We start from the raw sequence: 72,089 nt of genomic DNA on the forward strand, positions 1-72,089 counted from the left end.
TGTATATCAAAAATCTCCCCCTTAAAACTGATGGAAGTTCCTCCTTTTATCCACCTAAAATCAAACCTTTTACAGCCTGTTTAGATCCTCTAACACCCCTCCCATGTGCTCTCCTACTTTCAGATTCCACTTAACTAATTAAGTATAAACAAACCCCATGATATTCCCTGGCAGACTTACTTTGAGTAATGTTTATTATTTCTGAAACTAAAGTAGAGTATGGGCAGCAGAATGTAGTCTGACAGCATATGCTGTCAAACTATTTAATTCAAAAAGCCTTTATGCAAGACACAGGCTGTGCACAAATGCACATGTGGTGCACAAGTGCACATGCCCTCCAATTTCAGAACTGTAATTAAACAAGACATTCATTTTACATTTCTGATTCAAATTAACAATTGTAAGCAACTAAACTCAGTTTCTAATTGATTCAGGCAATGCTTAGCAGAAGCAAGTTAATTTGTTATTGTTCAGGCAGCTGAAACTAATTGACGACACATGTCGACTCGACTATATTAATTATAACATGTACAATCGTAGCCAAAATCAGATGTCTAATAGTATCGAACACATGACTCGAGTCATACTGACCCAGCAGAATTGTACTCGAGGAATCAGTTAATCAGTCAAATTTGAAATTCAGCTAATTGCACAGCACATACATACATACATATTATTAGTGAATAGAAGAAGGCCTTTAATCAAACACATAGGTTCAGGAAAGGTGGACAGGATACTTTTGGTAAAATTCAAAACACAAATTACACAAAACATGAACAACCCTTTAAACAACACACGGACTAAAAATAAAGAAAAAGGAAAACAAAAACTCACCTTAAATCCCGAAAAATCAAAAGCCTTAGCTTGAATTCGAACAGACCCTTCTCAGGGTTGAACGGACTTTAATCTAAGTGTTTCTCAAATGAGAAACACTTCGATTAAGGTCCATTAGGCCCCAATCCCTTGGTTTGAACAGACACGAAACAGGCACGAGGAAACCTAGGGTTCTAGAGGGCAGATTTGGGTTTTGGGCTTTCTTGGTTAGATTCGGACCAAACCAAGCATGGTTTGGTCACGAGGGGGGTCCGGGGATTGTCTGGTATGAATCTAAGGCAGATCGGTGTAGATCGAGTTTTGCTCGAATCTTCAAATGAAGTTTCGAGGACCTATAGGATGATTCGAACTAAACGGTCCACAGATCCATGTTCAGGGGGTGAGATGGTCCTATGGTGTTAAGGTGAAGGCCACCGGCGTTCATGCCGCCGGCTTTCATGGTGAAGAATACAGGGGCGGCTAGGGTTTGGAGGGAAGGGGATGAGGACGAAGGCTGGGGTCTTGGATAGGGGGCAGGGTATGATAGGGACCTTATATATGGGATGGGTGGATTGATTTCAACCGTTGGATGAGGCGAGATGGACGGCTTGGATCTGCAGGCTTAAAAGAAACGTCGTCGTTTGGCTTAGTAGGGGTCAGAATTGGTTCGGGTAACGGGTCGGGTAACGGGGGTTATGGGTGAGAGATCCGGACCGTTGGATCAGCTTGGTTTGAACGGTCGTGATGGATTGGCATTGAAACGACGTAGTTTTGGTGTTACACTACGTCGTTTTGTGGCCTGGGGGTGGGCTGTTCGGACTGGTGGCTTGGGCCGTTCATTTGGGCTTCAGGTTTTGAAATGGGAACGACCCAAATTCATTTAAAACAAATTTTTACCCTCTTTTTCTTTATTTCTAATTTCCTAAATACACAACCTAATTAAATAAAACCAAACACCATTAATTAACACTTAACATATTTATTTCACGCATATAAAATGTTAAAAGTAGGTAAAATTAAACAAGGCAACAAATCAGGACAAAAAATGCGTATTTTGTGATTTTCCATTTAACAATCGGATTACGGTTCACATTACGCATGACACATACATTTTTTGTATTTTGTTTTAATAAAAATGGGCAAAAAATCATAAATAATTAACAAAGTGCCATGTAAAATCTAAAATTTGTACAGCAGGACCATTTGTTATTATTTTTAATTCTTTTGGAGCGATTGTCGCGTAAAACAAAAATCACGTGCTCACACCAACTATATTGATCAATAATATAGTGTTTCCAAATACCTAAACACATATAGTGGTCAGTTGCAGCCAGTGGGTGCTGAGCATTACTGGCCCCCAGAACCATTTAAAATGGTGTGTAACAAGTCCTCTTTGCGTAAAAGACAGGTGCAGAAGAGAACGCGTATACGGAACCAAATGGATGTTAGTGATACCGTATATGTGCGCAAATGTGGTATATGCTCGCAAACAGGACACGACCGTAGAAAATGTCCTTTGGGTGACAACAGTAATCAAGCTCAGGGCGGGTGTTCTTCTATTGTACCTAACTACCCATGAGTTCATGTTGTAATAATTAGTTGTTATGTATACGATTTAAGTATTTATGAAATAAAATTTTCTTGTTTGTTAATTATGATTTGTACTTTCCCATTTTACCTATTTAAATAATAATTTAATATAATTATCGGTATATTAAACTTCGATAGGAAAGTGTTGCGGAGCTGGGGTCAAGTCCCCTCGGCTGTCCCAAATACCCAACTGCGCTGTCAGCCAATCAATAAATGTGTCGTCCACCCTCATCCGATCATCCCTCTCATAATGTAAAGGATCCCATGCAGGCCGAGTCGGTATAGGTTGCGGAAATCCAAACTGACGAAATACTCGCTCTGAGGCATGATGCTCGACAATATCGAGGCACGTGAGAGGGACGGAAGCCCTCCAAATATGGCGGTCGTGCGTGCAATACGCTGGCAGGGTACCTATCAGCTCTTCGTTGTACGGCATCCAGATGAACTATCAAATAATAACACAAACCGTTAGTATGCGCAACACCTAGTTAAACAATAATTGGTAAGTTTAGTTAGATATTCACCTGTGCGTCCTCCAGAAAATCCAACACATCCCTACAGAATGGGAGATTATGATGGCCATGATACTCTCGTGCAAGTCTATGACGCAATACCCACCTACAAGCTAGAGGGAGATCAGGAATATGTACATTAGCCGGTAGTTGTGGTAGAGGTGGCCGAAGCTGCAGAAATCGCTCCCACACCCAAACCTAACATACAAAGTTGACGTAAAGATTAACTATAACTAGGTAGAATTGTAACTAAAGGACATATTATTTGAATAAGTTGTCACCTGTAGAAGTGGCAGAAAGCCAGAAACGTCTCTCTGTGTGCCCATGGATGCCCGGCACATCTGCCTGTACAAAAATGATATGACAGCACCACCCCAGCTGTAGCTGACTGTATCATTGAAGTCCGCAATATGATGCAGAAAACGGAGGCTCACTAGGTTCCCCGAAGTGTTCGGGAACAAGACCTCCCAAAATAGAAGGAGCAACAACAGCCTCGTATATTGCTCCACATCCACCTCCGCTGAGTCGTCGGTGATAGTATCGTGGATCTGCACCAAGTGGTCTCTAATGGGGACCAACTGCATACGACTGCTCCCAATTGCTACATCTGGGTCCTCGGACCTAAAGCCCGTGAGCCTGTGCAGCATATCCATATATGAATCCCGATTAAAATATCTCATATTCCCAGGCAGTAAAACTGGCAAGCCATCAGTGGACAGGCCATATAAAATCTCGACGTCCTGGAGTGTGATGGTGGCTTCGCCGATGGGCAGATGGAAAGTGTGCGTCTCCGGTCGCCACCGCTCAATCAACGCCGTGATCAAAGCATAGTCGAGCTGTATCCGGCCAATGCTAATGATCCTATATAATCCCATCTCCTCCAGGTGATGGACCACACGGGGATGTAGAACGCGGGGAGGAGTCAAAAACTCCCACAATAAATCCACTCTCCTGCCCCGAAAAGTCTGCATAAGCAACTCTCCCCCCCCATATATGCTCGGATCTATGCTGGGGCTGTATGGGTAGTAGCTCCGACGTCCGAGGGCCGGGATGTATAGGTGCATCCATGTCGTCAACTGTAAATTCATAATTTTTAATAACTATCATTAATAATTATGTGTTTTTTTATAATTTAAATTCATATTTTTTAACAACTTAATTATAAAAATTATATATATACTTATGGGTTTCGTGCTAGATTTTCTGAGGCCTAGTGGTACCAAACTATCATTAATAATTTTATGTTTTTTTAATAATTTTTATTCATATTTTTTAATAACTTAATTGTAAAAATTATATATATATATATATATAATTTTTATAATTATGGGTTTCGTGCTATCATATTTTTAACAACTTAATTGAAAAAATTATATATATACTTATGGGTTTCGTGCTAGATTTTCTGAGGCCTAGTGGTACCAAACTATCATTAATAATTTTATGTTTTTTTAATAATTTTTATTCATATTTATTTAATAACTTAATTGTAAAAATTATATATATATATATATATATATATATATATATATATTAATTGTAAAAATTATATATATACTTATGGGTTTCGTGCTAGATTTTCTGAGGCTCAGTGGTACCAAACTATCATTAATAATTTTATGTTTTTTTTTATAATTTTTATTCATATTTTTTAATAAATTAATTGTAAAAATTGTATATATATATATATATATATATATATATATATATATATATATATATATATATATATATATATATATAATATTTATAATTATGGGTTTCGTGCTAGAATATAAGATAATTAAATAAAATGAATTCTAAGCTAAAATACTACACAATACTACGCTACAAGGCTCTAAATTTTACTACACTAAAAGGGTCTACGTTTTACTACGCTAAAAAGGTCTACATTTTACTACGCTAAAAAATAATCTAAACTAAACGACATAAAAACACATAAATATACATGAGGATATTAACAAACACATTTTTTAGACTAATTTACATATTTTTATACAACACTAAAATTAAATCCGGATAAAATTTAACATGCTAGTTTCGAAAAAAATAAACACAAACCGAAATAGAACACATACAAATCAAATAATATGCATTGTTATAAAAGTTTCAACTTAAAATAAATCGAAATACCTCGATTTGGAATTTTCGGAATGTAAATAGATCGAAATTTTGACTCCAGAAGAGTGAATCCACAATAACACGAAGCTCTACTCGACAGTGGGACCACCAATCTTCAACTTTTATGTGCCGGGGGACCCAAATTTTTTTTTTTAAAATGGGGCAGAATCGGGGGGGGGACCAAAAGGGAGTAAAATAATGGAGATGAAACGAAGAAGAAGAAGAAGACGGAAGGATTTTTAATAAGGGGTATAGCGACATTAATAGTGGCGCTATGTAAGATGGGATTTTGGGGTATAACGCCATTAATAGTGGCGCTATGTAAGATGTGTCAGTTTTACTATATGTAAGATGTGCAGTTACCGTTACTGTATAGCGCCACTTTTTGTGGCGTTATATATAATTTGGTAACTATTTTTTTTAACACTTATTTGCGTATTTTGAGTAAAAAAAAACCGCATTTTGGTTCCGGACTCTTCATTTTGACAGCAACAGGGACAAATTAGAAAGCAAATAAAGCTGCAGCTATAGCTGCTACTGCAAAATGTATCACAGTTTCTCATATAATATTTTTGGAAAAATGTGGTTTCCTCCATTAGACTTCTATATCCTTTCTTTTCGTGCATTACAACATGTGCGGCTTCTTTAGTTATGCTTTGATCATCGATGAAAACAATGATTGAGCATTATTTTATTATTTTATTATTTTTTTATTTCTAACCACAGAATTGTCTTGTATGTTGGTTGCTAACTCTTAGTATCCCGTGACGGACCCAAGATTTTCATCAAGTAGGTTCAACATGTGAAGAAGAAATATACTAATTGAACTCAACAAAATAAATTGTTATTAATATTAAAAATTAAAATATATTATTAAAACTATTTTTTTTGAGGAAATTTATGGTTTCGAGATTAGTAAGGACTTTTTTTGGAGGTATGCTCTTCTAATCTCGTCAAGCTCACTTGGATGATAGTCCCTAATAGATATATTTTTTCTGTTGGATCAGTCTTTAAAGAATTCATATTTACTCTTAGCCTTTGTTTCTTAGAGGAAAAAGGGGTTGTTATTTTAATTGGTTCAAAATTTCTTCCACGAGAGGAGAAATTTGAGAGTGTGAACTTGATTGTGGCTACTTGGAAGATATGGAGAGTAAAATCTCTTCATTAAATTTTAAAATTTGATTATCAAATTAAAAATTCAAATTAGAACAATAATTTAATAAATATATTTAAACTTAAAGCATCACAAACAATAATTAAACTAAACTCAAATTTAACTAACATCATGATACTTTCATTGTAACCAAATTGAAACTTAGATTAATTGGCAAAGAGCAATTTAAATCACTAAGAATAATATGTAAACACAAATTGATGGAAATTTGAGAAGAAAAAGTAAATAGAATTGAATTTTAATGGCACGACATAAACTAATTAACTAAGAAGGCAATCAATTTATTTACTGAAAGTCACAAATTGTTTAAAAAAATAATAATTCTAGATCGGTAATAAATCTAATCACAAACTAATTAAGGCAAAGAAGTAAAACGGTGTAGTTCTCTTTCTCTAATTGTGTATATGTAAAAAAGCTGATTGGTTTCGAACTCAAACCCTTCTAAAAATTTGAACCCACTTCACCATTAGGCTAGACACTCTACCCCCTGACTTCACGTGGGCCCGCCCTTGCTACTTCCTAGTTGAGGGTCAGCATTATCAATGGTGAATAAATCACTTTTTAAATAAAAATAACAAAATTCCTTTTATGTCCTTATTAAATATAAATTTGTGTTTTTCCTAAAAGTAATAATATATTAGGCAGTAAATCGCCAAAAATAAGAGAATAGGGTGCTAATTAGAAATTAAGACATATATTAGGGATGCAAAATGCAAACGCAGAAGTATAGTGCGCGGTGGAAGCTTGTCAGTTTATAGTTGGTTATCTTAATCCACAGTTCCCAAAAGTATCTTAATCCACACAATTCGGGTATCTATTTTAGCCGTTAATCCAAAAGACGTCCCGCGAATACAAACAAAACAGGGAAAACGTGTCCATGGCATCTCCGTCAGCCGTTAAAGGAATCAACAGAGCGAAACCTCCAATATCCACTTTACAGACTATAATAATTCATTATAACATTTCTAACAATCAACTGAGTGGGTGGAGAAAATGGGGAGAAAGGAAGAAGATGATACAGTAGAGAGAACTGAAGGAGGAGTTGTGGTGGTGAACCCCAAGCCAAAAAAGGGAGTAATTGGGAAGGCCATAGACTTATTGGAAAAAGTAATCATAAAGTTAATGCACGATTCGACCAAGCCACTTCACTATCTTTCAGGGAATTTTGCACCTACTGATGAAACTCCTCCTCTTAAAGACCTATCCGTCACAGGCCATCTTCCGGTCAGTTCGCTAGTTTTATTTATTTACTTATTATCTCTTTGTTTGTTTTTTTTTTATTTGTGATTCTTGAGTTATATTTGCTGAAATTAGGTGCTTATTGGACCCAAGATTTGAACTTTATGCGTTCGAGTTCCAAATTGTAGCACAGCTCATTTGAGTTGCCGGGTTTGAAATCAATTATAGGTACTTATTTGGTGGATTTTTTAACACATATACAGAGTTTGAGCTAAACTATTGGGTTCGGATAAAGTCATAGCTTCTATACTACATCCGCCCTTGCTTACACCTCTTTGGATAGAGGGGTTGTGCTTAGAGAAGGGTGTTCGAAGTTTGTCTATCTAAACGAAGGATACAGATCTGGTTACTACAAGCTTGCAATTTTTGAGAAAATGATAGGGGGAGAAGTAGGAAGTTAGTACTAATTTGATGCTCGTCTTTTTCTATCATCAAGGAAAGAAAGGGGAAAATGAGGAAATAACAAAATCTTAGGAGTGCAAATCCAATAATAGGTTGGGTTTGTCAGCATGATTCAGCTGAAACTTGGTTCTATCCTTAATGGGTTCTAATGAAAATAGGATAACTCCTAGTAATATTTATCATTGAAATGTGTCCTGTTGTGAATAATAATAACTCCCATGACATGGTCGAAGTATTGTGATAAAAATTTACAGTTTGCGTGAGTTCATCTCTAATGACTTTGCTAGAGTCCTACGCCATCAGTATATTAGGAATTCTTGATTAGCACAAAATATATTTGTTGTCTGATTAACAAGCAAAGCAGGGGAGACTTCCTATTTGTTTCTATTGAACTAAAGAATTCACTTTTATCATCCTTGGTACAGGGAAACATTTGCTTACTCTTTTCATTGCTCTAAAATTTCTGGGGAATCTGCAAGATATCTTTTGTTCAAAACTTAAATAAGAAACTGGTTAAAGCCTATGTGATAATGTCCAGAGCAGATTTCTTGACAGTTTAGCGAACGTAGAATGTAAATGTCAATACATTAGGTTATGCAGGATATGATTTACTGCGTGGAATATTCAGTGGGACCTTACTGCAACAGAGATTAAGATAACATATAATTAGAAAGTAACATATGGTTAACAGCACTAGCGAAAATAACAGCTTGGGCTAAATAGCTTATTGAAGTTCAGTTGTGCAGTGGTGTGAAGAGCAAGCAATTAACTCGCAACTATACTGCATGGAAGATTAAGTGGCATCTTGTTGTTTTATTCTTCATTTCATTGTTTATGTTTTTTATCTTGGGCTCATATCTAACTGTTGGTTCGCATTTGCTGGGATTGATTCGACAGAGACACGAGCAGATTTATTTACCATTATTTTCATTTCTCCTCGAATTAAAAGCATAAGGAATAATGTCTGATTTACTGCTAAGGATTTGCATTTTGTGCTTGTTGCCATCAACTTTACTCTTATGATGCCTAGTAATATGAATTTCTAATTACAGGAGTGCCTTAATGGTGAATTTGTTAGGGTTGGTCCCAATCCAAAGTTTGCTCCGGTTGCTGGATATCACTGGTTCGCCTTTTATCCTGAACCTATCGTCCTCGGGACTTCCAAATTCCATTTCTTCCTAAAATTTCTTCCTGAAAACGATCATAAGCTTTTCTCGGTTCCTTTTGGTTATGTGCTTCTTTCTTGCCATTGTATCCCTGTATCTCATTAAAATGAACATTTTCCGATTGCATCAAGGCTTATTCCCACTTTATTTCTATGCAGGTTTGATGGGGATGGGTATGTCCTTTACAATCCTGACTTTGCAATTTGGAGCAGTAATAAGTTATTTTCTCATTGCTTTGAACAAGAAGTGGACCACCTCTACAACTCTAGTTTTATTTGTTCCAGCTACCTATGTGTTTCTTGTCTCCAGCTTAAGCATTTTGAAATAGGTTGCCGCTTAGTATGTGACTAAACTTCCCTTTTTGATACGAGTGGCAAGTAACTGAAAATTTCAGTTGGCATTTGTAACTTTAGATAAGAAGGCCCGTGTACTCTTTTCTTAATTGAACAACTCAAATGGGCATTATTGTCTCCGTAGACAGACCTTGTATTCACCGGAATAGGATTGATACCATTTTTCCAACAAAAGAAAGCTTGAACATGATAGCAAGGGTATGAATCTTTACATTTATCATAACAGGACGAGAAGGATTGACAAGGAATTAAATATTTGAATTTGATGATAACAGGAAAGAGAAGGATTGTGCCTTAGGATGGCAAAACAACAAATTCTCAGATTACATGGACATTTTTTTAAAAACTATTGCTTGTGAAGAAGCACGTGATGAGTTGGATCAGGACTATTAGTTTGTAAACTATGTCAATTAATTCATAGCAGTGTGTTTTTGCTGTCTCGTCTAGGTCTATAAGTGTTAACCATGATGTTTGAAGGTATAAAAAAGGGAAAAGGTATGCCTAAAATCATATGGAAGGTAAGTTGTGCTGAAAGACCTACAATCTCCCGGAATCTATGCACACTTAGCCAGGAAAGGAAAACAATAAAAGTAAAAGGCCAATAAAGGTGATTCCAACTAATTAAAATTAATGTTTGGTAATGAAGGTATGCTTGCATCAGGTTCAGGTTCAGTCTTTTAATCTATTTAGAGATGTTAGGTCAGTTGATATTGTAGAGAATCTCTAAGGTTAAAGAACTCCCAAGTTATTGAACCATATGGAGCAAAATGGATGGTGAAGATTCATATAGCTCACTCCAACTAGTTTGGGACTAAGCCGCAGCAGCAGTAGTTGTAATTGTTCCTCTTTCTTTTGTGCTGCTGCTGCTGCTTAATCTTTTTACTTTGCACATAATCTGATTAAATTGCATCGATTATTCATGTGTCCTATATTATAACAAAGCAATTTTTAGTCTGGTTTTTCCTATTCCATTTTATCAGTTACTCTTTCTTTTTTAAACTTTTTTCTTAGACGAGTTATGTTGAAGCTTAATAACTATCATGTCTTTATAACTCTTTCACATGGAAAGAAGTAATACGATCTCAAACTTTTAGCCTTTATTCAGTATGATTCATGGCTTGCGCATTAAAGATGGAAAAGCAACTTACGTATCACGTTATGTGAGGACATCACGCCTAAAGCAAGAAGAGTTCTTTGGAGGAGCTAAGTTTATGAAGGTGTGCATTTGTTTTGATATCCTTACTCCTAGTTTTTTGTTCCCATCCAGCTTCATATAATAATGATTGCAGTATCTTTTACTAAAACTTCTTCACATGTGTTGATGCATTCAGCAACTTCTTCACATAACTATGGATCTCTTTTTTTTTTTTTTTTTTAAATATTTCGCCAAATTGTGAATGCTTCATTAAGTAGCTATTCTGCAAGCTATTTGGAAAGGGGGAACACAATTAGTAAATGTATTGTTGTTTATTGGTTTTCTAGAATTAGGGATGATGACCAACAGAATGATGCTGTTCGAATGTGGTTTGTCTTTAGGGCTTAACATCAGTTTGAAAAAATGCCCCAGCAATTGCAGCACTTCAGAAAGCTTTTTCAACTCTTTTCTTTAGCTTCATACGGGAGATGGATCCATTTCAAAGATAATTGTGTCATTCTTTTCCCCTTTAGTTTATGATCACTGTAAACTGAAATGATGCATCTGCTGGCATGCCTTTGTCATAGATCTCTATTAACTTCTAAAAATATTTGATAATTATGGTGTTCGGGCCAGCTTACACGCACCTCGACTAAGTCCACGGGGTAACTCTTAAAATTTAAGCACCAGTAATTCAGAGGAAAAGGAACTGAGACATCCTATTGGTGTTTATAACCTGAAGTTGATTCACCCCATTTGTCTTATCACTTTCTGCTGTTAGTTTTCTTCCTTAAATTTTCTTTCCCAAACCAAATGGGACTACTGTGTCAAGCTACCATGCATTATGCTTTATAAACCCTTGGCTTTACTACATCTGCAGATTGGAGATCTTAAAGGGTTGTTCGGTCTGTTCACTGTTTATATGCAAGTGCTCCGAGCAAAGCTGAAAGTATTGGATATCACCTATGGAAATGGCACAGGTTAGTTGGCTGGAATTTTAGCTAGTCTATCTATCTTCCCTTGACAAGACTTCCCAAGTATAATTTGTTAATGATGGCAGGAACGCATCTTGATTCATAACAATATTTATGTAGTCTATATGACAGTTACCAGCTGAAAGTAAAATTTGTTTCCTTCTCCAGCTAATACAGCTCTAGTATATCACCATGGGAAGCTTTTGGCACTTTCAGAGGCTGATAAACCTTGTAAGCCACTGCTCTGTTTGACTTGTTCAGTAATATGACGTATCTATGATTTTTGATGTGCAAGCCTTTGAATAGGTGTTGTCTTCGACCTTTTTCCCGTTTCGTTTTCCTTATATCAAGCACGATTATATAGTGAAATTGTAATCTGAAGTCTTGGTTATGGGTAGACCACAAGTATTAGTAGTTAGTATTGTTTCACTCAAGGATTTAGATTATAAGTATATATTCTGACTTTAATACTGCGTGTGCACTGCACAGATGCACTTAAAGTTATGGAGGATGGAGATCTTCAAACACTCGGCATGCTGGATTATGACAAAAGATTGGCGCATTCCTTCACTGCCCATCCAAAAGTTGACCCTGTAACTGGTAAGAGAGCAGCAGTCCTAGTTCTGCATTACCAATAATAAGCATGTCACTATTTATAAACTCACAAGATTTGTCCTCAAACTTTGCTACCCAAATATTTGTTGACGAAAGAAGTACCAGTACATGTATTCTTCTAACGGTTGTGATTAAAACTGCAATCCTTTCAGTGCATGACCTCCTTTAGTTGAGTCATCTGTTCAGTTTTCTTTTCTCATTTGCTGACACCTCTTTTCTTATATGCCTGACTTGCCAATCGGATAGTGGTGATGTCGATTTTAGATAAAACCAAAGAAAATTGCTATTTTCCTCCATAACATAGTACTATTTTATCAACAGAAAAGGGTCTGATCTGTCCCTCTACTATGGTAAATTGTTTAAAATTGCCCCCCGTTATACTATTGGGCCATAAAAGTCCCTGCCGTCTTACTATCCTTACAAATCTGCCCTTAGTTAGACGGAGGTGCCACGTGGCATCACCTCATTAAACGACCCACCCCCAATTTAAAAAACCCCATCCAATACTGACCCGCCCAAGTTAAGACCCGTAACCTAAAGGCAAAAAGAGAGACATAACTTAAAAATCTGGAAAACCAGCATTGTTCTTCATCTTTATCGATATTTGCTCAAAATTTTCAACCCAACTTCTTTGAATCTTCACCAAATTTGTTATAATTTGAGATTTAAACTCCCCAAAAGATCCCTAACAAAACACAATAACACCAACTAGAAATAGTTCACATTTTCGAAAACCCAATTTTCGAGCTAAGATTCAGAGCTTTCATCAATGGAGTTTTTAGCTCTTGCTTCACGTATCAGCTTTCTAACAATGTTCTAAAAAAATACTTTCAACAAGAAACACAGACAACTCAACTCTTCCAAAATTTTAAATCCGGTGTCCAATTGATACATCATCGTTCCCATCCTCTTCTTCTCCTTATTTTTCATCACCATGTTCCCAAGAAATTACTGTATTGTGCGGAAGAAAATGGTTCGTCCGTGTCTGTTTTTCCATCCATTATAAAATAAAGGAAGATTAGAAATCAGATGCCAATCAAAAATATTTAATTAAAATTTAATAAAAAAGATAAGAAGTGTAGAAGGAGCCATCAGAAACCAAAGTTCATCCGCAAAAGCTTTTTTAAGCAATCATGGATTCACAACAGACCCATTTGGGTGTTCTTCAAGCTTTTCCAAATAGTCCAATGGTGGTTTTAGTTTCCCTTCAACTATATTTTCCCAAATCAGAAAGTGAATCAAAACTTAAGCACAACAAATGATTTTTCCAAACGATTCTAACAATAGGTAACCAACAAACTCAGATTTCTGATTTTGAATTTGAAATTTGAAAGTTTTCGGCTTAAAAAATGGAAACTAAAATCACCATAGGAAATTAGATTACCTAAAACGATTACTTCCCCAACGCAATTATTAGAAATATGTATTATTTGGTTTATAAATGGCGGTTCGTGGATTATGAGTTTGGTGGGTTTCATGGAGCGGGTCGTCTCATATGTGCCCAGGTGTAAAAAGGGCACGGATGGATGCCATGATCTAACTAAGGGCAGATTTGTTAGGATAGTAAGACGGCAGGGATTTTTATGGCCCAATAGTATAACGGGGGACAATTTTGAACAATTTATCATAGTAGAGGGATAGATCAGACCCTTTTCCGTTTATCAAATTACATTTAACAACTGAATGGCAAGGCAAATTGATTTTGAAGTTGAGGATAGGATGGTGAACAGAAGATGGAGCGGCATTCCCTTTGGGCTGTAAATACAGGTGAAGAAAGATGGTTGACCCAGGATTAGGGTTCCCATTTTAAACGCCAACCCTGCTTAAAATATCCAGTGACGACAACAACAACAACAACAAAAAATCCAGCGTGATTCCACAAGTGGGGTCTGGGGAGGGTAGTGTGTACACAGCCTTATGCGAAGGAAACTATCCAGTGACAGTCAATCAACATTACCTTTGATGCAGTCACCTGATTATGTTGTGTATTTGTGATAGATTTTTAGTTCAAGGTCCAGTATTCAAAAGTGGAGAAGAAGAACCAAAAATGGATCATTTAATACAAGTTTGAAGCATGAATTATTTAGCCATTATTTTGGTAGAACACTCTGAGTTTGACTTTGAAATTTTGCATGCAGGTGAGATGTTTACCTTTGGCTACTCTCAGAACCCACCTTACATCACTTATAGGGTTATATCAAAGGGTGGAATCATGCAGGATCCAGTCCCAATAACAATACCAGAGCCTATCATGATGCATGATTTTGCTATTACTGAAAATTATGCAATTATGATGGATCTCCCTTTGTGTTTCCGACCGAAGGTATGAGACTTCTGTAGCTCACAATTTGCTGATTTGTCTTGTAGTAATATCAGCTTTCCTCTCTTGGTGGACATATGATGTAAGCTTTTTATGAGAGATGAAAGCCTTGGCTCCAAAATTGAATCAGAGAGAGATGTTAAGTCTTGTTACATTAGTCCACCTCCTTATTGGAGTCCTATAGGAGAGGATTTCAAGGAGGTTTCTGGTTTATGGACTTCCGTTTTAAGAATCAGCTATTGTAAGGTAAATGCTTGTCGAAAATTTAGTAATAAAACTTCATGATTGGTAGCAAGTATTAAACTCAGAATTATTTGGGGTATCCTAGTGCTGCTACAGATGTTACTTATTGAAATTCATCTCATATTTGCATTCCTAACTTTTACTCTTGTGTCTAAAGTATCTTATTAGAAAGAATGGTAGTCAACAAAGCGTTTAAAGAACCATAAGAAAATGAATTGAACTTTGAAATACATACCTTAAAACTTCTTTAAACAGAAGAAGTTAAGATAATGATCCTAAAAGTGGAGTAAGAGCTTTGTTTTAGATACTAAAATGTTCAAAGACGGGTACCACAAAAACAGAGTAAAATATAGCATACCTGTATGACAAAAATTTTACACCTGCAAATATAAAATGAAAAACCATAGCTACCACTATATGCTAGTCCTCCAACAATCACTAATTGGGTTAGGTCATTTCATGAACATTACTGCAGCAACTTGTAATGTCAGTTTGGCATCCAAATTACACTTGTCTTTTATAATATATCATAGCATACTTATTTCCACATTCAATCATAGATGAGAGAAAGAATTCTGATTATAATTGTATTAAATATATTATTACTATTTTAAGACTTTTGAAACCTCCATAATTTAAGAAATACTTATTCTTTATTCAATATTTCTTAAAGTCCACTGTAGTATGGTCTGAAGAAGCATGTAACCAGTGAATTGTGTCTGAGGTTACCTAAACCAGCTTAAGTAACATCGACCAAGAAACTTACGTAAAGATGCTGTAGTTTTTACCTTTTGCATGACTTTCATCTGTTTTCTTTTTGTTCTTTGCAGTGTTCAGTTTCAGTTACTCTTTTTATCCAGGCCTTAAAAAGAATGTGGCATTTTGTTCCTCAAGTTATGTGACATTGCCTGGTTCATTCAACATGAAATGGATGTCTTAAATGAAATGGATCTAGTATATTCCGTTTCTTTGTACGTAGTCATTTGAATTGACGAAACCATAGCAATACACCATGACTCGATCTTTTGTTTGATAAATGGACTATCTATTTTTTGAGTTATATTTGTCCTACTTGGGTAGTGTGAGAGATTTTAAAGGAGTTTATAGAAGTTGTGGGTTACTCCATCAGTTGCCTTAGGTTTTGGGTTGGGTGCTCATATTCTTTCGAATTATACTGAAGGGAACCTTTATTAAACTCGTTCTCACATCCATAAGTCTGTATATAAAGTCCATGTGTGAACTCCAAAATCTGGTTACACGTTTGGTAGGGTGTTGAGTTTATATTTGTCTGGAATTGTATATTTGTCATGCATAGTGTTAAGATTTTTGGATTTATTCTCAGCTATGAATTTTCTATTCAGGAAATGGTGAAAAATAATCAGCTGGCTTTTTTCTTCGATGCTACTAAAAACGCTCGATTTGGAGTCCTCCCGCGATATGCAAAGAGTGAGGCCCTAATCAAGTGGTTCGAGCTTCCTAATTGCTTCATATTTCACAATGGTAAGCAACTTTGTGGTCTTTCTTGAAAAGGTAAAATTTAGCCTATTCTGAACAGAAAAGCTGTAGCTACCCAATAGCTGCATATGTACATGCAGTGATTAATGGGTATGAAAGTTGATTGATAATCCTGTAAGGGAAATGATCTTTCAATAAAAAAGTATATAGTTTAGGAATTTTCCTTTTGGAACCTGTGAATTAAGTTTTAGAGTTTGAGTCACCAGGATCACATTAGATGTTTACAGACAAAATATGTCATGTTTTTAAAATAATTTGGATGGTTGAAACTTGGAATTGTTATTGCCATGGAATGCAGGAGGACTCTTCAATGGTAACTTTTGATCATCTGAAAGCTTAAAAGCTGTAAATATAAATCAGAGGCCCAATGAGATATAAGCGGAAATGCCACCTTAAAAAATTTCTGTAGGGTAATTAGGATTCAGGACTCACATCTTGAAAATGTCAGTGATCCAAATATAAGTTGCAGTGTAGTCTTTGCACTTATAATTGGTAATCGTCTGTTGTGATAGGTATAGGGTCGACACATTCTTTACATCAATTTCTTGCTGTAGCTGCTTCTGTTTTCTGACTGGTTTATCATTTCGATTATTTTACCAGCCAATGCTTGGGAGGAGGGAGATGAAGTTGTGTTGATCACCTGCCGCGTTCAGAATCCAAACCTAGACATGGTCAACGGAGTTGTTAAAGAAAAGCTAGAGAATTTCTCCAATGAGCTGTTCGGAGACTCCGACATTGAATTTTTAAATTGACCTTGTTTGTATCTGCCGCTGTTCATGATTTTGGTTTTTTTTTTACAGATACGAAATGAGATTTAACATGAAGAGTGGTGCAGCTTCACAGAAGAAACTCTCGGAGTCTGCTGTTGATTTTCCACGGATCAACGAGAACTACACTGGCAGGTCAGTTGTCTCCATCAATAAAAATTTCAGGCAATTTTCGATCAATGCAGCTTATGTTTGGCTGTACAAAATGCTGGGTTATGAACACCTTCATTTATCATTTATCTATTTTGCTTCAACTTTAGTTCATGAGTTCTAAGTGCGTGCTTTCCGTGAGTATTAACTTTATTAGCTTTGTTCCTTTTGGTTTTGGTTACTTGATCTGGTCTCTCTAGAGGTTTTTCAGAAGACCTCTCTCTTATGTTGGTATAGTGATATTAGCCTTTTTGAAATTTAGGAAACAGCGATATGTATATGGAACCACTTTGGACAGCATTGCCAAGGTAACTGGAATCATCAAATTTGATTTGCATGCTGAACCAGAGACTGGAAAAGCACAGCTTGAAGTTGGAGGAAATGTTCAAGGCATCTTTGATCTAGGACCTGGAAGATTTGGTTCGGAGGCTGTATTTGTTCCCCGTCAGCCTGGTACGGAATGTGAAGAGGATGATGGCTACTTGATATTCTTCGTACATGATGAGAACACTGGGTACCTTATCTGCCACTCTCTTACTTGCATCTATCATAAGCATCACTATTAATATATCTTCTCTTGTCCCGTATAAGACCATTATGTACTTGTAGTCTTCTGGATGTTAAGGAAATTCTTCTGTTCTAATGTTTAAAGCGAAATAGAGTGACAAAGAGGGTCAGTCTAGAGTACTACTTGTGTGAAACAGTACAACCTACGTAATTGAAAGAGCATAGTGTATTCTACCTCTAAGATCCGTTATATGTGTGTATGTAGAACAACTGCAACTACAATATACTGAAGCAACGTGACTTTAAGATCATATGATGCTCAATTGTCCATATCTTTTCCACCTTAATTTGAGCATAGCTAGAAAAATGCGTACATGAGCATTTACTCTTTAGTTATAATCTTCTTTGGACTTTTAGTTAGAAAATTGAAAGCAGCATATGTCCCTATTTCCCTTGTGCATTATACATGGTATGCCTTTGCGCCTGTTAAATTATTTTCCTATCTTAGTTCTTAGGCGCATATGGAAATATTAGCAGATTTCATGACTGAGATTTAAAACAGAATCACCTTGACTAAACCGTTCTCTTATATATTTGTGCAGAAAGTCAGCTGTGAATGTAATTGATGCGAAAACAATGTCAGCAGAGCCTGTGGCAGTTGTTGAATTACCCAAAAGAGTTCCTTATGGATTCCATGCCTTCTTTGTCACAGAGGTGAGTCATCCCAATTACTTTGGGTTCTTTGCCTTAATTTTCTTTCAGTAACAATAGAGCCAAACTTAAAACCACGACACGAGTATTGTTTCCTTTTCTGGTTAATTAAAAAAAATTAGAATGCGTGGTGCTTCTGGACATCAGCACTGCAACCAAAAACTACTGTTTTTTTTTAAAGTGAATCTCCATGTTATGCTTTATCCTAATATGTTTCTTCAGAAAATTGCTTCCCATTTGAAATCGAAATGTTAAACATGACTTCTTTTTCTGTGAAACTAATTTCCTGACAAGTGAAGGTGAAAGAACTCCATTTGTATCTCTCTGCCCCCCTTCCCCGGTGAGCATTTCCCGGTTGCCATTAAAAATATTTCAGTATTTGAAATAATGGTCATATATTGAAAAATTGTTTGAGCAGAATTTTAAGTCAAATATTATTATCCATTCACAAATTTTCAACTTCTTGTTCAAGTGAAATTCATGTAAAACACAACTTGAACTTCCAAATACCTCTTTCAACTTCAACTTCAAAACTATCTTTTTTTAATTCAACCAGATACTGTCCGAGCGCCTACTAGATCACCATTATGCTTCCTGTAGACGAGAGTATGTAATTAGAGGGAATTTAGATACATTATTAGTAGAAATCTCATGCCTGCAAGTTCTGTCAGCTTGGCACTTTAAATTTTTTGACTGTTTCTTTTCATTTTCCTTTTTAAATTTGGTACTCATTCTCTGAATTCATTTACTTTGAACAGGAACAAATTCAAGAACAAGCGAAACTGTGAGAGTGATCAACAACGTATATACCTCGTTATCTTATATCATGGCTGGATCTATAGTGCTGTTATAAATGGCTATAACTGGCTATTTCGTCATTGATAACTTGAAACATAATAAATGCATTTATGTATTGTCTGTAATTGCTACTGCTTTTTTCATCTTTTTTTGAGCCGAGGGTCTATCAAAAACAACTTTTCTACCTTTTCAAGGTGGGGTACACACTACCATTCCCAAACCTCACTTTGTGGGATTACACTGGGTTTGTTATTGGTGGTGGTGTATAGTCTGTAATTGCAGCCTCTACTGATGGCATTTTACTTCTATGATCAGAAATGAACAATTACAACCCTCAAACATTTTTCAGAAACGTATTTTGGCTCATGGAAGAGACACGGTCGAATATCAACTTCATAGATTATTCTATAATACAAGGTGCACGCATTCTGTTACAACCCATATTCACGTACGTTGGTTCATGCCATAAGTTAGTCGATGTAAATCTGAGAAGAAATTATCTTTGAGATGATAATAAGTTAATCCTATTGGTCTTAAATGATACAAGGGTATATAAGGGTGGTTAACAAGTATTAGAAGTTAAACGAATCAAGGATGTTGTAATCCGTATTTTTGGATAAACCTAGGGGTGCTAATATTTTCAATAGGTCGTGTTTTAAGGTATTTGAATCATATAATATCCGTATCATAAGTCTTGAAGTTAAACGAGTTATGAGACAAAAGTCGACAGAAGTTGTCGCAACTTATGTTCATAATTTTACTTAAACTTTAGGTCAAATGTTACTAAATTTTTATCCCAATTTATTTGGAATTACGGGGTGATCTACCCACCAAATTGAAGATCTATGAGTGTAGTTTCCAACGCATTAAATCGTTTGTCAATACGATCTCGGAGTATAGAGATATTTGCATTTTCGCGAGACTGCGCAGATTGGTAGGTGACAAGTAGGTGCATCACCTACTTGCCAAAATGAGAGGACTCAATTAAAAGCCCCAAAGTTGGCCAAGAGGGGACTTTTAAGGGATTATCAACTCATTTATTTCAATCATCTTTCAGACCTTGAAAACAAAATTGAACCCCTGCAACTCCTCCCCAAAAATCTCATACAAACCCTAGGGTATTTCGGGTGTTACGACGTGATTCTAGTGCCGAAAAGTCCGGATAGCTTGCTAGTTTCTCTTTCTCCTTCTTGTAGCCGCATTGAGGAACTGATTTTTGATGAAGAAGGAACGGGTTTCGTGGGTTATACTCAATACAAGGTAAGGTTATGCTTCTCCTTCCATTATATATGCGTTTGCGAATTGTAACTCGATCGTAAAGAATAGACCTAGCGAGTTTCGAAATATGTTATTTGTTCTTGTGTCATGGTTGGCTGGTTATGAACTTATTTTTAAGTTGAATTCATGGCTGGTTTATTGGATAAGAGGTATAATTATGTACTTTTGTTGTGTTTCTCAATTTGAAAGAAAAGACAAGTTGAAACGTGTTTAAGTAAACTGAAAAATTAATTTTGAGTTGCTAAGCTTGTGGGACTGTTTTGTGGGCTGTTTCCTGTTGCTATTGGGTTGTCTCTTTTGCTACTGTTTTTATAGAGTTGAGAGGAGGAAGGGTGTGGAGAAACACCACATAATGGCAAGGTTGTTTGCTGGTCGTTCGTCATAATATTTTCGGATTGTTTGACACTATTATGGTTGTCGTGTTGTGTATGAAGTGAAAGGGGTATGTTGGGCTGTTTGGTGATTGTTTTGACTTGTGTGAAGTCATATATCTAGGGGAGGTGTTGTCTGTTTCATCGTAAAATAGGTTGTGGTCAATACATAATAGTTACGACGCTTAAACGATAACGATAGTGTCATTTCTCTTATTGTAGACTAAGGAGTCGTGACATTTGCATAGCTTGAGGTTGGGCAGTACATATACAAGGTATGTGAGGCTATCCCTTTCCTTCTTTTGCATGACTTCGATTGTACGTAATCAAAGAGGATATAGTCGGCCGGGTACGTCACCTATTGCACAACCACTGATCAGTTGGGTTTTACTGAGCTTCACGTGGACGGATACGTTTTACCGAGCCTATTACGGCCGGGTACGATATGATGATGATGATGCCCGCAGAGGCGTATGTTTTAAAAGTTTATGTATATATCATGCATTTCATGTTAGTAGCCCTCAGAGTTATCCAGATGTTATAAGTTGTATATTATTTATCCCTGTTTACATTATCGTTCTTACTTATGCTTTCCTACCTTACATACTCAGTACTTTATTCGTACTGACGTCCTTTATATTTGTGGACGCTGCATGTCGTGTTGCAGGTCCTGATAGACAGGTAGACGCAGCTCCCCTACCACAGTAGGCTTTCCAGTTCAGCGGTTATTGGCGAGATCCCTTCTCCGGACTTGTCGTGGTCTTGGTATGCATTTTTGTTATAGATATTATGGGTATGTCGGGGCCCTGTTCCGATAATTTTGCAGCACGTATGCTCTTTTAGAGGCTCATAGACAGGTGTCGACTCATGTATAGTTTGGTATGTCTTGTCGGCTGATTTTTGTTGTATTGTCTTTCATGGGAGCGTGGTAGCTCGTACCTTATATGTAGTATCTTGACAGTCTTGTCATCCCATGTTATGTATGTTCATTCCATTATCTTTCATTGTTTGTTGTTCATGATCCATATCTACCATTTATAATGATCTCGTCGGCCCTTAAATATAATAAGGAAGGTTAGATCAAATGTACGTTGGTTCTCGACAAGTATAGTTCGGGTGCTAGTCATAATCCTCCAGTTTGGATCGTGACATATTCTTAGTCACTTGATATGTATTACAATCCTAGAAAATTTGCAAATCTTGAAATTGGTTTTACAAGTTGTGGCTTAAATTTTGAAATTTTCATCCCGTATCCTACAAATTTATGGCAAAACCACAAGATATATAATAAAATGTTAAGATTTGTGACGCAATATTAGTTTCCAGTAGGTTTGAATACCACCAATTACACAATCACTCCATAAGTGTGACAGAGAAAGAATTTCTTTGAAAAACCCCACATGTGAAATCCAAACTAAAGTTTCTGAGAGAAAAAGGCATAAAACATCAATTGGAAAAGTTATTGTAGATAAGAAAGGGTTCGTTGTTAGAACTAAATTATTGAAAGATGAAATCCTTCATCTTTCACCCAAGAACTATCATGTAAAATCATCGAGAATAAAAATTAGATGCGGAAGTGTACCTGAATCCATGAGTACCACATAGATGAATGGATCTTCGGTCTACAGTCTTCCAAATCAAATCGTAAGTCGTTCTACTCTTTCCAGCAATGGGATGTTAGAAAGAAAACCCTACATCTGATGATTTGGGGACCATAACCGTATTAATAGGTGCACAAGTTTATGTATTTCTAATTCAGCCCATCATCAAATTAATAACAACATCCGGGTATCTACACATAAAACCACATACTTTACAAGGAATAATAGACCCATTTAACTTTAAAATCTTAGCATATCATTTTTAATTTGTGTCAACCTTTAATGATAACAACCAACATATAATTATTCTTAAATACCATATATGTGCAAGTCCATAAAAAGTTCTAACAATCTCCCACTTGGAATACACATATAACTCTATAATTGTATGTCACCTTATAAGCTCAAAATATTTGCTATCATAAACCAAAATACATCTGAACAATCTCGTCCATCAATCATGCCAATATTGAACCAAGGTGCCTTTCGTTATATTTATCGTAACTAAACTTTCCTTGATCACGAATACAATACAACCAAATCACACAGATCAAGTATGGATGTGTAGCATGAAAATTACATGCAGTGTGATCCAAGCATTCCTATTTTTAACTGGTCCAAGTTAAAAAATAAGTTAAAGTAAAAAAATTAACCTGAATACGTTACTTCTACAGAAATAACCTCAAATATCCTTAAACTGAAACCGAATTGTGTCCATAAAGACCATTTAAGAAGTTACAAACTCCCACTAAAACTGAATATTCTTAAATGACATGAAACTCATATGAGCAATATGCTCATGAAAACCTTGGGTAGTAGTTCCTTAGTAAGTGGATCCACAACCATGGAGTTTGTACCAATATTCTCTATAGGTACCTAACCACTCTGAACTCTTTCTTTAACAACCAAGAACTTTATGTCAAAGTGCTTTGACTTTACCCAACTCATGTTGTTATTGAAATACAAGACTTCTAGCCTATTGTCACAAAATAACTTAAGTATCCTTTCAACTTTATCCATAGATTCGCCGCCAGTGACAAAATTCTGCAGTCATATTCCATAATCAGATGTTACATAATGTGATATAAATTAACTTCCATGGTGAAAAGAGATATGAGTATTCATTTAACACTCTTCCTTATATAGCTCATCAACCAAGTATGTCGTATTATATCAGCATCTAGTGAAGTCGATATCTAAATACCTTATTATCTTTAACTTTTTCGTCTTCCTTTATGTGAACATAAAATATTTGTTCTCTGTAATTATCTTTTGAACCTTTAAACTACTTTCAAAAGATAAGTTTATAAATTATTTAAATATCTTCCTAACATCCCAAAATTAAATGATCATACATCACACAATAAAAAATATACTTACTCTTACTAGACTTGTGGTATACACAATAATTAACAAGATTTATCTCGAAAACAAATGAGATAATAACTTGATGAAATTAGTAATACTATTAATGAGACACTTTCTTAAGTCCATAGATTATTTTCTTCATTGAAATTTATTCTTGAGGTTGTTGAATTTGTTCTCTACTTCTTGAAGGATAGCTTGAATGATATTGTCTTTGATCCGAATTTAATTATTGAATAATGTCAAGTATAGAAAGTTGTTCCTGAGCATTGACAATAACAATTAGAGGAATATCAATATGTTCCTCTTCAAAGACAAAGTCCTTAACTCTCTCTCTCTCTCTCTCTCTCTCTCTCTCTCTTTCTCTCTCTCTCTCTCTCTGTGTGTGTGTCACGACCCAAAATTCAACTAGTCATGATGACACCTAACCCAACCTACTAGAATAAACCACAATACAATGATAATGATAAGAGTCAAAAATAAAATAACTGAATTTTATACAACTCCCCAAGGACTTGTAGTACAAATCATGAGTTTCTAAGACTTAGAGTTACAAAGCTGATATGGAATAAATACATCATCTGTTTGAAACGTACATAAACAGATTTATAAATCTAAAGCTACCAAAAACAAGAGGCAGTTATAACCGAAACACAGGTACATCTTCAATGCCAGCTCCCGCCATACACAGCAACATCAGCTCCAAAATCTGCACGCAAAGTGCAGAAATGTAGTATGAGTACAACGGACCCCATGTACTCAATAAGTAACAAACTTAACCTTAGGTTGAAAGCAATGACAGGCATGGACAACGGTTAGAGGTCAACACCAATAGCCAAAAATAACTCATAATAATATGATAAAAGTTGTACAAGCAATAACTCAAATATATAATGCTCAGCTCGTTCACAGTTACGGAAAATAGGCATGTTTTTCAGGTATAACCATGAAACCCAAATCTTTCACCAAGATCACCAAATATGAGTATGTCAGAAAACTGTGTTTTTTTCCAAAAATATTTAACAACAGATAAGATGTTTCATTATCAGATAGCATGAGGAAAGTACATATTTATGCATACATGTTAGTGTGCATGTGAAGCCATGAATGTCACAATACCGTTTAACATGAGAAAATGCATCTATATGCCTATATGCCAAGTAAGTATATCAAATGTAATGCATCATAGTGATGAACGCATGTACTCACACTCTTAGAGTACGCAATCACTCGGTACACTCAATCACTAGGCACTCGGTACTTGCGTTCACTGCTGGTACGTCAGACTCCGGAGGGATGGATCCTGCTCAAGCGCTAATATAAGCCAACATGATCCGCTACAACGTGCAACCCGATCCCATCATGAATCAATAAATTATGCTATAGCGTACATCCCGATCCCACAAATATCACTCACAACCATGCCTTCGGCCTCAACTCAGTCATCAATCTCTCCAGACTCTCGGGCTCACAAATCTCATGCCAATCGGACCAAACAAGGATACATGATGTAACAATAAATGATAATAGAGACTGAGATATGATATGCAAATGAATGAATATGACTGAGTATAAATTTGCAATTTAAGCAAGTAACTCAACAACAGAAATTACCTTAGTGGGTCCCAACAGAATAAGCATATAGCCTAAACATGATTTCTAACATGGATCATAGCTTAATTACTCTAGCACCGAGTCATAATTCACATGGTGCACGCCCATACGCCTATCCCTAGCATGTACGTCAACTCAACACCAAACACATAACACGTATGTTCAGGGATTCTTACTCTCAACACCAAGTTTAGAAGTGTTATTACCTCGAACAAGTCGAATTCTATACCGAGCAAGCCAAATAATACTCCAGAAATGACATCCCACGTGTACCGGCCTCCGACGGCTCGAAACTAGCCAAAAGAAACTCAAGGACATCAAATAATGCCAAAGGAAATAAACTCAATCAATAAAGGTGAAATCTTTAGTCAAAAGCCCAAAGTCAACCAAAAGGTCAAACGCAAGCCCGCATCTCTGAATCCAATGAAACTCATAAATCCGACAACCCATTCAATTATGAGTCCAACCATACTAGTTTCACTCAAATCCGACTACAAATCTATGTTCAAAACTTAAAAATTCACTTCATAATTTTTTTTACAAAATCCCCCAAATTTCACTGTAAATTCATCAATCAAATGCCAAAAACGAAGATGAATTCATAAAATATAACCAAAATCGAGTATAAAACACTTACCCCAATCTATGTGGTGAACATCGCTTCCAAAATCACCCAAATTCAAGCTCCCTAACTCAAAATATGACCAAATGAACAAACCCTCGATATTATAATCTTTTGCCCAGCATTTCTCCTATATTTCTTGTGCCAAATGATCCCAAAACTCGCTTTTAATTCCTCCAATGGATTCCTCATAAAATTCCAGTCAAGTTAAGCTTTTGAATCACTCCATTTGACCTTATAATGAAGGAGATATGTTGGTTTCAATATTTAAAAATAGTGCAGATTTTTAAATACGAATTGAGTGACAATTTCGTAATTAATCTGAAAAATCTAGCAACCCAATTCTTAGTAAAATGACCACAAATTCCTCATACGATGTCGAAACTTGATAATTTCAGTCGCTATGATTCCAAAATTACGATTCGAATATAATGGTTTAGTTGAAACACAAATCAAAGGTCGTTTGCTCAATATGGTAACCTTTATGCTCAAATTGACGTCGGAACCGAAAACAATCACCATACAACCATAACTTATCTAAAATTCATCGGAATTTAACCAAACTTTGTGGAAATATCCAAAATCATCATACAAATTTATTGTAATAATTAAAACTCGATTCTGAGTCTGTTTACCCGACAGTCAAACCTTGGTCAAACCCGCTGCTCGATAACCAACCCGACACCGGTAACGAACCTCATATCAACTAAAATATTGTTTTGAACCTTCATACATTTCCAATGATGAAGGAAACATACATAAACTCATAACCATCCATCAGATTAACAAGTCGTGGAGCTCTCTTGCCTGATAAGAACCATAGCCAAAATCTAAGCCGATTAGTGACACAATTCTTGCAAACATACCTTAATCGGATCTGATGACACTCATTTTAGGCCCAATAACCTCACCTCATCATGTACAAGCTACTCGACCGGCTTCTCACACAAATCCTACTTAGAGCTACATACCATGCAATCTGTACACTAACGAACAATAACTCAAATATACCCAATGATGGAAAGAGAATGGAAATGAAGAAACCATCCCGTCAGCTCAACTGATACCATCACGAAGTGCAATGTTACAAATCCACCACATAAGGGGAAACATAACACACGAAATAAGCACAATCATATCCTAGCATAATGCCATTGCGATGCATGACCCAATCCGAACACTGGTCCATATGAAATACCTCAAGCCACAATGCTCAAAATCAACTACCACACGCAATTCGACATCAAGTACACAAAGTGCATAACTATAACCATGGAGAAGATAATAACACAATATACCACAGCTCGAATAGACCATAACCAAGGCGCAATCAACCATATAACACCCCAGTAATATTTCCCTCGAATTCTGCCAAAAGGCCCAAATAGAACTGCATCGGGTGTGCATATAACCAACAAATAACAAGCCCTTGTAGCATATAAGAGTAACACATAGAACATATTAGAACACGAACCTGCTCAACTCTAACCAATGACACACCTTTCAGCAACAATGGTGCTGACTTAACAAATCTGACCCGGTGTAGAATACACATCCTCATTGGGCCTACCAATAGGCCCCCAAATCAACTTCGTTCATCCCCAAATGGATAAATGGCCCTCCAAAAGTCCACAATGACCTAACCATAGCACGTACTACCATCTAGATAACTTTGGCCATATCTTCACAATCCGCAACCTTGAAACAATCTGCTTCTGAGGACTCCAGTATCCAAATCCATAGAACACATGAATCACCATAGCCGATCCTAACTCCACCACTCGAATGACTAACACATCTCTTGTGAGAAGGCACGGGAGAAAATATGATATTATTCACATATATTGACAATGATGCAATTATATATATATATATATATATATATATATATATATATATATATATATATATATATATATATATATATGTGTGTGTGTGTGTGTGTGTGTGTGTGTGTGTGTGTGTGTATAAAATACATGTCATACTCCTAATACATATGGGATTAGGGTTATTTACTACTGTTTAACTACCAAACTAACACTCCCCCTCAAGCTGGTGCATATAAATCATATGTACTGAGCTTGTTATATATATAACTAATACGAGGACGAGTGAGGGACTTGGTGAAAATATCAGCAAGCTGATCATTCGACTTCACAAATTTTGTAGCAATATCTCCTAAGAGTATCTTTTCTCTGATGAAGTGACAATCAATCTCAATGTGTTTAGTCCTCTCATGGAACACCGGATTTGATGCAATATGAGGGCAGCTTTATTATCGCACACAAGTTCCATCTGGCTGATTTCACCAAATTTCAAATCCTTGAGCAATTGTTTGATCCAAATTAGCTCACACATTGCCACATCCATTGCACAATGTTCTACTTTTGCACTAGATCGAGCAACTACATTCTGTTTCTTGCTCTTCGAGGACATCAAATTGTCTCCTACTAAAACACAATATCCAGACATAGAACGTCTGTCAAAAGGTGATCCTGCCCAATCAGCATCCGAGTATCCAACGATTTGCTCATGGCCTCGATCCTCAAACAATAACCCTTTGCTTGGAGACAATTTTATAAATCCAAGAATGCAGACAACTGCATCCCAATAACTATCACAGGGAGAATCCATAAACTGACTTACAACGCTCACAGGAAAGGAAATGCCAGGTCTAGTCACTATGAGATAATTTAATTTACCAACCAACCACTTATATATTGTAGGATAGCTAAGCGGTGTCCCCTGTCCTAGCATAAGTTTAGAATTCATATCCATAGGAGTATCAATCGGTCTACAACCTGTCATTCATATCTCCTCAAGAATGTCTAAGGCATACTTCAGCTGTGATATCACAATACCTGAGCTACATTGAGCGACCTCAATACCCAGAAAATACTTTAGTTTGCCCAGATCCTTAGTCTGAAAGTGTTGAAAGAGATGTTGCTTCAATTTAGTAGTACCATCCTGATCATTGCCGGTAATAACAATATCGTCAACATAGACCACCAGATAAATTCAGAGACTCAAAGCAGAATGTCGATAAAACACAGAGTGATCAGCTTCAGTCTGAGTCATGCAAAACTCATGGATAACTGTGCTGAACTTACCAAACCAGGCTCGAGGAGATTACTTTAGATCATAATGTGACGACACAAGCGACATACAAGGCCACGAGACTCTCTCTGAGCAACAAACCCAAGTGGTTGCTCCATATAAATTTCATCCTCAAGGTCACCATGTAAAAAGCATTCTTAATGTTCAGCTGATAGAGAGGCCAATGGCGAAAGCAGCCACGGATAGAAAAAGGCGGACTGATGCTATCTTAGCCGCGGGAGAGAAGGTATCACTGTAATCGAGCCCAAATATCTAAGTATATCCCTTGGCAACAACACAGGCCTTAAGACAATCAACCTTGCCATCCGGACCATCCTTGACTGCATACACCCAATGACAACCAATAGTAGATTTACCTGAAGGAAGAGGAATGAGCTCCCAAGTACCACTTGTATGTAAAGCAGACATCTCGTCAATCATAGCCTGTCACCATCCTGGATGAGACAATGCTTCACCTGTAAACTTAGGGATGGAAACAGAGGACAAAGAAGAAATACAAGCATAATAGGGTGATGACATACGATGATAAATTAAACCAACATAATGGGGATTAGGATTAAGTGTTGTCTGTATACTTTTCTGTAGTGCAATCGATGTAGTAGGAAGAGACAAGTCCGCAGTAGGAGCAGGGTCAGGTGCAGGACGTGAATCAGCTGGGTCTGCAGTAGGAGCAGGTAAATGTACCTTCAAGTTGACAATTGAGCCATCTATAATATCATTGATTTTGACTTCTCTAGCTATTTGCATTAATCTACTCTGCATTAAATTTATGCCTATTTTGTTTGCCTTCATATTGTCATTCTTGTATTGTAAAACTTCCATTAGAATATTTTATATACCTAACATATGGAGAAGAAATAAGTTGAAAGAGAAATCCACAATTTACCATTTTTTGAGATCTTTCGCCTTTTCAAATATTGGGTAGATTAGCACGCTACTAACAGGTGTCGTCGAAAGGACAAAATACCCTATTTAAAAAAGGATCAATGAATTTAGTATGAAATTAAGCCTGTCTAAAATATTATGGAAATACATAAGGTATGAGGTGTTACATCTTGGTAAGTAGAGCTTTTAACATCACAGAAGTCTACTACTTGCTTGGAATTTTAAATGCTCTATAACAATTTTTCCTCAATTTCAGCTAGGTCTCCCCAAATTATCAAGGTTTTTTTATCATACCTATATATTTAAAATTGAGTGTCATAAAAATTACATTCTATTTATAGTGCTGGTAGTAAAGTTTAAATTATGATCAGCGAGTAACTTGTGGTAACTTGTCTTTCGTTCGTAACTATTACTTCTCGCCTTCTGCTTCGTCATTCTCCATTTAGTGCTTTCACTTTCATTACAATACAAACCACATCTAAAAAAATATGAAATATTAAATATTGGATAATTGCAGCTGCAAAATACTCAATAAATATATATAGGTATCTACCAAATAAAGTTTCATTAGTGAACTGGTCTGACTCGTCCAAAGAAATAAAATCATTGGAGAATTGTTGAGACATAAATTCAGTGCTGCAATGTATTACTTTGTGTTGCTATTAAACACTACTTAGAGGTCCTTGTGCACAGATAAAAAAATTGGTTTTGTGTCACTTATCTTTCCATTTATAATGTAGTAGCTTTTATTTTGGTCTGGAAAAAAAATCTTTCATACTTGAACGTCGTTGTTGAAAAGAGTAGTTTGTATTTTTATTTCATATGTCAAGACGGACAAGAAATAGAGTCACCAAAGGAGGCAGTGTATTGAGTGGTGAATATAAGAAACTATTAAAATAAATTTACCTCTTCATCAACAAATATTAGCTGCCAATGTACACCTTTGTCGTTCTCATTTTTGTATTCCTTTATTAAGCCTCTTCGAATGACTAAAACTTTAATTACCCATTCTATAACATATTTCTTCAACTTGCTAATAGGTGTGTACAACTTTCCTAGCTCTTCTTTATTTTCCATTGTAAGTTATCATGTAGTATCTAGGAGAATAGATGCAAACATAATATATAGTTGTAATGTAGAAACGTTTTTTCCTATCTAATATATATCCTTTAGAAGTTGAAGCACCAAATGCAATATATAGTTGCAAGGCATGATTAATGTTCTAAAATCTAATATATTTCAATGAAGCTACTGATTCTTGTGGTTTAATGGGAAAATCAAGTAATATTAGCTGGTAACATATATGAATATCTTCATAAAGTTTTAAGGTAATGACAAGAGTGTCAAATTATTACCAATTTTGTGATGCGGCAACCAAAAAACCTGTAAAGAAAATTCTGCTAGAAAGAATACAAGGATGATGGGACAAAGACACCTTATTGTGCACTTATATAGAGTGTTGTAAAGAATATGAAAAGGCATGTAGAAGGAGTGACCATGGAAGATGAAAGAAACAAAATATAACCAGTAAAATAACTGCAAATAAGAAGTGATGTAATGATTTCAATGACTTTATTAGGGAAAATAAAGGGAATGAAGTAGCCATCAATGCCTGTAAAAAAACACCAATTTTAGGGTCGGTAATTTTGGCTTTAAACTTACAGTATATGTCATATACGTAAATTAGCAGGAATATTTTGTTAGGTTGTAAACATATGAATGTAGGACACATTGTGTTAGATTTTGGAAGATAAATATACCTTCAAGTTGACAATTGAGTCGTCTATAACATCAATGATTTTGACTTCTCTAGCTATTTGCATTAGTCTATTTGGCATTAGACTTATGTCTATCTTGTTTGCCTTCATATTGCCATTCCTGTATTGTAAAACTTCCTTCAGAATGTTTTATATACCTAACATATAGAGAGGAAATAAGTTGAAAGAGAAATCCACAATTTATTATTAGTTGAGATCTTTCGCCTTCTCAAATGTTGGGTAGATTAGCATGCTACCAATAGGTGTCGTCGAGAGGAAAAAATCCCCTATTTAATAAAAAAGATCAACGAATTTAGTGTTACCTTAAGGCTATATAAAATATTATGAAAATACATAAGGTATGAGGTGTTATACCTTGGTAAGTAGAGCTTTTAACATCACAAAAGGCTACTACTGGCTTGAAATTTTCAATGCTCTCTAAAAGTTCCCCTCAATTTCAGCTAAGTCTCCCCACAAAGTCAATATCTTTCGATCATACTTATATATATTTAAAATTGAGTATCATAAAAATTACATTTTACTTATATTGTAGGTAGTAAAGTTTAAATCATGAGTGGCAAGTAACTGGTGGTAACTTGATTTTCGTTCGTAACTATTACTTCTCGCCTTCTGCTTCATCCTTCTCCATTTAGTGCTTTCTCTTGTATTATAAAACAAACCACATCTAAAAAATATTAAATATAAAATATCGAATAATTGCAGCTACAAAATACTCAATAAATATATGTAGGTATTTACCAAATAAAGTCTCATTAGTTAACTATTCTGACTCGTCTAAAGAAATAAAACCATTGAAGATTTATTGAGACATAAATTCAGTGTAGCATTGTATTACTTCTATGTTGCTATTAAACACTACTTCGAGGTCCTTGTGCATAGATAAAAAGTTTGGTTTTGTGCCTCTTATCTTTTCGTTTATAATGTAGGAGCTTTTATTTTAGTCAAAAAATTCTTCCATACTTGAACGTCATTGTTGAAAAGAGTAGTTTGTATTTTTATTCCCTGTGTCAAGACGGACTAGCAATAGAGTCACCAAAGTGGCAGTGTATTGAGCGGTGAGTATAAAAAATTATTAAAATAAATTTACCTCTTCGTCAACGAATATTAGCTGCCAACGTACACCTTCAATAACAACAACAACATACCCAGCATAGTCTCATAAGTGGGGTTTAGAGAGGGTAGAGTGTATGCAGACCTTACCTCTACCTTTAACATGCAGAGAGGCTATTTCCGGTAGACTCTCGGCGAGAGATTAGCGGCAATAATAAGCAAACCGATCTGACAACCAAAGCAAAAATACAAAACTAGCAAAAGGTAATGCAATCAGAAAATTGAAACACAAAACAACAGCAAGTAGTAACAGAAGACTAGGGGTACGAAAAAAACACGGAAGGCACCAAGTGGTATCAAAGCTACTACTACAAACAAGGACAACACTCGATCACCTAACCCTTTACCTTTATTCTCAACCTCCACACCTTCTATCCATGGTCATGTCCTCAGTGAGCTGGAGCAATGTCATATCTTGCCTAATAACCTTTTTCCAACACTTCTTCGGCCCGCCTCTACCTCTCCGTTGGTCCTCCCATGCCAGCCTTTCACACCTCCTCACCGGAGCATCAATGTCTCTCCTCTTCACATGCCCGAATCATCTAGTCTCGCCTCTCGTATCTTGTTCTCCACGGGGGTCACACCTACCTTGTCCCGGATAACTTTATTTCTAATTTATATAACATGGTATGCCCACACATCCACCTCAACATCCTCATCTCCACCAACTTCATCTTCTAGACATGATATGTCTTGACCAACCAACACTCCGTCCCATAGAGCGTAGTCAATATGACCACCACTCTATAGAACATACTTTTAAGTTTTGATGGCACATTCTTATCACACAAAACAACACAAGTGAGCCTCCATTTCATCCATCCAGCCCCAATACACTGCATGACATCCTCGTCAATCTCCTCATTCCCTTGTATAATAGACTCAAGATACTTGAAAATTTCTCTCCTAGGGATGACTTGTAAATCAAGCCTCTCGTCTCCATCCTCTTCTTGAGTCACGCTACTGAACTTGCAGTCTAACTATTCTATTTTGGTCCTGCTCAATTTGAAACCTTTAGACTCCAAAGTCTGTCTCCAAACCTCTAACCTCTCGTTAAAACCATAACATATATCGTCAATCACTACAATATTATCTGCAATCAACATGCACCACGGCACCTCCCCTTGAATTTGACGCGTCAGCACATCGATCGCCAGGACAAACAAGAATGGGCTGAGGGCTGACCCTTGATGCAATCCCATAACAATCGGGAAGTGTTCTTATTCCCCTCCCGCGGTCCTCACCCGAGTCTTAGAACCCTCGTACATATCCTTAATACCCCCAATGTATGCAACAGGAATGCCTCTAGCCTCCAAACATCTCCACAGCACCTCCCTCGGCACTTTATTATAAGTTTTCTCTAAGTCGATGAACACCATATGTAAATTCCTCTTCCTTTCTTCATACTGCTCCATCAGCCTTCTAATAAGGTGAATAGCTTCTGTAGTTGAATGCCCCGGCATAAATCCTAATTGATTTTCTGAAATAGACATAATTCTCCTCACCCTCAGCTCTACAACCCTTTCCCATACTTTCATAGTATGGCTCAATAACTTGATACCCCGATAGTTGTTGTAATTTTGGATATCCCCTTTTTTCTTATACAATAGGATCATCGTACTCCATCTCCATTCCTCGGAAATTTCTTCGTCCAAAAAATGACATTGAATAGCCTAATTAGCCATTCCAAGCCCGCCCTACCCACGCTCTTCCAGAATTTCACCGAGATTTTGTCTGGCCCGGTCTCTCTCCCCTACTCATCTCACACATAGCCCCCTATACCTCTACAGCTTTAATAGACATGCAATACCCAAAGTTTCGATGGCTCTCGGATTCTAAGTCACCCAGCACAATGTTCCTATCCCCCTCATTGTTCAGGAGTTTATAGAAGTATGTCTGCCACCTCTGTCGGATTAGAGCCTCGTCGAACGATACTCTACCTTCCTCATCCTTTATGCACTTCACTTAGTCCAGGTCACATACCTTCCTCTCTCGCACCTTGGCTAACCTGTACAGCTTCTTGTCCCCTTTCTTACCTCCAAGTTCTTCATACAAGTGCTCAAATGCGGCAGTCTTTGCCATAGTAACTGCTAACTTCGCTTCCTTCTTAGCCACTTTATACCTATCCTTGTTCGTCCTCTTCTCCTCCTCGTCCATGCTTTCCACAAGCTTCAAATAATCCACTTTCTTGGCTTCCACTTTACCTTGGACCTCGACGCTCCACGATCGGTCCCATTTGCGACCACCATAAGGGCTCTTCGAGACCCTCAATACCTCTCTATCATCCTCCCTAATGTAATTCGAAGTCGCGGTCCACACACTACTTGCGTCCCCACTTCTCCTCCATGCCCCCACAGCCAGCAGTTTATCCCCTAAATCATGGGCACTGACCTTAGTCAAAAATCCCAACTTGATCCTAGAAAGACCATATACAACCCTCTTTATCCGCTTCCTCATGATCTCCAAATCCATGACCAGGAGCCTATGTCGGATCATGAGGTTCTCACTCGAGATGACCTTGCAATCCGCGCACAGACCTCTATCCGACTTTTTGAATAGTATAATCAATATGGGTCCTGGCTCCCAAACTCTTAAAAGTAACCAAGTGCTCCTCCTTCTTCAGGAAACTCGAGTTAGCAATTACCAAATCAAACACCTTAGCAAAATCTAGCAGTGAAATTCCTCCTCCGTTCCTAACTCTAAAACCAAAGCCTCTGTGCACATCATCATAATCCCCAGATGTCACCCCAATGTGTCTATTGAAATCTCCTCCTATGAAAAGCTTCTCAGTGTGCGGGATACCACGCACAACCCCATCCAATTCCTCTTATAAGCGCCTCTTGACGTCCTCGTCCAAGCCCATTTGGGGTGTATACGCACTAATCACGTTTAAAGTAAAAACCCTAACGACTAGCTTAATTCCTATCAGCCTGTCACTCACTCTCTTAACCTCCACCACTAGCTTCCGGAGATCACTATCAACCAAAATGCCTACCCCGTTCTTGCACCTCACGTGACCAGAGTACCATAACTTAAATCCGTCTACATCTTGTGCCTTATCTCCCACCCATCGTGTCTCCTGGAGACTAGCTATATCGATCTTCCTCTTATGAGGAACCTTTGCTAACTCAATAGACTTCCCCATCAAGGTCCCTATGTTCCAAGACCCCCCCTCTCAGCCTAGATGCACCTTTACCCCCTTGCCAATGTACACCTTCGTCGTTACTCATTTTTGTATTCTTTTATTAAGCCTCGTCGAATGACTAAAACTTTATTTGCATATTTCTTCAACTTGCTATTAGGTATGTACAACTTTCCTAGCTCTTCTTCGTTTGCCATTGTAATTTATCTTGTAGTAGCTAGGAGAATAGATGCGAACACAATATATAGTTATAATATAGAAATGTTTTTTTCCTATCCAATATATATTTTTTAGAAGTTGAAGCACCAAATGCAATATATAGTTGCAAGACAAGAGTAATGTCCTAGAGGAGAATAAGAATGGTCTCAAACCTAATTGTACTTTTGAATTGAATTAATAACGCATCTTCCTACTTTTAGTATTTTAGTATTTAGTATTTAGTATTTAGTATTTAGTATTTAGTATTTAGTATTTAGTATTAGTATTTAGTATAATAATATGAATTAACTGATAAAGTCTTCTAACTTTCAAATTAGTTAATTGACAAAATATGTTCCTTCTAAATTAACTGAATGAAAGAGTCTAGCCGTCAAATCCAAAAGAAAAAAGGTATCAATTTACGTTAGACCTAGGAGGTGAAATGGGCTAAATTAAATATTTAATTAGGAATTAATTGCACCTGTTTAAGGAGAAGTGAATGTGGAGCATTTAATAGGACTTACGAGCTTCTTATTCGCTCATCCTTTTTAATTAGGATTACATTCAATGCAGTAAATAACTTAAATGCTCCCGAATGTGATTAGCCTTCATGTAATTATAATATTACTATTTCATATTTATTATATTATACATTTAATAATTTTACTTAAAATTAATTTGCAATAGGGGCAAAATCGTAATCCAACTTTGAAGGAAGGAGCTTCCAACTTTTAGTATAGTATATGATATGATATGATGATGATATGATATGATATGATATAATATGATTCGTTAGTATTTTATTTATGCTGATACTAGTATATGTCAATTAAAGAAGGATAAAAATTTAATTGTCCTTACACCAAACTAATGAACATAAAACTCGTATATCTATCTATCTATATATATATATATATATATATATATATATAAAGTTGGGAAATAAAAATGTGATGTGACACCTCTTATATGTAAGGAAACTTATTTTTTCTCTTTTCTCAGTTTTTTGCTCTTTTATCCTTATTTTCCATCTAAAAAATTGAAGAAATTTAAAGTTACCAGATTTATTTATTTCGTTATTAATTCTATTTATTATTACTCCTTTACTCTCCTAAAATCTCTTTGTTTCCTTGTATGGTTTCCGTTTTCAACTTCCTAAATTGATTAATACAACAATTATGAGGATTAATGTGTGACCCTTTTTAGAACCTTCCGTTTTCTTCTTCTTCCTAAATTGAATTAATACAATAGTTATGAGGATTGAGTGTGAGCCTTTTTCTTCTAATTCTCTTTGCTTATAAAGCATATCGTACCATTTCTCTTTGAACAAGCATCAGTTCCTCTTCTCTTCTCCTTATAATACCTCTATTGAAATTGGCTTATCTCCAAATTGATCAGACCTGAGTTCCAATATCTCCTTCACTAAGCACAAAAAGAATTTAACTTTGGTCATTAGAAGAAAGGAAATAGAAGGAGGAGTGAAAGCATTGAAAAATGACTATCTTGCTATTGTATAATATACAACAACAACAACAACAACGACCCAGTATAATCCCACAAGTGGGGTCTGGGGAGGGTAATATGTACGCAGACCTTACCCCTACCCCGAAGGGTAGAGAGGCTGTTTCCAGGAGACCCTCGGCTCAAAAAAGCAATAGGAGATAATATATTAGTACCATAAAAATGCGTAATAAAATAACAACAATATATAAGAGATACGAAATATGAAATACAGGATACGAAATACGAAATACGAATTAGATGGCTGGTATAGTACAACTAGAAGGTAAAGCCCTGCATCAATAGACGACCACTGACATTCCTAGTCTAACTCCTAACTAGATAGTCTCTCTCAGTTGTGCTGTAGAAATATTCACCCTCTCCCCTAACCTACAACCTTAATGCTCGACCTCCATAATTCCCTATCAAGGGCCATGTCCTCCGTAATCCTAAGTCGCGTCATGTCCTGTCTGATCACCTCTCCCCAATACTTCTTAGGTCTCCCTCTACCTCTCCGCGTGCCCACTACAGCCAGTCGCTCACACCTCCTCACCGGTGCATCAGTGCTCCTCCTCTGAATGTGCCCAAACCATATTGTATAATATGATGGTCAAATATAACAATCTCTTTATTTTGAAGAATTTGAAAGACTATTCCGATTCATCATAAATAAGGAGAATCGCAAAAGTCTTTTATAGAGATCTATGTAGACATTTGATATATGTCTACTGCTATGTACAATACGGACATCAGGGAGGAATTTCTATGTTCGCGATAGAGAGTCGCTCAAACTTGGTGAAGTTTTTTTCATATTTTAGTCAAGCAACGCTCTTTTTGTATGGTTTCTTCTTTTAGAATATAGGAAATTACTTTTTCTGTTTCATTATCTCAAGTTTTAAGATCAAAATAGTTGAACTTTGAGCAGGTATCAAAACTCGCCTAAAGCCAATATTATTTATTTGTTGTACTGGATATGAAAGATCTTAAAGGACTCACTTAGCTACATTATGTGTTCTCTTTTTTCTACTTCTTTTTTCTTTTTAATTTTTAATTTTATATCCTGTGATTTTATGTCCAGCAATAAAATCCACGGACTAACTACCAGCAAAAGTAGATGAAACGTTTAAACATTTCGAACGGTAGCTTCCATATATATGCTTAGTAAAGTAAACCCCATTGCAACATTGTAGGCTTGATTATCAGGCTTCTTGACTAAATTTTTAAGAATCGGTTTGGAAAAGTGTAATAAAAATGTATTGAGAGTGAGTAAATTTTTTTTAAAGATATTTATTTAGTCTTTTTTTGTGGTGCCACCGTGGCTACTTCTTTTTATTTTTACTTCTTTGCCTAAAACAAACATATATGTGATGGTTTGATTTGACCTTTTTTTTTGGTAACTTGAGTTGTACACAGTACCAGCTTTTTTATCAATCTCTTGAAGAAGAAAAAACTACTTTTTGTTATTAATTTTAATACTCCGAATTTATGAAAATGTATTTATAGATTTAACAATATGTTATATTTTAATTAAATTATAATAAGATCAAAATCATAAATTTAATTTTTTTTTATAACCGCGTGAAGCGCGGACAAATTGATTAGTTTCATATATATACATGGTCAAATGATCTGTATTTTTATTTAATTTTTAATCACTAAAATAAAACTTACTATTTGATTTGATGTATTGCAAGTAATATTTGAGAGAAATGAGTTTGGTAATAGTCATTCTTGCCCACCCATGGACTAATGGGCAAGGTGCATAAAAAGAGAAGGTGAAAACTACAACTATGCCAAAATTAGTATATATGTTCGCACTTTGCGCGACTGTAAAAGATATCAAATATGAAAAAAAAAATTAAATATGGATACTAAAGTTCTAGCAGAATACTTATGTTTGTGAAATAGCCTATCAATTACACCTATTCAGACGAACTTTTACAACTTCACTTCTTTTGGTCAAGTATCTAATTTTATAATAATGCTCCAAGTACATAACTTATCCTCTAGAATAAAGCTTCTCTGTGTATTACATTTACTTCCCCTTTTTAAAATTTTGAAGAGAATTTTCCTATTTCTTAATGGACATTTAGGGTTTTTATTTCATTTTCTTAGAAAAAAATTACTCCTTCGATAAGTTTGAATTATCATAATCCATGTAGTTTTCTACTCATATGTGTGCCCAAATCCTAATTTTCAATAATAATTTTTAATCTTTATTTGCAATGTCTCATAAGGCCAAAGTTCTACAGATTATACTATTGATTATAGCGAGGACACATTGACATTTACTTTATTTAAAATGCAACTCCTCTCGCAAACATTTGAATAGGATGTCACAAACGATGTTTCTTCATCTTTCTTTAATCAGTAGTTGAGAGCGAAAGCATTGCAATTTAAGAAAATCTTTTTAAAAAAACTGGTAAAAGAAAGGAAAATAATTATCGTTATTATATACTAAAGAAAAAATAAACACTGATATATACCTAAAATATTACTGTAGACAATAATTTTGCGTCGAGAAAATAAAATCAAGACCGAAAATATCGCAACAATCGTAGTATTTTATTTCGAATATTTGAGTGTACAATCTCTATGAATCCTCTGATTCTGCTTTTCAATGGTAAATAAATTCAAGGGTCTTTGAGCTTGATCTTGAATATGTATTTGTTGTCTTGAACGATGATCTTGTTCTTGAGCTTGAGCTTGATTGCTTGAACTTGACCTTAATTTGTTCTTCGTTCTTGAACTTGCACTTGATTTCTTGAACTTGAACTTGAAGCCTGAAACTTGTGGAGGAATTTGCAGCGTTTGATCCACGAGCTCTTTCTTGCTTCTTGTTATAACTTCTGGTGTCTTTTCTGAGTTATGAAGACCCTTATTTATAGTTGTGGAAGAGAGTAGTTGTGATAAGAACAAACTCTTTCCGACCAATCAAATTAAATTGTGACATGACCGCATTTGATTGGCCAGAACATGTCACTTGCACACGTGGCGCGATTTCATTGGCCTTTTAGCGTGACTTGGCATGCCTTGTCATTTTGACACGTGGCATGATCCCATTGGCTCTTCCGTTTGACTTGGCGCGCCATGTCATTTGACACATGGCGCCAAACTGGGCCTCTAGGAAGATGACATATTGGGCTTAATGAAGTGGGCTCATTACTTTAGCCCAATTAAATGGGCTAGCCCAATGGATTTGGACTCATTTATTTAACTCATATGCATTTGAACTTATATAATAATCTAATTATATTAGCCCAATAAATTTATTTGAACTAATATATCTTAAATTTAAAATATAGTCCAAATTATTTTATGAATTTAATCCCAATAAATTTTATATGCCTACAAATACCCCCTACTTCAAGACTTGTTGAGGTATAGACTTATCGTAACCGAAAACGAGTAATAAAGTACTGGCGGACTATCAAATTTGGCTTACGCCAGTTTAGAGCATAGAGGATTGTCCATGCAATTTTGTTACGTGCACACCCGATCAATTACTTGAACAAAATAATGATCATTTACCTTGAATAAGAATAAGACAAACCCATTGAATTTCAATAGGAAATGGTAATTGTCGCCAGTGCTATCCACATTCCTTATTGGGAAAGAAATACTTGGCTTATTACCGTAACTAGACATGATTTCATATTCTGTTGGCAATTCCTACACCAATTTGAGTTGCTCTTGGATTCATATGTTGCCACCGTAATTAAACCAATCCCTATTAGAATAGAAGGCACAAAGTCAAATTCTACATGGAACACAATTGTGTCAGCCGCCTTAACAGCTGATCCCACATCGGATCGAAACTTCTTTATGCCATCCTTTCGACCCCTATATATACCATACATCCTTCATTGTATTAGTACCAATTCCAGCGTTTGCAAATTGTTTTGAGTCTACTTTTGACGACTTGGAAGCATTGACGCGAAGGTAATTTCTTCTTCTTTTCTTGTGTTTTTCTTGTTTTGTTGTCCTTTCTTCTTTTTTTTGTAGGTCAAGCGAGAAAGATATGTTCTTGTTTAACAAGATGATCCACGCATGAAGAAGATAATCTTGGGGTATGAGGGGATGAGTATCCATCCTTGCCCGATTCTTGGAGAGATTACTCTCAATGTGGCCCGATTCTTGGAGAGATTACTCTCAAAATGGCCCGATTCTTGGAGAGATTACTCTCAAAATGGCCCGATTCTTGGAGAGATTACTCTCAATGTGGCCCAATTCTTGGAAAGATTACTCTCAAAATGGCTCGATTCTTGGAGAGATTACTCTCAAAATGGCCCGATTCTTGGAGAGATTACTCTCGATGTGGCCCGATTCTTGGAGAGATTACTCTCAAAATGGCCCGATTCTTGGAGAGATTACTCTCGATGTGGCCCGATTCTTGGAGAGATTACTCTCAAAATGGTCCGATTCTTGGAGAGATTACTCTCAATTTGGCCCGATTCTTGGAGAGATTACTCTCAAAATGGCCCGATTCTTGGAGAGATTACTCTCAAAATGGCCCGATTCTTGGAGAGATTACTCTCAATGTGGCCCAATTCTTGGAGAGATTACTCTCAATGTGGCCCAATTCTTGGAGAGATTACTCTCAAAATGGCCCGATTCTTGGAGAGCATTTCATCCATTTAGACCTTTGTACCCATTCTAATATTCTTGATTCGGACTTTGATGACCCCTTTTTTCTTTTTCTTTTTTTTTCAGCATGAAGAGATGGCAAATTTCAGGGACTATACCTCACCTTCCTCAAAACTTAGATATCTCATCATCGAGACTAAAGATGGCATAGAACAAACCAAGCTTTTGGTTCACACCTCACAAGCCGGCCGAAATGCAGCCCCATGGCCTCCTCTAAGGAATTCCCTTCATGTAGAGAACTGGACCTTGGAACACAAATCGATTTCTAATCCATTATCCAAGATGTGGTCTCTCCAAGCGCCAATCCATCGTCATGTAAATATTGCTAGCACCCTTCCAAACTTAGGAAGTCGCATAATTCAAGGCGAAGTACATTGGGAAAACACAACAACAATCGAGGGCGAGTATCATCATATCCTAGGATATTGGGAATGGGCTGAAGACGTACTTGGTGGAAGCCAACAAACTCTGAGTACAACAAAGATTTACGATGTTGTCTATGCCTCACTTTTCACTTATGATCGAAACTCGAACATTTTGCAAGCATTTTGTGAGGCTTGGTGCCCCAAGACGAACACACTTCTTACATCAGCTGGGGAGCTATCTATATCTCTTTGGGACTTACATATCCTTGGGGGTTTGCCCATTGCGGGTTCTCCGTACGAAGAAGTGGTACCTGAGACAAGGGAACTCATCGGTTTGAATGAAAAACAAGTCAGATTTATTCCTCGATCTTGCGAGTATTTATTTGCCGCATTTCATCATCTTAAGGAGGGTACGGGTGCTACCCAAAAGGTCTCCTTCATCAAGTGGACAAGTTTTTGGTATAAAAACCTTTAATATATAGGCCTGCCCCATTGCGAAAGAAAAAGAAATCTGCACGCCTAAAGTCAACACATAATCCTAATGGAGTTATTCCCGAGACGACGAGGTGGTCGAGTGATCAAGAAACTATATTCTCTAAGCTTAGAGTGAGGTCTGACAAGAAAGATGAGACATATGTAGCGACATTCTTATCAATTTGGCTATGTGTCTTTGTGTTCCCCAAGGTAGAAAACTCCATTCGTCCTGAGACTTTTAAGATGGCAAGCATGATGGCAGGCGGGCGACAGATTAGCCTTGCAGTCCCAGTTTTAGCGAGTATTTATCATGGTTTGAATAAGATTTCGCGTTCTTCCCAACTCGATCAGGTCAAAGTTTCTTTTCCCATTCATTATGTTTATGGCTGGCTTGCACATTACTTCAAAACTCACTATCCATTTGCTAAGGGTCCATCTATCCCTTTGATGGTGGCATACTCAGGAGAAGGGGATGCAAGGTACTTTGACGAGAAGGATGGAAGAAAACGCATCCACAATGGGGAGGATATAGTTTGGGCACCAACAATGTTAACCAATTCCCGTCCTTATTATTACATGGATAACGATGCCTTTCAAGAATTGGAATCAAATTACTTCATGAGCTTACGTTTTAATTACCTTCCTTTGAGGTATGGTAACTCATTCATCATCGAGCCATATAGCCCGCATCAGTTTGGTCGTCAATTTGGATTTTACCAGAACGTCCTCGGCTTTTTGGAGAACGATATCCGCAACACCTCTCTAGACGAAGGAATCAGATTTTGGAGGATTTGCACACTATATCGATCTATGTCACGTGCGATTTTTCCCCCAGCGGGAGATCCTATGGAGAAACCTTTCTCCACTAATTATATGTCTTGGTGGGAGAAAGCGCATGGGAAGTTTCTTGAGAATAACTTACAAGCTTTGGTAGACAATGTTGGGCTAAAGTCTACAACTCCTTTAGGAGGTGAAGATCAAGGTGTTGGAAAGACGCTCGCAAAAGTTAAAAAAATATCAACTCCAATCCCAAAAGTAGTTACGCAACCTGAAAAAAGGAAGCTTAAATCCTCAAAGGCAGCTTTGAAAGAAGTGGTGTGCACTTCAACAGCTATAGAGACACACCCTCTAGTTCTTCCATTTAACACGCGTGTTCCTCAAGACACAAGCCATAGTACCAATGAAGATCAAAAGTGGAAAAGGAAACGGCCTAACCCAGTAGAGATCTTAGAGGTTCAAAGTGTTGATAGTCCCTCAAGAACGCATACATCTTGTAACAAAGAGGTAAAATACAATCGCCTCGCTCATTCCTCTTTTTTTTAGGAGTAGCTTCACTATAAGTTACTTACTTTCTTTGCCTTTTCTTTATGCAGTTAAACACCATTGGGCATCCGATGGTATCCCCATGTGACAAGTCGCAAGTGAGTGATGAATCTATTGGAGGGTCTACGTGTAAAGTGAAGTCATCGTCAAAGGCGGCATCTCTTCCTCATGACGAATCCCTAAAAAGACAAACTCCAAATGAGATAACTCGCATTTCACCAATGACAAATACAGCGGTATCTATATTTGAAGGAAAAAGCATTGTTAATCGCAAGAAGGAATTCATTTTGGGACTTTGGGAGGATATTTGCAATAGGCTCTCCAAAACTCGTCCGGAATTGCTCTCATCTTATAGGGAGCAAATCATTGAGATTTTCGAGGATATGAAGAAGACGAATATTCTGGATTTTTCTCCATTAGAAGATTTACTGAATTCTCTTTTTGAACTTGCCGCATCATATGACCAAGAGCGATCCAATATGGCTGATAAGACGAGTGAAGATGAGAAGCTAGAGCTGATTTCCAAAGCTAAAGAGCGTCTCGAATCGTTCAAACTTGAAGCAAGTGAGAAAGTCAAGAAAGTTTCCTCTAGTGAAAAGAAATTGAAGAGAGTCGTGAAGAAGTTGCAGACATTACAACAAGAGAGGGAGAACCTCGAAGGTGTTATAGAAGCGACTCAAAAGGAGGTTGAAGAGATTCAGAAAAAAATTTCAACTGCCGAGACTGAGGTCTCTTCATATGACAACATAAATTTGTTGACTGTTGATGATTCGGCCAATTTGGAGGAGAAGAAGAAGAACTTCGAGACTAGCTGTCAAGAACTGATCAACTACAAATTTTGTTTAGATTAGGCTGTTAGCATTATCTCCTCTTTTATTTTTTTATATTAGGTTGACCTAGTGGATATTTATTTCATCTTAGATAAGATTGTTTCTCCTTAGTTGCATAATTTTTTACTTTACGCACTTGTAACGAAAGGTTCATATCTTATCGTGGGAGAGCCTAAATAATGAACTATTTGATTTTTTCAAAAATTAGATTTCAATATCTAAAATATATCCAAAATTCAGAATAAAGCACCTCCAGAATCGCCCCAGATAATATTTTGGGACCAACTTTAGATCCCACCATGTTGAAAATTTCAGATTTGCGCAGTCTCACCAAAAAAATTCATATCTCAGTGTAAAAATATCGAAATTACAAGCCGTTTGATTTCAAGAAAACTAGACTTCAAGATCTAGAGCATATCCAAAATTATAAATCAAAAAATTTCAGAATCGTCCCAAATAATATTTTGAAACCAACTTTATATTGCACCTCGCTGTCAATTCCAGATTTGCCCAGTCTCACTAAAAAAATCATATCTTGGTGTAGGAATATTGAAATTATGAACCGTTTGATTTATTGAAAGCTAAACTTCAAAATCTAGAACATATCCAAAATTCTCAATCAAATAACTTCAGGATCGTCCCAGATTATATTTTGAAATCAACTTTAGGTTCCACCACGTTGAAAATTTCAGATTTGCGTGACTTCGCCAAAAGTTTTGTATCTTGAAGTAGGAACGTCGAAATCATGAACCGTTTAATTTACTGGAAACTTAACTTCAAAATATATAACATATCCAAAATTCAAGATTTAATGCCTTACAGATACATTCAGATAATATTTCGAATCAAGACTAAATTCTGATACACCGACAATTTCAGATTTGCGCGACTTCACCAAATATTTTGTATTTTGATATGGAAGCCTCGAGATCGGAAGACGTCTTACTTGCCATAAATCGAAATTTAAGAGCCATATTCTCACAAATATCTTGGGGTTCAAATCTCACTGAATTTGAAACGTTGCGCCAAGCAATCATTTCCTTATACTTGTGTTTCCTTTTGATGCCTCACTTCTCTTCCCCTTTTTTAGGCAGAGGGCGGACTTGGAGACCAACAAACTTGAAGGTTTGGCGAACTTGAAGACATAGAGAATCCCTGGACTTCAATGCAAATATTTGACATCCTTCTAAAATCGGCCCATTGAAGATATCAATTTACCAAGGAGGGTTGCCCCCTGTAAATCAAATGAGATCAAAGTTCAACAGGAGAATGGCATTTCAGCTTGACTTTGCATTCCTCCATACTTCACTCGAACAACAATTGGGGCAATATGTATCTTTTGAACTTATGCGACTGAACTTAGAATGAAACTCTAAGCTGCCTACGTACCTCGGTGAAGAGGATCAAGTCATAGTTCAGACTGGGTAGATTTTCCTAGGCCGCCTCTTTCGAGATTTTCAGCCTAGCGGACTTTTTTTTTTACATCCTAACTTTTGCCTAGGCCGCCTCTTTCGAGATTTTCAACCTAGCGGACTATTTTTTTTGGGTCGTACACAGTTTATACTCTCGCGGGCTAGGAGTGTAGCAACATGCAGTTTAGGCTCGTGCGTCAAGGAGCATCATGACTTGCAGTTTAGGCTCATACGTCGAGGAGCATCATGACTTGCAGTTTAGGCTCGTACGTCGAGGAGCGTCATGACTTGCAGTTTAGGCTCATACGTCGAGGAGCGTCATGACTTGCAGTTTAAGCTCATACGTCGAGGAGCGTCATGACTTGCAACTTCATGGATAATACTTCTTCAAAAACTTGCCGTTGATAGGGCCGATTCTCATACCATCTGCATCAACCAGCTTGTAAGCCCCACTTTAATAAACTTCTTGTACGACATATGTCCTATCCCATTTCGAAGTGAACTTCCCTACAGGTTTATGGTAAGTAATTATGGGTCTTCGTATGGCAAGGACTTGATCTCCTACTTGAAAGGATCTCGGACGAACTCTTTTGTTGAAGGCGCGAGACAATCGAGCTTGATAACATTCAAGACTCTATTGATCATCCAATCTCTTTTCATCAAGAGCTTCCAACTCTACTAATCGAAGTCGAGCATTTTCTTCATCAGTGATCCCTTCTTGAATAGCCAGTCGTAACGAAGGTATTTGACGCTCAAGTGGCAAGACAGCTTCGACTCCATAAACGAGTGAATAAGGAGTCGCTTGTGTAGGCGTGCGATGAGTCGTTCTATATGCCCATAGAGCTTCTTCCATACGGTCATTCCAATCTCGTTTGGATTTGGAGACAACTTTCTTTAACAAGTTGCATAGAGTCTTGTTGAATGCCTCAGCTAGACCATTGGCGGCAGCATTGTACATCGAAGAGTTACGTTGCTTGAAGCCAAAAGGATCACAAATCCTGTTCATCAACCTATTATCGAATGGCTTTCCATTATCCGTTATTATGTAATGAGGAATGCCAAAGCGATAAATAATGTTTACTCGAATGAAACTTGCAACATTTTCCTTTTTTACTTCCTTAAGAGCAACAACTTCAGCCCATTTTGAAAAGTAGTCAGTTGCAGCCAAGATGTATAGATGCCCACCAGAGGACTTTGGTAGTGGTCCAACAACATCCAATCCCCAAGCGTCAAATGGCCAGGATGCAATAGTTGGGTGCAACACTTCAGGAGGTTGATGAATAAAATTCGCATGGAATTGACAAGCCTTGCATCTTCGAGCGTAGTCCAAGCAATCTTTTACCATCGTTGGCCAATAATATCCCATCCTTTTTATATGGAAGTGGAGCTTTGGTCCGGACTGGTGTGACCCACATACCCCAGAATGTGCCTCTTGCAAAGCTTGGAGAGCTTCTTCTTCTCCTAGGCATCGCAAGAGTACTCCCTCAAACGACCTTCTGTATAGAGTATCCTTATAGTAAAGGAAGCGAAGTGCACGACGACGGATTTCAGTCCTCCTCCTCGGATTTTCTGGAAGTATCCCATAGCATAAGTAGTCGATGATAGGTTGTCTCCATTCTTCTTTCTCAACTTCAGAAACAGCAACAAGATGCTTGAGTTCGTTTTCTTCACATTCGACCTCATTTGGCGGCGGTACTACCCATTTTTGGCAGACGGTAACTTGCGCTTGGTCAGGCAGGGTTAATGATGAAGCTAGAGCAACTAAAGCATCAGCCTTCTTATTTTCTTTCCTTGGTACGTACTGAATAGTCACATTGTTGAGCCACCCTATCAACTTTTTTGCGTAATCGTGATATGGGCGTAGTTCAGGCTTCTTGACCTCGTAACTACCCAAAAGCTGATTGAACACTAACTGGGAGTCACCAAAGACTTACAATTGCAATTGCTTCATATCAACGGCCATTTCAAGCCCAAGTATTAATGCTTGATATTCAGCAACATTGTTGGAACAGAGTTGTGTCAAGGCGAATGAGTAGGGCAAGACTTCACTTGAGGAGTGACAAATACTACGCCAGCCCCGGCTCCCCCACGATGCGCAGCACCATCAAAGTACATCTTCCATGGAGGTTGAACTTCAACGACCATTGCGTCCTCATCAGGTAGTTCATTAGTTAACTCCCAGTCATCAGGTATCGGATGATCTGCCAAGAAGTCTGTCAATGGTTGTCCTTTTACAGCCTTTTGAGAGATGTACAAAATCTTGAATTGTTGAAATTGGAGGTACCATCTCGCTAGTCGATCACTAAGAACAGGTTTTGACATCACGAACTTGATGGGGTTTGCTTTAGAAACAAGACGGACAACATGAGCTTGAAAGTAGTGCTTCAACTTTTGAATTGAGAAGACTAGCGCCAAACACAACTTTTCAATTGGCGAATAATTCAACTCGTTAGGTGTCATCATCTTGCTCAAGTAGTAAAGAGAGTTTTCTTTCCCCTCACTATTTTCTTGGGTCAACAGTGCTCTAACAGACCTTTCCTGTGCCGCAATGTATAGTATCAACGACTTTCCAGGTATATGAGCTGCTAAAATCGGAGGCTTCATCAAGTAGGTTTTGATACTTTCGAAGGCATTGCTACAAGCTTGGTCCCACTTGAAAGGAACACCTTTCTTCATGAGGCGACTAAACGGTTGGCACCTCCCAGCCAGGTTTGATATGAATCTTCTAAGGTATGCTAGCTTTCCTTGCAGACTTTTCAATTCATGGATATCTCGAGGCTCAGGCATTTTCAAAATGGCATCCACTTTGGCTTGATCAATTTCGATCCCTCGATGTCGGATAATGAAACCAAGGAACTTTCCAAAAGTAACTCCAAAGGCACATTTCAACGGATTTATCCTAAGTTGGTACCTCCGGAGCAATTCAAATACCATCCTCAAGTCTTTCATGTGGTCTCCCTTCTCTCTTGATTTCACCACCAAGTTGTCAACATAGCATTCGACATTCTTGTGGAGAAGATCGTCGAAAATATTCTGCATAGCCCTTTGGTAAGTAGCACCAGCATTCTTCAAGCCAAAAGGCATTACCTTGTAGCAATAAATACCCTTGGGGGTGCGAAACGCAGTAAGCTCTTCATCTTTTGGTGCCATGCGAATTTGGTTATAGCCCGACGAACCGTCCATGAAAGACATTGCCTCGTAACCAGTAGTAGCATCAATCATCAGCTCTGGAATAGGAAGTGGGAATTCATCTTTGGGACATGCATTATTGAGGTCCCTGAAGTCGACGCATACTCGAATCTGGCCATTCTTCTTCCTTACAGGGACAATACTTGAAACCCATGTTGGGTATTTAACTTCCCGAATAAATCCAGCTTCAATAAGCTTGTTAACTTCAGTTTCAATCAGGGGAACCAAGTCCGGCCTAAAACGCTTTTGAGCTTGTTTAACAGGGCGAGCACCATTTTTGACTGCAAGGTGATGGACTGCTACTTTCGGGTCCAAGCCAGGCATCTCTTTGTAACTCCAAGCAAAGACATCTCTGAATTCTTTGAGTAACTCAATATAAGTGCTCTCTTCGTCAGCTTCTAGTAAAGCACTTAGGTAGGTGGGTCTTGGTTCCTCATCGGTGCGAAGGTTAACTTCTTTTAAGGCATCAACTGTCGTCTTCACTCCTTCTTCAAGTTCAGGTGGAGCATCTTTCGCATCTTCATCTTCTTAAGGGTCCCCATCATTGAAGGATATGTGATAACACGGCGAAACATCCTCCAATTCCGCATTATCTTCCATTGAAGACGAAACACCATTCTCGCCTTGTATAGTGACATGATACGAAGAACCTACACTTTCTTCATCTTCGTCACGTTCCTTAGTGTAGACCACAGTATATGGCTTTACCTTCAGTACTTCTTCACATGAAACCACCAGTTTTGTTTGTCGCCTCATTCTGGAAGGAACCAAACTTTGGAAATCCCTAGAGATCTCCTGAATTTTGGGTGAAGTGGGTGTTCTTATATTTCGATGATTTCTCTAGAACTTATTCCCCTTCTTTAATGGACCCAATCTCTCAAATACAGAAGTTCTCACAGTTGATTTTCCAAGCCTATCAATGACAGAAGGCCTGTTAGAAGCGGCAGATTCGTCTTCTACACTGATATAGTTGCTACTCGCCCTTCTTATTGAGATGCACACTGGTGACGGTTGCTTGTATCCCAGACCTTCACATTGTTGCCTCGTTGCAGCTTCTGATGGGAGCTTCCCTAACTTTGACGGCTCATTGGGATTGTATCCAGCTTTTGCAAATAGTTTATAAGCGTTAGGATCAAAACCTTCATCTGTTCGCTTTGTAGGGAGTGCCACATTCTGCAAACGATTATGGGCTACAAACCCTGCAAGCGACTTTGAGGCCAACTTTCCTGCCTCAATTCGTTTTACCGGAAGAATTAACTCTCTTAGCGTCTTGGTTTGGAGATTACATGATTCGCCCTCGTAGTATTTCAAACATTGATGGTAGGTAGATGGAACAACTTTATTCTCATGTATCCAAGGCCTCCCAAGCAAAACATTGTATGAAGTCTTCGCGTCGATCACATGCAGCCATGCGCTTGATCGCATATCTTCAATAGTGATTCCCATCCTGATCGTGCCTATGGCTCTTTGCCCCCCTTGGTTGAATCCTTGGATCATCACACGACTTTCTGAGAGTTCGTTCATGGGAATACCAAGTTCTTTCACAGTATGGATTAGCAAAATGTTCACTGAGGATCCTCCATCAACCAAAATTCGATTTACCCTTTCATCGCGCATATAGCCAACCAGGTACAATGGGCGGTTATGAGGAGTGTCACCTAGCAAAAGATCGTCATTTGTGAACGTGACCTTTTCCTCACAAGCATTAACTTCTTGAGGAGTGGACTCAATGGGCTTTTCCGAAGGTGGTGCCAACGGTGGGTCATCAATCCTTTCTTCCCCTTTATCAGCATGGCAACAAGAGGTATCAATGCCCTCATGGGAAATCTTCGTGCGGAACCAACTTGGTAAAAACTCCTCCAAGGTCACTGGATTTCGTGGCTTTTGAGGATGGTGCATCTCCACTTTTGCTTTCTTCAAATTCCTAACTGGATTCTTTTTCGTTGGTCTTTTTACCATCATCTTCCTTGTTGGTTGTTCTATTGATTCTTTTTGTGGGCTCCTTTTGTGGTGCCTATGACGAGTCACCAATGTCCAACCTTCATCGTCATCAGGTTGATTGACTTCAGCTTTGTCGTTCTCCAGTAATTCTTCATCTTTACTTTCTTTAAAACCACATAAGTCATCCGGACTGAGTGAGCCAAAGGTGATAGAGACTTGGTTTGCGCTTGCTTTCTCATCTTCAAGCACGATCTTCTTTTCGCGAGCCAAGTCCATGACTTTATCCTTGAAGACAAAGCACTTCTCCAGAGGGTGGCTTACAAGTCGGTGATATTTGCAGTAGTTCGGGTCATTTGTTTTCCCAGCTTCATTTGGTCGCTTCATCTCCGGAAGCTCAATGAGATTTAACTCGAGGAGTTCTTCGAAAATGGCTGGCACATCAGAATCCAGGAATGGGTACTCTTTTTCCTGCATTTCTTTTAGAGTCAACTTCCCACTTGGCTTATCTTGGAACGAAGTGGATTTCATACTCTGTTTCTTGCTCTCCTTCGTCGTGAACTTCACAAGTGACGTATTGACATTCATAGCTTCTTTGCTTTCAGACTTGGGTACGAACTTGCCCCACTTCTTGACTTCTTGCTTGTCATTCACTTTGCGAGGTTCATAGATGGGTAGCCTTTCATTTCCAGCGGAAGCCATGCTCAATTCCATGTCATGGGCACGAGTTGCAAGTTCTTCAAATGTACTAGGCTTGATACCTTGCAAGATGTAGCACAATCCCCAATGCATGCCTTGGATGCACATCTCTATGCCTGAAGCTTCACTAAGCCTGTCTTTGCAGTTGAGGCTTGCATTCCTCCAACGATTGATAAAGTCGATAACTGGTTCCCCCTTTCGTTGACGAGTATTTGTAAGCTCTATCATACTCACCGTGCGTCTTGTGCTATAAAAACAATTGAGGAACTCTTGCTCTAGTTGATCCCAACTGTCGATAGATCCAGCCTTGAGGTCCGTGTACCAGTCAAAAGCATTTTCTTTTAGCGAGCGAACAAACTGCTTGATGAGGTAATCTCCATAAGTCCCAGCATTGTTGCACGTCTCAACGAAGTGCACAACATGTTGCTTTGGGCTACCTTTACCATCAAACTGTTGAAACTTCGGAGGTTGATAGCCAGCAGGCATCTTCAACATATCGACCCTTGCAGTGTACGACTTTGCATATGTAAGGGAGGATTTGGCAGCAACTTCATATTTGTTCTTAATGGTTCCTTCGATGAACTCCTTCAATTGATCGATTGGAATCATTCCTTCAGATGAGACAGGGATAGCCTTAGTGGATGCTGCTTGTCTTGGGGAGAGTCACTCTCTAGAACTTCTGGGAGCTTGCCGGGTGCATGGGTAGATTCTTCTTCCATCAAGATTCTCACCCTGTCTGTTAGCTTGTCAATTCTAGCCTCTTGATTTTGCATGCATTTGGTCAAGCCATTGATTGCTTCCATCAAGCTTGCCAACTGCTCCTCTATAGATGAAGTGTTTGTCACCATGGCTTGCATGATTGTCGTCGATGACGGAGAGCAGCATGGATTTTCACACAGATTGATCCTTGACTGGCTCACGCTATGTGGTGTAAGTGGAGAGGATCCATCGCTTGAAGCATCATCATCTTCCTTCACAGCAGAGTGCTTGGAGCCGGAGAGGTCAAGCAAAGCAAGAGTTTTCTTGATCTTTTCAGCAACATCGTTTCCTCCTTCAGATGCATTTGTGGAAGATCTTGCTCCTTTTGAGGATGAAGATCCGAAAACAGGGGTTGATGCGGACGACACTTGGGGTCCTTGTTGTCCTAAAGAGCTTTCTTTGCTCCTCGTAACTGGTCTGAAGCTTACAAAGGTGACATCGAGGATGCTTTCCACATCAGCATAGAACCTGGAGTTAGCAGCCTTGGTGGATGTTGATTTGGAGTTGATTTTCTTTGAAACCATTTCAATATTCTTGAACTTTGGTGATTTAAAAGTTGAGATGAGAGGTAGAGATTGTCCCACTGGGCGTGCCAGAATTTGTAGACAATAATTTTGCGTCGAGAAAATAAAATCAAGACCGAAAATATCGCAACAATCGTAGTATTTTATTTTGAATATTTGAGTGTACAATCTCTATGGATCATCTGATTCTACTTTTCAAGGGTAAATAAATTCAAGGGCCTTTGAGCTTGCTCTTGAATATGTATTTGTTGTCTTGAATGATGATCTTGTTCTTGAGCTTGAGCTTGATTGCTTGAACTTGACCTTAATTTGTTCTTCGTTCTTGAACTTGCACTTGATTTCTTGAACTTGAACTTGAAGCCTGAAACTTGTGGAGGAATTTGCAGCGAGTGATCCACGAGCTCTTTCTTGCTTCTTGTTATAACTTATGGTGTCTTTTCTGAGTTATGAAGACCCTTATTTATAGTTGTGGAAGGGAGGAGTTGTGATAAGAACAAACTCTTTCTGACCAATCAAATTAAATTGTGACATGACCGCATTTGATTGGCCAGAACATGTCACTTGCACACGTGGCGCGATTTCATTGGTCTTTTAGCGTGACTTGGCATGCCTTGTCATTTTGACACGTGGCATGATCCCATTGGCTCTTCCGTTTGACTTGGCGCGCCATGTCATTTGACACGTGGTACCAAACTGGGCCTCTAGGAAGATGACATATTGGGCTTAACGAAGTGAGCTCATTACTTTATCCCAATTAAATGGGCTAGCCCAATGGTTTTGGACTCATTTATTTAACTCAAATGCATTTGGACTTATATAATAATCTAATTATATTAGCCCAATAAATTTATTTGAACTAATATATCTTAAATTTAAAATATAGTCCAAATTATTTTATGAATTTAATCCCAATAAATTTTATATGCCTACAATTACTATAGTACAATCTTGTAAATTGGAATAAAAAAGAGTACCGAATAGTATAAAATGCTAAATGGGAAACAATCACCAAACTCTTCTGATGCGATGAAATTATACTTCAGTAAATTTAAGTATTTTCTGATAAAACTTATCTTAAACAACATTTGTATATAGATTAATATAGTTCTCAATCTTAGCAACTAACAAACAAATATTCTTATACTATCTAATAAAATACATTAAAGAAATCAATGTATCCAGGCTATTTATATACTCTAAAATAGAGAAAGTAAGATGTATAAATTTTCAAAAAGAAATATATTACAATTGAAATCTGAAATTATAATACCTTGATACTTGCTTTCACTTTAAGAAAACTCAAATCTATTAGAAACCAAAAAGGATATCCTACTTCTATATACAAAAAATAGAATGAAACAAAAAAAAGGAAGAGAACAATATCAATTAAAAACTATAATAATCTGCTAAAAATAACATATCAATGGATCGCTAAAAATAAAAGCATGGCAAAAGAATTATATCCACCAAATCAGAAAAATAGAAGAGAAAAAACGACATGCGAAAACAATTATTATCAGGAAATCAATACATCCAAGTAGGGTAAATGGTATTACATTCAAAGTAACAATCTTCTATAGGACAAAATATTACAAAAAGATAAAGAGCAAAAAAGAAATTCCAAAAGTACCTGACGCCAAAAGGAATGACAACATTAGTAGAGAGCAAAAGGACTATTTGAAGGAGACGCTTGAGTGGCATATTTATTTTCATTAAATTAGAGAAGAACATGGTCTTAAAGGTTAAAATAATGATAGGTACTAAATAGGGTGGTAAACATTGAGTAATTACAAAGATAAGTAAAGTACCTTTAGGAGTTGTAATATAATCAATATTAATTGTAATAATTGCAATACATTTAATAGTAAAAAGTCCATTGAATGGGAAAATATTTTTTAACACAAAAAAGCTACAAAAATGAGAAAAAAGATAAATGGCAATCCTAGTCAAAGAGAGATGCCAACTCATCTCCTATTTTCCCAACTTTATATATATACTAGTAAATTTACCCGCACTTTATGTAGTATTGAAAAGCTTTAATAGATTTATAGAAATATCAGCAGACTAACTAATAATGGATTCATATATTATTTCTCTTTTTAATGAGAAAAAACACTTGTAAAATAACATATATTTGGATAGATTCATAATTTGGTTTATTTATCTGCACACTTATATATAATATATAGAGAGAGAGAGAGAAAGAGAGAGAGATCATTTGGCAGCTCTCTTTGGTCAGGGATCCTATTTATCTAATTTTTCCTTCTTTTTTTTTTTTTTTTTACTTTTTTCTCCTTTTTGTCTACTAATAAAGCTTATTTAATTTTTATATGTTAAGAAAGTTCAGGGAGTATTTATAAGAATTCTAAAAAAATTTGGCACAACCTTCACTATGCAAGTCAAGCTTTAAGACAACGGTGTGGTAGGCTGTCATTCTTTATTTATTCAAGGAAGTCACTGCCATACTTTTTCTCTTTGAAATTATTCTTCTTTTCTCCTATCTTATTTGCTTTCTTCTTTTATTTGTTTTTCTAAAAGACTAAAACTAAAAGAGAAAAACAAATCTTCGAGTATTATGAAACAAAATGAAAACAACTAACATTTTAAGAAAGAATTTAGAGTGCTTAGATAGACATGTTATGAATGAACGTTTCTAAAGAGTTATGACTATAAAAGAAAAGTAAATTCAGATAAAGAAGTTGACCACAAAAAAAAAATCAGACAAAGAAAAAACATATAGCGTAATATTGGATTGAAGAAAAGAGATGGGGGTAACGAGAAAATATATAGAAAAAAGTTTTTTTATTTTTATAAGAATGGTAATGCATATCAAAGTCTCAATTCAATAACATTAGGAAAAACACGATGCGGCAACTTGTAAACATATATAAAACGAATATCAGAATCTCATGCAAGCTACCACTCTATAAGGACAAAATCACTACTCAATGTTATTTCAACTTATAGATAGCAAAAGCCTAAAGATGTTAATTACTTCAAAGGCTAATGAGAGTTGTGAAATACATTTTATTTCGATCTCCGTCTCTTCTGTTGGCACCTTCTCTTAAATATTCTTCTTTTTAAGACATTTAAGACATACACCAATATATAGAATATCTTAGCCCATTGCTAAAATGCTTATGGTTCACCGGCATCAAAAGCTATTAAATATAATTTGTATGCTTTTGTTACATTCCTAATTCCTTCAAGCTGAATGATCTGAGGTTTGTTGAATGCAACAACCTCTTCATTGTCTGCAGTATAATCCTTTGTCTGCAATAGAGAGCTATTCGTTGGTAAACTTAATCATACACAACATTTTCAATAGAGCCTACAATATGAATCTAAGTAATTGTGAATCTTAAACAACAAATTAATTGACCAGAAATTCAACTGGAAGAAAAAGATAGAAGAATATTAGAGTATACAAAGAAATTCTCTAAATATTCATTCACGTATAGAGAAGGGAAATGCTGAAACAAATATCTATTTTTCTAAGAACCTATGAGACAATTTTGACAAAAATACCTTTCTTGATGAAAGATAGGTATATATCACATGAATTGTTTGAACAATTGCTAAAATTCTTTGCTTTTCTTCTTGACCTCATCAATGCAATTTTTCTAGGGAAGTAAGTTGACAGTAGCATATGCTTCTTATAGAACATATGAATTGATAGCCAAAAAAGAACTCAGATTGAAAGAGGAAGAGATTTGCAACAGAACCCAAAAGAAGGAAAATATAAGAATTTCATGTCAAGGCCGGAACACAAAACGTTTATAACCGTAAAGTAATTTAATAACATGAGCAATTATTTGGACAATTAATGAGGAAATTTTTGGAGTCTTTATAATATGACATAAATTAAAGGGGAAAAAATGAAAGAATGGGAGGTATAATTAGGAGGATTTAATTAAAGAACAGATAGAAACGGATACAACTTGAAAGCATAAAAAGAGCATAAAATTAGACAAAAAGGAGGGGAAAAATCAAAAAAAGGAAAAATTAGATAAATAGGAAAAACTCCTCTCCTATTTTCCCAACTTTCTATATATATATATTATAATATAATATAGATAAAAGGGATTGAAGCGCAATTGCGTTCAAATATATAGACCTTATAAGGTCCGCCGCTCCAGGGGATTAATAGCAAGCGCCTTTACCTTGTTGCATCCACCGACCCAAATCTTCCTCTTCGCCGGCGGCGAAAAACAGTAGGCCGTTAATTTTCCGATCTGTTAAAGGCAGAGTATAATCTGTTATGTTTCTCTCTAATCTCTTCTGTTTTTTTTTTTTTTTTGTCTTTTATCATTTTTTGTTTCTCTGTGGTGCATTTGAATGGGGGGTTGGGAGGATGGGGTTTGGTTTTAGGGGAATTTAGTTTTTAATTTCAATACACATTTCAGATAAAAATCGACATTGATGTATGTTCGTTTTCCGAACTAAATTTCTTAGCAATTATCCAAATTTTGGCTTCTTAGGGAAGAATATGTAGTTAACTTCCTCATCTTTTCAACTATAGAAATTACTGTAGGAGAGGTTTTACAAAATTACGGAATTAAGATGTTCTAAAACTTTGGTATATGATTTCTGTTTTGGTGTGTTTCCGATGAATTTATATATGAGCTTATTTTTTCCCAAGGAGTTAATAAAGTGTATCCCACTGATGAATCATTTAGTAATCCGAAATGTTAACAATTGGTGCTCCCTTTTTGCAAAACGGTTGAGGAACCATAGTCATTTGCTATGTGGATACTAGGCATTCTGAGGGATGCACATTTTTTCATCCAATCTAATGGGAATATAGTTGGTTATTGGTTAATATGGAAGACTAGGGGCAACCAAATATTTTAGATGGCCGTTTTTTGTTGAAATTCTTTCTTCCGGTGCAAAAATGAAATATTGTTACTTTAGTGTCAAACGCTTAAAAATAGATATTATGTTTTAGGAGGGAAACTACGCATCCATTTTCACATATTTAGATTGGGATTCACTTGTTAATTTGAAGAGAAAAAAACTTATTTACCTATTTTCTTTATGTTTTGTAGTTTTTGATAAAGTATCTAGATTTTTCTTATAAATTGTATACATTCCCCTTAAAAAGTTCACATCCCATTATTAGTCCCTTCAATTAAGATATTCAATTATATTCTTTTTTTTTTCTCTCCTCTTCTCTCTTCTTTTTACATCAAAATCCCTTAATCTACGCCCAGAATCTCCATCTTCTCTTTTCCTATCATTGATGACAGCTCTACATTATTAACAAACCGCCAATTGCATCGTTTTTTGTTGGGAGACTACACAACACTGAACATGAAGAAACTTTCAAATTGTTGCTTGAATTATTCTCAATGTTGTTCCATTAAGAAGCTTTGAATTCGATATTTGGATTTTTAGATTTTGTGATTTGTTTGGATTGGGTATTCTTGCAAACGATTGAAAATATCCTTTGGATTTTATATCTCAATTTTGAGGGAGATTAGATAAGTTTAGAGTTGGTTTTAGGTGAAAGTTCATATTGAAACTCGAAAAAGAAAAAGTTGCAGGAATTGTATGATAATTGTATTTGAATTGTATCTGATATATCAATGTCTAAAATATAATTGTATCATACTTGTATCACAATTGTATCTAACTTGTATCTGGGCATTAATGCTCATAATAATACTCGATACAATACTAATAAATTAATATATAATTATCATATATTTGTGATACAGATTGCGAAATTGATCTCAAACTCATAAGTACTCGTAATAATATACAATGAATATAAAATTATCATACATTTGTAATACAATTTCTGTAACAATTATGATACAAATACAATTATAATATAATCGCGATGCATTTCTAAAAAATTATGATACAATTATGATTATCATCTTCTTCTAGTTTAAGTGGCAACTCTAAACTAAAAATCTAATATAACATCGTATTATAATTGTATTAGTATTGTATTAAGTATTGTTTTGGGTATTGGTGTATCATTTACAAGTCACATATAATTTTGATATAGTTGTGATACAATTCTAAAATAAGTCTGTTACAATTATCATATAATTCAAATGTTTTACCTATCAGTAAAGAGAGCAACTGCAAATTGAAGTTCAAACCTATAAGATTTTAGTGAAGAGATAACAATTTTGGAAGATTTCTATTTAAAAAGTCATATAAATCAAGAATGCAGAGAAGGATAGAGTTGAACAAGTTATATAAGAAAAAAGATCAAAATGAAAGAGAGATTTTGGGTGATTAGTAAGAAAGAGAGAGATTGGATTTGAAATCCTTTGGAAAAGGAAAAGAATCGGAAATGTAGGAGGGATATCATGGATAGTAACTGATAATGGCTAAATTTAAGAGATCTTCAACTTTTTTCTTTTTTATGGTTTTGTACATAAATTGTAATTATAAATATACAATGTAATTAAGAAAGAACCTAAATAAATGTGGTAAATAAGTTTCTATTATAATATAGCTAAGTAAATTTTCCGTGTATTTTCAAATGCTAAAGAGATTATGTGCCACAAAATTGAAACGGGGAGAGGTAATTCGGTATTTAACTCTTCTCATAAATGGCAATTTAGATTTGTTTGGGAATGAGTCCTCATCCCTTTCATTTAGCTTAAATCATATTATCATCATTAATTAAATAAAATATAAGTGCAAGTAAAAAAAAGATAAATACATATAAATGATAGTAATAGTAGTAGTATGACCTATATAGATTGTTCTCTTCCATTGTGCTCTAATATACATTGATTCCAATATAGTCTTTCGAGATAACTTCCTCCCATGTGATTTTAGGTTTATGGTGTCCCTTCTTAACAACTTCTCCCATCATAATTTCACATCTATGACCGGTGCATTTGTAGGTCGATTCGGGACATAACCAAACCATCTCAAGCGACCTTCTCTTATTTTATCTTCAATGCATGCTACTTGCACCTTCTGACAAATGTGGTCATTTCTAATCTTATCTACCAAATTTATTATCATATAACATAGCCGGTCTTATAACTGTCCTATAGAATTTACCTTTCACTTTGGTAGGCATCTTTCTATCATATAATATATTGAGAAATTTTATTCCAGGGCATAGAAAACAGTTTACTATCCCGTCAAATGGAACTTCAAGTACTCCCGCACCCCTGCTTATTGAAGAGAATATTTCATTTTATCATGCATAACAATGATTTGCAAATTAGCTTGCACGTATTTTGACTAGCCAAACAAATACTTGTTATCTTCCATCTGGGCACGCTTAAGATAATTGTGTCTCCCATCTGGGCACGCTTAAGATAATTGTGTCCATAAAGACCTACACGAGTGGAAAAAGAATCACCTAACAACCCACTAAATATTTGTTACCTCTCATCAGCGCGCGTACGCGTAAAATAATTCTTTCTACAAAAACTTTCACAAGTGAGAAAAGAAAATCATCTAATGGTTTTTCGCATTTGCTGAAATTTGAGAAACCTTCTATACGTTTCAAAATCTTTCGGACTATCATTGTGAAGGAGGAGAAAGTTCATGAAACTTATCTCCAGCTCTCAGGTATCCTTTTAAGTTCTTTATTTCCCATCTTTTTAAAAGCTAAATTAAATACATATGAATAGACTTGTTTCACAAGAAAAATATGACCAACCATTTGCGTTTGGGTTAAATGGTTGAAAAAGTGTTACAAAGGGTCGAGAGGATTGCAGATCGTCATTGGAATATCAAGCAAACAGCACAAAAGCAACAACTTCATAGTATGTCAGTTTACAAAACAAACCCACCCAACAAATAACCACACATTCAAGATGCTGCACTAATTTGTAGTATCAGATTCCAAACTGCTTCTAATCCTACAGTCTGACATATATTTTTCTTTATTTACATAAAGGGTGAGGGGAAAGATAAACAAATGGCGAATTTGTAACATATCATGCTTCACCATATACTCTTTCTTCCTCATTGGGTCATCAAGTACAAGTAACCAAGCCAAGAATGAATTGCCTGAGCATAGCCATACCACAGTGAAGTCCTCGCATGTCAGTGGGTTTAGGTGTAGCTAAACTTAAAGCACAAACGATGCAAGAAACATAACCATGGCACGAGCAAATGCTGGGCTGACACCTCCATCACTGGAGAGTAGCGTTTTAATTGTTGGGTGCTGCCCCACGAGAAGCCTGGCTGACAAGCAGGCTCCAACTTCCACGGCCGTAATAGCCATTCCTTTGCTCATTTCCAGTGTTCTCGGAAAAATACATAGATGAACCATGGCCATTGCTAGTTGAGAAACTCCGGCTGCGTCCTTTGTGCATGTCTTGAACTGTATATCCTTCCTTTTCCCGTTGATCAGAACTCCCAGAACCTGACGAGTTGCCAGAGTGAGTTGGAATAGTAGCCCCATATTTTTTAGGCTCCTCTGTTGTACAGTCCATGTCATTGAGCTTTTTAGTATTCAGAAAACGGCCTCCAGTTCCCCTTGCCCGTCTCATAGCGTGTTGATGCCGAGATTCATGCAAATATGGCTAACAAGTACAAACAAACCAATGTCAGTTTTATTAACAACCCTCCCAGAAACCAGTGACTACAAAGTATAGGCGCTAAACATCAAAATGCAGCTTGCAGCATATGGAATCATGGATCTAATGTTATTTTCAACATAAATATATAAGAGAAGCGCCTATAAAAGCCACCTTTTTCTAATCATGACAAGGACTTTGACATGTATAAGTCATTTCTGACATGATTAACAGTGTGTTGGTTGGCTAAAGGTTCTTGACAAGCACAGAACCTTAAAAAATTCCCATGCTACATAGCAAAGTTATAGACCAAAATCAGACACGAGCATGATACCGATTAAAAAAAATACTAGAGAAGAGCATATTTGAATTGTTAATATGAAGCATAGCTTAAAGTCACACTATCATGTGGCCATGGAAGGTTAGCTGTATATTGAAAGCTGGTCACAGGTGCCGGGAAGACTATTCTGTTATGTATTTCTGCTCTTCTTTTTTATTTCTCCACGGTATCTTGCACCAAAAGTCATAAATATATGACCAACATAGTCAAGGCAGCTATTGTTCATAAAACTGATGTCAGAACTCAGTAGCACCTGCTTATTTGACAATGTTCTAATAGACGATTGTTTGCTAGTACAAATAAACATAATTAGTTCCGCAGAAATTCCAGTAATCTCTCTTTTCGTCTCTCTTAGTTCCCTTGTAGAACATCAGTTGAATGAGCTATTGTACAATAAAGCTCCCTCAACCACACAATAAAGCACCAGGAAAACTGCTCTCCAGACCACGAGCAGCAATTACTGCAAATCTCAGACAGTTCTTTTGCATAGCACAGCTTGTTAATCCGATTATAACTTCATATATTTACTAATACCAATAACTTGAAAATTCAAGTGACATGAAGAATATGTCCAAAATAAGTCAATTTAGGGCTGCTCCTGTTGAGAAAAAAAAACATATCTTGGACAGAAAGTGCTTCCCGATATGATTATACCTTTCTCGCTTTAATAGCTTTCTTTTCCAGCTCTGCTTTAGCTCTTATCTGTCTTCGCCTTAAAATTCCATGGTACTGTTTTGCATTCACATAGACAGGTTCCTCTTCCATGTCAAGAGGCAAAGGCATTCGGGCATGATGAATTTCAAATAAGTGAGGATGTACCTGACAACACGCCAAATTTTTTTGTAACGTTTAGCTTACCTATATTTTGCCTTCAAAGCAAAATATAGCTGCAACTCAAGCATAGAATAATACAGAGCTAAAAGTGCAGAAGCTAAAGCCAAAGGCTAGTACCATGTACAAACGCACACAACTCCAAGGATCAATGAGGGTGAGAACTAAGTGCAGTTTATTACAAATATAGCGTCGGGTTACCAATCAAACAAGTACTTTTGAATAAACATAACCAGTTGACAATAAGAAAACACGATTAGCAACTATAACATGGCACCACTCCATCACTAACATATTACCGTCACATCCAGAAAAAAGAAAGAAAGAATAAAGCACCAATTTCTACTTGACTGAGACAGTGCTTAAGAAAAGTGCTACCGCTTATCCAGACCGTGAATGCTATGGCAGCCACAGTACTGTTTCTTTTCACTAGTGTAAACAACAAAGTGAGAGAACACAAACATAACACTAGCATTGACTACATAGACAAAGGAGAAAGCATAGAATTCAAAGTTGATAGTATAGTAACTATTAGTATCTGCAAAAGAGTTTTAGAGTGATTTGTTCTTACAGGCGCTCCATAAGTCATCATTCCTCCATACTGCAGATCTGGATATGGATATGATGTCAACATCTGCAAAAACAGGTAACTGAATAAATCTTTCAGAATGTAGTGGGCTACCAAATATGGAAAGAATGGAACCGGCAATTTAACTTCAACTGATGACAACCATCTACACAACCATCTGCACAACCAGCTAGATGTAACTGTACACATTAAGCTGTGGACAAACAGAGAGGGAAGAGGGAGGAAAACTTACAGCTGAATGACCTGTGAGTTCCTTCTGATGCTCACCCATGATGGCAGCAGTTGTGGATGTAATATGCTTGAGGTGCTGCTTGTATTGCATGTTATTTCCTTTTGATCCTGAAAATGTAAATTACATCACTGATAAAAAGCCACATGCGAATCATGGTTTGGAAAAGGTAAAAGCAAGATGAACATTGTTAGCTATGTTGCGCAGACTCTCCAAAATACTGCCGCACCCGTGTCGGATTCTCCAAAAATACACTGCTTTTGGAGAATCCGACACGCACCCGGCGACATCTTCGGAGAGTCCGAGCAACATAAATTATTAGTACGCGGATTCATAAGAAACAAATAAATAGGCAAATAAAGGCAAAGAAAGAGACACTTTGTGTGTGAGAGAAAGATAGAATGGTTAATAAATAAAGCTTCAGGCTGAATAGAGTCGAAGGAATTCATAGAAGACAAGCAAGTCCCAACACCAAATTTGGCATGCAGAAGATATTCCGTAACATTTTAGGCAATTAATCACCTAAACCTCAATCTCAAACTAGTCTGAGGTTGACTGACTAAATGAATCTTCTGTATCCATTCTGCTATATTCAGACCTATTTGATTCCATTACTAAATACTTTGTCTTTGGGAATTCTCTAAATCTAACACATACTCCTATATGGACATCCTATATTTCAAACCAGAGTAAAACGAATCTCCGAACATGGACCTAAACAACCAAGCTTTAATCCCCAACTAGTTGATTTCGCCTCTAAGAACTCTACCTTTGCCTCCGTTGCGGTATACTCTAGCGAAGCCAGCACTGATTCTTAAAGATTGAACTTCATTTAAGCAAACCCATCTATACTTTTAGATGAATCTCGTTCTCTTTTTATCACATCAATCATCATAGTGTCACACCTATGTACCAATGTATATTGAGATCTATGTACGACATACTCTAACCATCTCGTGCGAACTTTCCTCGTTTTATCCTCTAGGTATGCTACTTGCACCATCTACCGGATGTGATCATTTTTGATCTTGTCCAATCTTGTAGTATAAACACAATTCATCTTAACATTTGAATTTCTAAGGCATTATCATGTGGATATGATGGGCCTTAGAGGCTCAACATTCATTTCCATATAGCATTGCTGATTTTATAACCGGTCATACAGAACTTAATTAGATATCTTCCTAACACACAACACTCCTTGACAAGACTCCTTTTCAGCCATGCTATTTTATTATGGGTGTAAAAACTTTATGTAAAAGAACATTATACTGAAAAGTTCAGCTTAATGCCCCGTACTATTAAGATGCGTATTCAAATTCAGACATCTCAATTTTAAAAAAAACAAACACCCCCTAAGTCCCCATACTAGCTAGGACTCTTGCTGCAAACAGAAAGTTACTCTTGATCTAGTGGTAGTAACTGATGTTCTTTGCAGCACTAGTGAATAGCCTCAAAATATTTTTTCCTTTGTAAATAAGGGAAAAAAACCTTACACAAATTTCCTCGAACAGATAGCCCCTTATGCCAAGATTTGAACCTCTCTACTCGGTTTACCAACTATAAGTAGAGCCCTCATTAGACCTCCATTTGACAAATCAGTTATGCAGACAAGTCATCTCCACCATATTGAACTTCATCTCCGGTCTCCTCCTTTTTTCCTTTTGATAGCCGAGAAATCCTCGAGGCTAGTGGCTCACAGGTCGAAGCTCAGTATATAATGGGCATGTCTCTCTACCCTTCTCTAATTAAATACCAGGCTTTTGTTTGCAGCATCACTCAACCCCGAGATGTATGTCCAACTCATACATCACGCAATGCGCTCTTACTACTAGAAGAATGCTCTGGAGGCATCCAGGTCTCAAGAATTTATCAACCCTTAGTTGCTTTTGCTGGGATCAAAGTATAACACCCCAGACTTTAGACAGAGTCCCACATCGGCAAAACACAAGAGCGATGTTGGGTATATAAGTTAACAAGCCTTAGACCTTAGTGACGCGTTTTAAACCCGTGAGGGCCTAGACCCAAAGCGGACAATTGAGTTTAGGCAAATCCCGATTAGGCGGGAAAAACCTCAGTGCTGAGTCTAGGCGAATCCCATGTGGTAGGGCAAACCACAGCAAGGACGTTGAGTCCATAAGAAAGGGTATTGGTAACACCCTAGACTTTAGACAGAGTCTCACATCGGCAAAACACAAGAGGATGCTGGGTATATAAGTTAACAAGCCTTAGACCTTAGTAACTCGTTTTAAACGCGTGAGGGCCTAGGCCCAAATTGGACAATATCACTAGGGGACTGGGCTGTTACACAAAGGCACGTCCACAACACCTCATAGAGTTGCACAAAGTCAGTAGGTTTCTCATTAGAGGAAAATGTCATCCACTAATGTGTTTAGAACCTCATCATCTTTATGGCTATCCCATAGCAGTTCTACTAGATCTATCACCATTTACATAAAAGTCAGACTGCTTCCAAGGCTATTGGTTCAGCATCACTAGATTACCGAGTCAGTTCTGAAAGGAACACATTCACGCGAAACACAAGTTGTAGATGGGGTGCTCCAAATTGTGAAGGTATAACACAGGAAATGGTAAATAGTTAGACCAACCTTGAACAATATGCAAGAAACTCGAATGATTGTCCCTTTCTTTACTATCATAATATCTGGACAAGAGCAAAATATAAGAATATACAAGGAGGTGGACAAAAGTTGCAGAAACACACAGAGTGCGACTAATTCTAGCTCAAGCTGCGGTAATCAGCTAAATGTGGTTGCATGACATAGATTTTTGTGCTTCAACATCAAAATAGAGTACAATTCAGTGACTTTATTTCTGGTTTGGGAACTAACGTTATCACCTTCTTTCAGGAATTATCATCAGAAGTCAGTGATGCCGTTGATTCATAAATCAGATACAGGTAGAAACTAAGGGATGAAACAATCGCACTGCAGTATGTAATATGGAAAATACCAGATTCTGTGGCTTGAGCATTTGTTTCTTTTTCTTCATTGCCACCTTCAGCATTCCCCTGGGCAATAGTATTTTCACTTGCCAAAGGCATAGTATTATCACCATAACCCTGCCACCATGATTGCATTTGGATAGCTGGTTGTGAGGTAGTACGCAGCGCAGTCTGCAGCTGCCGGCCATCATGTTTAGCAATAGTAGGCATTATTAGACTCTGCCCCAAGTAATTACGATCTACTCAAAATTTTACAGTATAGACTCGGTTAGTAAGAGCAGTTGATACCTCACAAAGCTGAATAATAGAAGCAATTCAACTGGGACAGACACCAAAAATCATCTTTTTGTGTCATGCGGAGTTAAAGACAGTTATCTCAAGCAACTACATGCTATCTGAAGCTTTGTCAGTCAACTACATTCAAGCACGTTTTTCCCAGTTTTCTACGACGTGAACTAAGTGCCGAAGCATTTATCAACTCTGGATATGATTTATCTCGGGACTAATGTATTATCAAGTATGCACAAATGTATTTCCTTCTGCAAATGCATAAAGTAGGTTCCATAGGACTGCATCACCAACAAACAAGTTTTGCAATTTTCTCCACCTAAAAACTTGTAAGTTAAAGCAAAAATAGTACCACTGTATGTCCACCAGAGGCGGATGTAGTGTAATAACTATGGGTTCAACTGAACCCATAACTTTTGATGCGGAGTAAAAATTTGTATGTAAAAATTCATTAAAATTGCAAAAATAATATATATGAACCCATAACTTTAAAAATATAATGGGTTCAATGTTAAAGACATTAAAATTGAACCCATAGGATTTAAATCCTGCGCCTCTGATGTCCACAGCTTCCATATTCCCCTGGAACCCATACAGGAAACTGGAAATATACAGAGTGTGGTCGAATGACGTGACAAGAGAAAATAACTTCTTTTATATCTAGACCATCACATAAATGGTTCTTTTCTCTTTGATAAGATCTATTCATGGGTAAGAGAGAGAGTATAGCTTTTCTCTCTCATATCGAGTAGGCTTCACAGAACTGCTAAAATGGAATTCCCCTTATGTGACATTTGAATCATCCTCATGTTTTTTTAGCGACTAGTTTCTCAAAGTAAGCAGCATGGTAGGCCAGCTATCCTCAGCAATGTAAGTGAAAGGTACTAGTTAAACAATATCAAGATGATAAAACTGCATAATCCTAGGGGAGCCAGATTATGCAGATAACATATCAGAAAAGCTAAAAGCACAAATCCACAAATAGAAAAGTTCATCTTTCTCTTTTTCCCCTTTGTTTCCTTTAGTATTTCTGGTATTTCTGAGCTTCAGGGTTTCAAATCTCATATATTGGCTTTTCAAAGTATGGTCCATTAATAAAGACAGTTTAAGAGATTAAGAGAAGATCTCACTACCTTACCTGCAATTAAAGATATCTTAAAATTATTACACCTTAACACATCTAAACCTCTCCAAAGATTAATACAAAAGCAAAAATGACTATATCTTACTTAGTGAAGATGAGACCACACCAGCTCAATGCAGAATTACCACTTAAACCCAGAATTTCCCAAAAGTATGGGGAAAAAAAAGATTTACATGATCCCTACAATTCATCAACTCAAATATTCCAACACTCATTGGTGTAACACTTGGAAAATACCAATATCTTATGAAGACCAAGAATGCATAAATCAAGCCATTTTGCTCATAAAACCAGAAACCAAACAACAAGACAAATCCAATTTCCATTAACTATACTTCCCCTAATCATATTTCTTTCATACAAAATTCAAACTTTTACCCATCAGAGCTCCAAAGACATAAACTTTACCAATACTAAGATTAGAAGCGGCCCAATTGGGTATTCAAGAAAATATGGTAATTTAAAAATAAGAAAAAAGGGAACTTGCCTTCTTCTCTGGGGATGAGAGCACTTAAAGAAAAGCTCAGAAATCTCACTTGTGTCTATACATAAATCTAGAAAGCTAAAAAGCAAGTTCTTGATAACAAAATATTTTAAAGAAGATTATACATGCATGTATATATAGAATATATGTATAATTTATAATTATATGGAGAGAAAGGGGGAGTGGAGGGTGAGAGATTTCACTGTGTTCTTTCTTCTTTGTGGTCTTTTTTGTGGGGTTTTGGATTTTGGAATTTATGTATGTGTCACGCCAAAGTCGCTTTCCATGCCTCTGTTAAGGAAAAACTTTTTTTATGATTAGCTTAATTCTGATTATTTACATTTTATTATTTTAGTTGTGTGGTTGAATGACTAAAATGCCTTTGGTGGTAAACTGAAATACCTGACGCCCTTTTTTGGAACTTCTTGGACTGGTTATAATTGAAATAGAAAGAGGTTTTTAGGACCACTTACCAAATTTGTGGTTTAGTTAGAGTAACTCATACTTTTTCTTTTTGATGAAAATGATAATTATGCTACGTAGCTTTTGCATAAGAATCCAACTCAAAGCTTTTCTTTTCTTTTCTTTTTTTAAATTTGAGTTCTCATAAAGATGCTTTTGTTTAATTTTACGGATGGAAATATCACTTGACATAATAAGAAAGTGATGGTATTCTACTATTTTGCTTTTTTTCTCTCTTCCATTATTCACTTTTAGTTTCTTCTGTTAATATTAGCAAATATCTGTTTTACAATTTTAAAGTCAACAAAAAAAAAAAAAAAGTAAAAGGCCATCCTTATCTTTTATGTTTCATTTATGATAATAATAAATAAAAAATGGAGTAGCTTTGCTTTGTCAACGGATGGTGTCCATGATATTGGAGTGCATGACTTATCTTGAAATCTAAATTAATATTCTTTGAACTAATTCTTTTCTTGATAAAACTAAAGTCAAATCCACTTAAGAGGATAATCATACGACAGACCAATAGAATCATACTTTTCAATAAACAAGCTAAAGTCATATAAAATATTGGAAAAAAGGATCAAGTTATTATTTTATTAAATAGTGTCCTGATATGGTAAAAAAAAAACATTTGATAAAAATCACACTCTTCATTTCACCCTTTTCGTTTTACTAGTATTATCCACTGACCGCCCTCCAATAAAAAAATTTGTCCACTAAAATAGATTAGTACAAGCCACCTTAACAAAGATGTGATAAACTTTATTTATGCCAAAAGACTCAAAGTTATCCAATGCTATTTGGAGTTACTCATATCAATCTATTTAATTAATTTGCTACACTTTTTTCCCAAAGTGCACGTTGACATTCCCTACATCTTATATGATATTTCTGTCAGAAGTTAAAATTTTGAATATTCAAATAATAAACATTTTCTCTATTATCCATTAGCCGGCCTAAAATTAAAGTTTGTCCACCAAATAACAGTCTATTGGTCATAAAACTACGGCAAAATACCTTATCACTCCCCTAAACTTGACACGATTATTAATTACATCTTTAAACTATTCGTAATCTTAGTTACACTCCTCAACTTCGCCTTTTAAGAGCTAGTATCCCCTGGATATTGATGTGGCAAAAAATGTGAGTGAACTCAGCTGTCACGTGGATTTTTTTGCATATATGGCATTTTCTTTAAAATAAAATATTTTTACCTTTTTAAGTATGTTACTTTTTTATATAAATTTTTCGAATACAATTTATAATAAAACTTGGATAGAACTGCGTTATTTAGGCTAAATTTTTTTATTTGGTTAAAATTAATAAAGAATTAGTTAATCTTTTTTTGAATTTGACGTGATAATGAAGATTTATAAAAAGAGCAACACAAAAGGTTGCGGGGAAATGGATAGAATCTTTTTACCTTTAATTAAAGGTATAAGGTTCGAACCTTAGAAATAGGAAAAAATTTTGTAAGGAGCGCTTTCTTCTTTAATGGACCTTACACGATGTCAAATTCGATTTATTGAAATCCCAATATAAATATCAAATACTGAATGGAAAAAGAAAAATAAAACTACAAGGATAAAGGAAGATATAGTAAGGTGGCTGGCTATAAGCTAACTATAAAGATGTGTTGATCTTTAATATACCGAAAGGACTCAAAACCACCCAATGCTTTTGTACTTGATCATCTCTATCTAGACTGTTACACTTTCTTTTATCAAAAGTGCATATATAAACATTGGAAAATTAGTTGTTTGACTTTTGATAATCTTCATTCATATTGAGCATGTGTCAATTGCTTAGTCAATCAAGCAAACTATACGATGTGGAAAAAAATGGCTATATCAAGTGGAATATGATTATGGATGAGTTTTTGACCAAGTAATAGAAAATAAAAATGACACAACAAAGGAACAAGCTAACCTATATTAAACCCCTAAAGTGACATAAAACACTTTTTATTAGTTACTTATACTCTTTTTTTTGGCTTAGTTCTAAAATTTCATTGCAAGAAACTTTTTTATAACCTTTAATCAGGAATAGAGCTAGAATTTTAGTTACGAATTCAATAAAATTAAGCCAAATTTTTGTATTGGTGTTAAGAAATTTATTTAATATATATAAATAATTTATTCACAATCCAGTAAGCTGGTTTTTCTAAAATTGAGAATAGATAAATTTAAAATTTTAAATACACCTGTGCATTTAGCCAAATGATGAATCCTTGGTGAGTGATGTTGAATTGGACAATGAGATTACTTCTCCATACAAAAAGTCACCACGCACCAAAACCTCTATGTACCCAACTTTTAGTTCCAAAAATTTGGAGCTAAGGTCAATCTCGTAATTAAGCCACATCAGAAGGGCAAATTAGTCAAAGCAATAGTAT

General features: G+C 36.5%; 4 protein-coding genes, 1 long non-coding RNA gene and 1 other non-coding gene across 9 annotated transcripts; 3 read left to right on the forward strand and 3 right to left on the reverse strand.

The window, feature by feature from the left end:
- Positions 1-7,035: 7,035 nt before the first annotated feature.
- On the forward strand, positions 7,036-19,457 carry LOC104232695 (carotenoid 9,10(9',10')-cleavage dioxygenase 1-like). 3 transcript variants are annotated; one of them, XM_070155722.1, is made up of 14 exons: positions 7,036-7,434; positions 8,904-8,974; positions 9,176-9,235; positions 10,476-10,587; positions 11,386-11,485; positions 11,648-11,710; positions 11,969-12,079; positions 14,233-14,417; positions 16,019-16,157; positions 16,773-16,890; positions 16,973-17,074; positions 17,352-17,603; positions 18,199-18,310; positions 19,066-19,457. In XM_070155722.1, exons 1-14 carry the CDS (start codon positions 7,204-7,206, stop codon positions 19,093-19,095), a joined length of 1,686 nt encoding a protein of 561 aa, XP_070011823.1. In that variant the 5' UTR covers positions 7,036-7,203; the 3' UTR covers positions 19,096-19,457. The 3 variants fall into 3 exon arrangements, with proteins under 3 accessions (XP_070011823.1, XP_009784260.1, XP_009784266.1); XM_009785958.2 differs by having other exon boundaries at positions 7,037-7,434; positions 9,176-9,190; XM_009785964.2 differs by lacking the exon at positions 7,036-7,434 and having other exon boundaries at positions 8,903-8,974; positions 9,176-9,190; positions 10,465-10,587.
- Positions 19,458-20,109: 652 nt separating this feature from the next.
- On the forward strand, positions 20,110-21,571 carry LOC138876823 (uncharacterized). The gene is made up of 3 exons (XR_011402086.1): positions 20,110-20,365; positions 20,977-21,029; positions 21,422-21,571. It is a non-coding gene; the product is annotated as an uncharacterized lncRNA (long non-coding RNA).
- Positions 21,572-35,673: 14,102 nt separating this feature from the next.
- On the reverse strand, positions 35,674-35,991 carry LOC104232711 (uncharacterized). Its single transcript, XM_009785974.2, has one exon. The coding sequence runs from the start codon at positions 35,989-35,991 to the stop codon at positions 35,674-35,676; it is 318 nt and encodes a 105-aa protein (XP_009784276.2).
- A 10,548-nt stretch (positions 35,992-46,539) lies between these two features.
- LOC138878095 (uncharacterized) lies at positions 46,540-49,059 on the reverse strand. The gene is made up of 3 exons (XM_070157752.1): positions 48,787-49,059; positions 48,274-48,649; positions 46,540-46,559 (listed from the first exon to the last, which is right to left on the reverse strand). Exons 1-3 carry the CDS (start codon positions 49,057-49,059, stop codon positions 46,540-46,542), a joined length of 669 nt encoding a protein of 222 aa, XP_070013853.1.
- A 9,445-nt stretch (positions 49,060-58,504) lies between these two features.
- LOC138878821 (small nucleolar RNA snoR130) lies at positions 58,505-58,619 on the forward strand. Its single transcript, XR_011402596.1, has one exon. It is a non-coding gene; the product is annotated as a small nucleolar RNA snoR130 (small nucleolar RNA).
- Positions 58,620-61,546: 2,927 nt separating this feature from the next.
- LOC104227490 (nuclear transcription factor Y subunit A-1-like) lies at positions 61,547-69,451 on the reverse strand. Of its 2 annotated transcripts, none has more exons than XM_070155821.1 (6): positions 69,233-69,451; positions 67,322-67,552; positions 64,352-64,458; positions 64,102-64,164; positions 63,354-63,518; positions 61,547-62,365 (listed from the first exon to the last, which is right to left on the reverse strand). In XM_070155821.1, the coding sequence occupies exons 2-6, from the start codon at positions 67,521-67,523 to the stop codon at positions 61,991-61,993; spliced, it is 912 nt and encodes a 303-aa protein (XP_070011922.1). In that variant the 5' UTR covers positions 67,524-67,552; positions 69,233-69,451; the 3' UTR covers positions 61,547-61,990. The 2 variants fall into 2 exon arrangements, with proteins under 2 accessions (XP_070011922.1, XP_070011924.1); XM_070155823.1 differs by having other exon boundaries at positions 67,322-67,490; positions 69,233-69,450.
- Positions 69,452-72,089: the final 2,638 nt, after the last annotated feature.

This window comes from Nicotiana sylvestris, chromosome 9 (assembly GCF_000393655.2).
Source record: "Nicotiana sylvestris chromosome 9, ASM39365v2, whole genome shotgun sequence".
Lineage (NCBI taxonomy): Eukaryota > Viridiplantae > Streptophyta > Magnoliopsida > Solanales > Solanaceae > Nicotiana > Nicotiana sylvestris.

Bases quoted from the DNA above. Each gene is read 5' to 3' on its own strand.
- LOC138878095 (XM_070157752.1), bottom strand. From the start codon at position 49,059: ATGTCAAAACCTGTTCTTAGTGATCGACTAGCGAGATGGTACCTCCAA. The intron at 48,650-48,786 runs GTGAAGTCTTGC...GGTGACTCCCAG, and splicing joins TAGTATTTGTCACTCCTCAA to TTAGTGTTCAATCAGCTTTT. The intron at 46,560-48,273 runs GTGCACTTCGCT...TTTGATTTACAG, and splicing joins GAGGACTGAAATCCGTCGTC to GGGGCAACCCTCCTTGGTAA.
- LOC104227490 (XM_070155821.1), bottom strand. From the start codon at position 67,523: ATGCCTACTATTGCTAAACATGATGGCCGGCAGCTGCAGACTGCGCTG. The intron at 64,165-64,351 runs GTAAGTTTTCCT...CTGTTTTTGCAG, and splicing joins AACTCACAGGTCATTCAGCT to ATGTTGACATCATATCCATA. The intron at 63,519-64,101 runs GTAAGAACAAAT...GCGTGTTGTCAG, and splicing joins TGATGACTTATGGAGCGCCT to GTACATCCTCACTTATTTGA.
- LOC104232711 (XM_009785974.2), bottom strand. From the start codon at position 35,991: ATGGGGAAGTCTATTGAGTTAGCAAAGGTTCCTCATAAGAGGAAGATC.
- LOC104232695 (XM_070155722.1), top strand. From the start codon at position 7,204: ATGGGGAGAAAGGAAGAAGATGATACAGTAGAGAGAACTGAAGGAGGA. The intron at 10,588-11,385 runs GTGTGCATTTGT...CTACATCTGCAG, and splicing joins GAGGAGCTAAGTTTATGAAG to ATTGGAGATCTTAAAGGGTT. The intron at 17,604-18,198 runs GTACCTTATCTG...ATATTTGTGCAG, and splicing joins GTACATGATGAGAACACTGG to AAAGTCAGCTGTGAATGTAA.